Source organism: Rhipicephalus microplus, chromosome 8, assembly GCF_043290135.1.
Source record: "Rhipicephalus microplus isolate Deutch F79 chromosome 8, USDA_Rmic, whole genome shotgun sequence".
NCBI classification, from domain to species: Eukaryota; Metazoa; Arthropoda; class Arachnida; order Ixodida; family Ixodidae; genus Rhipicephalus; species Rhipicephalus microplus.
Window position 1 is genome coordinate 40,964,489 of NC_134707.1, and position 68,584 is coordinate 41,033,072.

Consider the following 68,584-nt stretch of genomic DNA (forward strand, 5'->3'; position numbering starts at 1 on the left):
TGCACTTCAGGATATTCAGGTTGTGACCTTTGCGGTACACAAGCACTGCATATTAGATGCGTGTAGCAATCTTGCACAATGCTCATGGGAGCAAAAAAAAAAAAAAGAGGGCGTCAAGATAATTTGGAGGCCAGCAAGTGCATTCGTCGCTCTCTCGCACGATGCTGTGTTCACAGGTCGGGACAATATCCTTAAGAGGATAATTTTACAATAAACGCACACACTTACGTTTCCACCATCTTTAGTTCAGTGCATATCAGCATGACTGCCATGCAAATGCATAGACAAGAGTTAACATTATTGTTAGAGACCAGATTCATAGTGGCATGATGTCATCGTGCGCAATTGCGCATACAAGTCATTTCAATCTGTGAACACTTTACTTGTGGCGCAAATGATATTGAGCTATGGTTGTTTTTTTTCTGATAGTTTGCTTGTTTTGTGACAGCTATTGCAAGATGCAATATCAATGTCGTTTAAAAAACAATATATTTATGCGTTGCCAACGAGCACTGCCAGAATATACGTGGTACGCTGCTATAAAGTTGGCAAGGTGATACTCCGATAAAAAAAACTATGTAGTGCTGCCTTGCATAATTTGAAGTTTATGAGGCCTACACTGAAACGTATTATGTATAATGCTTGTGTACTGTAACATTGGCATAACATCGAGTGGAAAGGCAGTTAATGTGACGTATTGAGGAGCAACTTTCAGCTCTTTGGGTCAAAACCAAAGCCGTCTGTGTTTTTCTTTTTACTTCCGTGCAGCACTTGCCACATTTGGGATATGCATTTCTAAGCATGGGTTTGTGGTGATAAAGGCATGATTCAGCTATTGGTGGCGAGGGTGTGTTTTCCCTTCCCCAACTTGTCCACAGGAGAGGAGGGGTGTATGTTCCCTTCTCCACAGCAGCATATACCTCCAAAACCATGATTGGCGGCTTCATTTTCTTCCACACATGCAGTTATTTCTGTTAATTAACGAACTTTCAAACTGCTACGGATGTGCGCCTAGTGCGTGTGCCACCGCTAAAGCAGGCAACGGCGGGCAAGGTACATGGCGGTTATTATTGTGGTAAAAACTAAAATTGCTCGCAAAAATTGAGAGTGCAGCTGCTATGGTGGCTAGAATTGGGAGGTGACGCCAGCGCCCGCATATTCGCCGAGCGCGCGCGATCCTCGTTTTCAAGCGCCGCCGCGACGGCCACCACGGCGCTCCTGTCGGCATAGTGATGCAGGCGAAGCGCGCGCTCCGCGCTCTCTCGTCGACTCGCCGCTGGGTTCGCTGGTTCGCCTCTGGAAGCGTGTCTGGGTGTGTGCAGTTTTCCGCGTTGATGTCTCGCTTATGGCAAAATGTATTTAGTTGCTGACATGACAGTGTGAGTGCCGACCTTAGGATGAACTCCAGCACTACGAAAGCGAGGCAACGCCACTGCTTTGCTCCTGGCTGCACGAGCGGCTATGTGTCATCGAGGGAGCAAGGTCAGCGTGCTTCTCTTTTCTCTGTTCCCAAAGACCCTGCCCTCTTCGAAGCCTGGCAACGAGCCGTACCCCGTGCCGACAAGTCGTTGGACGCGAAGTCGGCGCTATGTGAGCTTCATTTCGACGAGCAGTTTATTGAGCGTTTTTACACGCATGTGATAAACGGCGAAACTGTTCAGATTCCCCGAGGGAAACCGGTGCTGAAATCTGACGCGGTGCCAACCATATTCCCAAATGTTCCTGCGTATCTTTCAAAGAAAGTGCCGAAGAAAAGGACGTCAAGAACATCCACTTGCGGCCTACCATCGAAAATTCGGCGTCAGGAACCAAGCACGTCTGCTTGCGAGGAGACAGCTGGCTCGTACAGCACAGAAAGCGACAGTAACCAAATACCTGTTCCGAATGTGCCCGCAATTCCCGACGTCCGCAAGTGTGGTCTTCCCAGCGCTTACTGGGCTCGACATCTAATTGCTGGAGCCGACAACGCCACGGTGTTTGCAGTTTGCGCACTAGATGGTGACAAGTTGACTATTGACAAGTATGTGCTAATGACATCAGATGAAAACAAACTTCAAGCGACAGCTTTTGTGCAAGCCACAAAAATAAAGACCCTTGACATTACCGACATCGAAATGGCAGAAGAGTTGCTTCGCGACGTCGACTCCATGATACCATGCAGAGGGTTTGGTAAAACTGGTGAATTTGGAGTGAATTTAAAGTACAAGGAGAAGACTTTTGATGGCAGAACCTTCAGCCCATCTTGCCGTGGGGTTGCTCCAACGCCAGAAAAAGCCTGCCCACAATGCAAGCACCTCAGAAGACTACTCCTGAATCGTGAGTCCTACAGGCGAAGAAAAGGCAAAAATGTGGCCCAGTCCCAAAAGCTTTCATACAGGCTTAAGCTGCGAACAGCGCAAGCGAAAAGGAGTCGCCTGAGTGTCCTGCAGGCTAAATCACTCATCAAACAAATGAAAGAAAAGAATGCACGGAATGATTCTACAGCATTTGAAGAAGCGGTGAAGGCCCTACCCATTAAGCAGCAGCAACAAGTCAAGGCGTGCTTTGCTGCGGCTAAAAGAAAATCCACGAAAGGGATGAAGTATGAAAGTGAATGGGCTCTAGAGTGCCTTATTATGTCCATGAAAAGCCCACGCCTCTATGAGCATATACGCAAAAACAACATCATGGCGTTGCCTTCTCGAACATCACTACGTCGATATCTCAAGCGTTACAGGAGTGGATTCGGCCTGAGCGAAAAAGTGTTTGCTGCTGTGGCGGAAAAAACAAAATCTATGGACTTGTTCCAGCGCCATGGTGGGCTGTTAATTGATGAGATTAAGCTATCTGAACACTTGAGCTTGGGAACCGATGGCACCATCGAAGGTTTTGTGGACCTTGGGAAGTTCACACCAGAGAGTGAGTGCTCCGTAGCATGTGACCATGGCCTTGTAGTATTGTTCGTGCCTTTTACAGGCACGTGGCACCAGATTATTGGTGTGTTCGCATCACGCAGCAATGTGAAGTCCGAGACGTTAGGCAAAATAATCCTCGAAGCAGTAGTCATGAGCGAAAACGCCGGTCTGCACGTAGACTTTATCACCACTGATGGAGCTGCGTGGAACAGAAGCATGTGGCACTCATTCGGCATACACGGCAGGAAAGAAAACACAGTATGTAGAAGGCAGCACCCTACAGACCCAGAACGTTTTCTGCACTTCATCTCGGACTTCCCACACCTTCTTAAATGTGTGAGGAACACCTTTGTTCGAACGGGCGTGAAACTGCCAGAAGGCCATGCCAGTGTTGACCCTATTGACTGTGCCCGGAAGCTTGATGAACAGCATGACACGACTCTCAAAGCCATGCCTCATATTAGCAAATCGGTTGTGCATCCCAATGGCTTTGAGAAAATGAGGGTAAATTATGCAGTGCGGCTTTACAGTGATGAAGTCCTCAGAGGCCTTTTCTTGTACAATGCAACCATCGAAGAAAAGCATGGGAGCACAGCGGCGACAGTCAGCTTTGTGGAAAGAATGAGAAGGCTCATTGAGGCCATGACTTCAAGGTGCAGTTCAGGTGCACTTAAGCCTGGAGGGATGCACGAGAAGTGCATTCAAAACTTCTTGACTTACCTGGACGATTGGGAAACAGCTGCTGGCTCCGGAGGTTTCCTAAGCCGCAGTACAGCCGAGGGGCTTCGTGTTACCTTATCAAGCACGCTACACCTTCTTCGCTACCTGACGATGAAGTTGAACTTCAGCTATATGATGACATGCCGCTTGAGTCAGGACCCCCTGGAGAGGCTGTTTGGAATCGTCCGACAAATGTCTGGATGCAATGATCATCCGACTGCCTCCCAGTTCCTAATCTCGGTCAACACTTTGAGCTTCCAGAATTTGGCAAAACCACCGAAAGGAAGCAATGTGTCCTCAGGACTGCTGAGAAGTCTGCTGGGAGCTCACAACGGAAAGGACCTCACTCCTCGGAGGAAATTAGACGAGCTTCTTGACGTAGGAAACCTTGCCGAAGCACATGAAGTGCTCAATGAATACGGCCACGGCACCGAGCATGCAGACATGGTAGTGCAAAGCAGCGATGCCCGACTCATATTCTACATGGCTGGATATGTGGCAAGAAAAAGCGTTGCAAGCACCAAATGTGCAGAGTGCAGCCAGCAGCTCCTACAAGGCGAGAACGATCCATCTCCAGCTGCAGCATCCCTCACGGCTGCTGTTGACCGAGGAGGCCTGCTGTACCCATCAGTCAAGCTCAATGAACTCGTGACCACTCTCGAGAACACTTTTACCCACTGCTTCAGTGTTACAGAAGTCAAACCTGACAGCATCATGGACTTGGTTTCCTTCTTGCAGTTAAGAAAGCTTACACTTGTTGGCTGCCCTGACCACAGTATGTCCCTCACAAACAAAATTATCAAGTTTTATGTTCTTACTAGGCTCCACTTTCATGTGAAAGCCCAGAACAGCAAACGAAACGCTAAGCAGGAAAGAATGAAATTGCTGAAGCTTAGACGCGTGCTCTGAGTTTGATATTGTAACTTTAAGCTCTATTGATTTTTTTTGCCGAGTGGAAAGTGATTGTATGCCTCTTATTACTTAGTGCCAAGCGATGCGCTGTCTGTGTGCAATGTTTCAATGTTTTTAACTACTCCCGAGCGTATGTAAATGTGCGTATTTTTTCATTTTATTTTATTTTACCCTGTATTCCATGATGTGCAATAGATCTTCCTAATAATATGATGTGCAATAAATATTTGTTTTATTTTCCTCGCCCAGAACTTTGGTAATATTTTTTTTAAAAAAACGCCGTCGCCTTGCACTCCAAAACACTGCAGGGATATGCGAACGAAAGCTTTAATTTGCGCAGATTCAACGTCACAGAAGTCTTGCAGCGGCAGCCAATTTCTTTTAATGCTTGAAATGGCGTTCTATCAGCCATCGTCACAGTGAGTTATCTGAATCGCCAATTTATCTGAATCATGCTTCAGCAACAGCATCTTTGAAAGGTCCGCGCGCTCAAGGCGCGCGCGCGTAACTAGCATCACCATTCCGCCGACAGCGCCACCGCCGCGCTGCTCGAAACGAAGGAGCGGCTCCGAGCTCCCGTTGGCGTCACCTCCCAATTCTAGCCACCATACAGCTGCCTCGTGCAGCGGAGAGGACGGTTGAATAAACACAGCAGAGTGTGTTGCCGTTTTATTTGACTGCATTCCACATACACTGACGCAGCGCTGAATAATTATGTACAGCCTCGTAATACTTTATTTTATTAGTTGTAACTTTTTGTCGTCTCAACACTCATTTGCTTTGTGGAATTAAAAAAAAAAAAACAGTCACGTCATTGTCGCAGTTCAGTCTTTTTTGCCAGCTTTAGCGAATTCTCTCATTTAAGCAAGCAACGACGGTCGCGTTTGTGAGTCAGTTACAGTCGGTTACAAGCCGGTGCAAGCCAGCCCAGCGTCATAGCAGCGTTTTGCGCGGGAGATGGGCTAACAGAGTGTGAATATTTATAGCGCTTGGTATTGTTGCAGTGTCATTGGAGAAATTCAGGGCATTCATTTATCCAGCCCTTCTTGACACGCCTAAAAGAAGGTGACTGAAGGTCACTACGAAGCCTGTCGAATGACGATTATGACGACCGTTGGAAGAACACGCGACAAACGCGACAATCGCTGTTACGTGCCGGGCTGCAAGAGCGGCTACACGTCGAACAAGGAGCCGCGGTCCCTGTTCCAAGCGCCGACCGAGCCCGAACGGCGCGCAGCCTGGACGCGCAACATCCCGAAAAATACGCGACCCTTCGACAAAGCGTGCGTCGTTTGCGAGCGTCACTTCGACGAGCGCTTCATCGAGCGCTCGTTCAGGACGAAAATCGGAGGCGAAATCGTCGAGATGCCCCGGGAGCGACCACTACTCTCGAAAGACGCCATCCCCACCATATTTCCCGAGGCGCCCAAGTACTACACCAAGAAACTGCCGAAGAAACGAAAGGAGCGAAACCTCTGCGATCAGGTTCTCCCGAAGCCCTCAAAGAGGCAAGAGGACACTAAAACGGAAGACGCGTGTGCTCCAACACCAACAGCGTCATCGGGCGCTCCTAATTGTGGGCCAGATAGCCCGCAGAACGGGTTCGTCGAAACGACCGCCGAAAGGCTTGGATTTTCGAGGCTTCGAATTCCCAAGGGGTGGTCGGAAATGACTCTGGAGGACGTCGAAGGCCTGTGTCTATACGCAAAATGCGAACAGGACGCAGCCGAGCCTTACGCTAGCGTTGTGATGGTCAAGTCGGTCCGAATTCAAGTTCTGCAAGGTATCGAAGACACCGCTGTGGCGGAAGTGCACTTGCGGGGCAAAATCTGGTGCGAACAAGAGTTGAACACGCGCGAACTTGCGGAAGAGTTGATCGACAGCATCGACAAACTTGTCCTGTGTCCTGGCGTGGGTATACAGCCGTTAGCTCGCCCATGCCCGGCGTTCAACGGCAAGTTCTTTTCCAAGGACTGCATCCTCTTCGCGGACATAGAACCGTATAGGCCATGTGCAGGCTGTAGGCACCAAAAGAAACTCATCCGTAACCAAATGTCGTACAAGAGGAGAAGAGCCATGGAGAACGCCATCGTTTGCGCGAGAATGGTACAAAATAATGTCGAGGTCAACATGGCTGACGCACAACGTGAGCCTGTGAACGAAGAAGTAGCTGTGGACTCTGTGGAAGTGTCTAAAGAACCTAGCACAGTAACTGAAGAAGCAAACAAGCTTGGTAGCTGATCCTCGGAACAAAGCTTGTTTAAGATTGTGATAACGCTCTTGTTACTTAACGGAGGGACTTGGTGCGTGAACGTTGCTAGGCGTCCAGTTTGTGAACTTTACACATTGCAAAGGATCACTGGAGGGACTTATCTGCATCGCATATCGTTTCACAGGGTTCATTTAACCACTCCGCATATATACCAATGTGTACACTGGATGTATACAACTTCTTGAATAAAGAAACCTCTACTAACCATCAGCTTGTGAATACTAATATAAATGCACAATTTCACAGCTAAATTGAGTATGTACAAGTCACTTGGAACTAGCGGAATTCGTCAATTCACCTGAAGCTAGCCCTGCCATTGCTTGCCAGCCATTGTAAGCTTCGTAAACGCTGTAAAATTTTAAGGAGATGCTGGCATTTCTAAGCACGCTGGTAAACTTGCATGGTGGTCATTGATTGCATCAGTGCATGCTTTGTAATATGTATGTTAGAATTTCAAAACATACTGTTGTTTAATCGGATTAGCACAGAGCCTTGATCTACCAAATGGCAATACTATTTCAAAGTTCGTCCGTACTTGTGGTCTCTGCATCGGTGGGCAAGAGGTCTCTAGTCCTTCAAGTAACTGTACGGATCATGGACACAATGCATGCAGCAAGTTTCTTGCATGTGCAACAAGAGCGTGAACCTTCAAAATGGTGACCTCAATGCTAGCAATCCTCGTGGATGGCGTCGGAAGCATGACTCCCATACAGTGACTTTTTTCTCTAGGGTGAAATTAAGTGCGACTTCGTTCTTCGCGCCATGTGGACGTACCCTAGGACAAATAACTGTCCAGTTGAACTCCGTATCACTGACCTGCTTTTGCCTGGTACGGGCTTGCCTATAGTTATGAGGCACAGTCATGTCACTAACTCCTGGAAGGGCTACGGCATCAGCTTTTCGATGCCTTGTTTTAGCACTTTGAGGGGATTTGTACATGCTTGTACACACTACTTGTTTTTGCTAGTTGTGTTTACCAGGGAATAAGAACTCTGCATGAATTGAACCTCTGCTTAAAAACAGTGGGCACCTGCCGACTGTACGTGCGACCAAAAGGAGCTGCACACACTTCGTTTGCAAGGTTTACACAAAATAACTAATTTTCACAGTAGTTACGATCTAAAATGCCATCAGAAACATTCATCTTGAATTCAGGTTTCATAAACACTCGCAGAACTCCCTATGGGATGCACGAGCAAACTTAAAAAGACTTGGAGCAGGTGTACGTCTAGCTATTTGCATCACTCGCAGCTACTCGTACAGCAAAGCTAAGCCACATTTGTTTCAAAACATATCTGCATTCTCTCGTCACTGCGTGCATGTTTGATAGAGGTGCTTCGAAACTGAATATCACTTGAGAAAATAACTCATTTTCCACACTTATCATGCAATTTCAGATGTCTCTGTGACATGTGCAACTTTTTGTTCTTGTCTTGAATGTAGCATTGTCTTGTCTTGCAAGTCTTGTTCAAGTTAAATGTGGTCGAGAAAAGCTACCATATTCGAATGAAAACTCTGTATAAATATATACAAACCTTAATATAACAAACTATTACTATTAGTTACAATGAAGCAAATGAACAGTCTTGTCATAGATACAAAATATGAAAATATGGTTATAACAAAAATTTTAGTACAGTAAAAATTCACTAATTCATATTATACAGGACTGGAAAAGATGTACGAACTATTTGGATGCGGAACTATCAAAAGTATCACAGATACAATGGAACAGGTGTCTATTACACCAATGCATCTTCATTTGCTTGATAAATATGTAAATCCACTGCTCAGTTTGCAAAATAGTAGTGTAAAAACCACCAATTTCCATCATTTGGAACTATGCCCCACAATATAACTGCAGTTAGAAAACCACAGGCCTCAAGGCAAATAACCTTTCGTTCGACAAGTAAAAAGTTATGTTTATGCTGAACAGCTATTTTGGCAGATGCTTCCCACGTTCTTTTTTTTATGTATTGTGTACGATTTACCTTATGTGTTGAGTTGCATGTGCATGTTTTATCACCGTTATAATGTGTGTTTGGGATTGCAAAGCATGTTTACTAATATTTATTTTTTATTGTAGTTTACGTTTACTCCACCACTAAGTTGACGACCGCTGAAATTAATATTGTTAGTATTGTTTGTGTTTAATGATGCTCCCACTGCTGCTTGAGCCAGAGTAGGGCCTGCACTATTTATAAATAAAAAAAAAAATCCAACACAATGTCTTGCTAACTAGAGGTAGGACCGCTTATTGAACAGTTGAAATAGCCATTGATTTCCTTTTTCTTGAACAAGCGTGCAATTCAAGTGCCGACCCGTTTCAACGCATTTGCTCAACAATGCTCAACTTGCACGTCCGACTTCATATTAATGAACACATCACCTCTCACTTTCGTCCAGTCAGGTTAACGGTTGATCAAAACTATTGTGCGACAGTCACCTTCACAGGAGTTAAGCTGCCTCGGCAGTAAAGAAGCCATTGCTGGGGGGCACCAAATGCAAGGTTTGCAGGTTCAACAAAGTGTTAAATGTGCTCAAAGCTTCGCGACAACAAAACGCTAAGCAGTAGTTTATCATGTTGACACCTTCATGTCGGACTTCTTGGCATGCACATGAATAACAGGCATCGCACTGTGAGAACTATGTAAAAACGCTCATTTATTCATTCTTTCAGAAAACAACAGTTTCCTTTTTATCTTAGCTCTCCAATCATCTACAATAGCGAAATGAAAACAAGAAAAAAAAAGATGCATCCTTCGACGGAACAGATACAAACTGCTTCGAACACATACATCCAAGTGCTTTTAATCTCACAAATGATCGTTTTATATCTGTCCAATCAAGCACACCAAATGCACAAAAAACCAACCACGCTTCTTCCGAGGATTTGAAACACGCACACATCAGTTCTTTTTTTTTTCTTTCATTTTCTCCATTTAGCTTTTTCTTTTTCGAAACAGGTTCCATCGTCGTTGGAAGGAAAGAAAAAAAAATGGGAAGAAAAAAAATGTGAAGCACGCACACGCTCACACACACTGGCATGTGCAAAAAAATCCGCCCAATGCCGCCTCTCCACACACACATTCACACGGGCGTTCTGTTCTCATCCGCTTCGCATGAAGGGTGACGGACGTGTAAAAAAATGCTCGCTCCGTTGCCTTTGTCCAAGTCCATCTTGTCGAAGCTGCGCCTGCCGAAGAGTCTTCCCCATTGACCGAAGACCTCCCGATCTCTTCGCAACGATGCCGCCTTGCTGTCGATCTTCCAGCGAATGGAAAACTGGGTACCGACGACAAAAGCGAAGCCTTCTCCTTGTCTTGTGAGGTTTCCCCTCGATCTTCGCAGAGTTCTTCCCACCAGAGCAAACACTGAAGTCTTAACTAAACAAAACTGCAGCACAACCATAGGCGTCGCTGTTCGAAACTTTCAAAAACCAAAACGAAAAAATAATAATAATTTCAGACGCAAACTGCAGTGCGCTTGAAGAATGCGAGACAAAGAAAACTTTTCTTTTTACAAATATGCGATCAAAAAGAAAAAATATATATATAAGGATATCAGAGCTGTGTGACTGACTTCAGCTGACTCTAACGACAGAGTTAAACGAAGAGTTGTTCCAAAATAAATAGGTGAAACCTGCACAAACAGAAGACACGGAGAAAACTCAAGAAAACAGAGACACGCGACAAACCTTCTGAAATGCCCGACACGTGGGGAAGGGAAAGGGGATATGCACAAAGCACAGCGAAATAGCTTGGAAATATCTAGCACATTCAAGACGAAAGGAGGGGAAACAATGAAAAAAGACGTCAGCATACAGTAGAACGCTGCCCCACAAGGGCAATATTGTAAAAATGCATGTCAGTACCAACAACGTTTCATAGGTGTCGTTGCTGGTACCCGTAAAAAAAAAAAAGACAGGCAAGAAAGAAGTACCAAGACGCAAACTTCAGACTTGTGTATCACGCCTCGCTTCAACGCCGACAATGCGCTCCTCTTTGTCCTATTCCTCCCAAGCAGACGTGGTGGCACACTTCGTTGGCTTGCGAGGTGCAGTCGATGGTGTCGTTGAAGACGACGAATCCAGGAAGCCTTTGCCGCCGAGACCGTGCAGGCACCAATCACACAAACCACGCACCGCCACCACTCGCACACACACACACACACAGCCATGCGTGGAAGTCGGGCCTCTCCGCCGGACGAATGCGGCGACCGAACAACCGGCAATTAGAAAGAACAGAACTTTAAAAAAGTCAGCAATGTGCATTCGCAGCGTCCACCACAAAGGGGCAATAGACCGCCGTTCCTCCCCCATTCTGTTCCTACGACGACATTCTCTAGATCTGTCCGCTACTACTGTCCCCGAGTCCCGCAGTCGCGACTCTATAAACATTCGCAATGTTCCGGCTGTTCTTTGCATCAAGCTTCTAAAAAAGCTGGGCTCAAAAAAAAAAAAAAAAAAAAAAAGATGCCTCGCACTTGTGTACCGGCAGAACGTACCGAGAGAAGCTAGAGGGTCGTCCCCGTTAAGAGTTCTGTGCGGGCAAGTGCAATCAGCTGCGGCCAGCCCGTGGGTTTACGAAAACAGCAGTGCAACTGCTGGATCAGAGATGTCGGCTTGCTCGCAAGTTCGTGGTGCGTTCTGTCGGCGACACTTTGCAGCAGCGACAACGGTGTGTGGCATATGCACAGCACACAGCAGATCGTACGCCGTGCCTTCGTTTGCCTGTGTGAGTGCCTGCAGAAGTGGTATGATGGGGAGGAAAGACGCATGGTGCCCGACACAGAAAGAGGGGGGGGGGGGGGGGCACGCATAATTTAGGAAGCAAAAAGTGCCTAGTAAAACCATCGATAGTCTCAACGTGAGTACTGCACCAGAAAAGTGCGCGTGCAAAGGGAAGAAAAAGAAGAAAGGTGAAACAATGATGTGCGGCGGGTGCGACGAGCTTTTGTGGCAAAAAAGTAGGAAGACATGGGAGGATGAAGAGGAACAAGGAGTTGCTGTCTCTCCAGAGGACGACGCGTGGGGTAATAAAGAAGAGAGGGCAAGCAGAAACAGGAACTTGTGAGCCGAGGAAAGGACGGTGTGTAGAAGAGGGGGGGAAAGAAGGAAAAAGGCCAAGAGCTCTACATAAATACAGGGGCGGCTCAGTCCTGCATCTCCTCGGGAATCTCGTGTGGGTTGAGGATTCCAGGGACGAGCATGCGGATCTTGCGCTTCTCTTCCTCCGCCTGCCGCAGCGCCGCTTCCCGCTCTTCGAGGAACAGGTCACTGTCGTCCTCGCCGGTGTACTCCTGCGTAAGGCGACGCCGAACGGTTACCCTCTGCTTCCGTTATGACAGCGAGCGCAAGAGCATGCGCACATGGCTAAGTGTAGTGTGCAGACAATGATCTACAATAACACGGGCTTCATGAAGACATAACCCTACTTGTTTGCCAGCTCATAATCGTCATCGCATTTGCCTACCACTGTTTGCAACATGTGTTGTGTGTATCACTTCATCGGTGCTAGGGATATAACAACTGTGACAAATATCTTCAGTGCCATTTTCTTTGTTACCATTTCGTGATCAGACACGCTGACTGACAAGATTTCCTTGTTGCAAAGGAAAACATGCAACACAAAAATTGGCTTTCACTTTCTATAAAAACTTGCCCCTCAACTTCTAAATGCAATTTCTTGTGCTTACGTAGCACAGGTGTTAACCCCAAGTACCCACAAAGCAGCAGAGAAATGACCTAGTGTTCAATTCTCTGCACAGACTCACCCTTATTTGGACGAGGAAGTCCCTCAGGTGTTCCTTGAAAGCCTGAATGTCCTGATTAAGGTTGAAGAAACCCTGAACAGTGATCTTCACTTGTGCGCTGCAGTAAGAAAAAAATAGCATCAAACATCAGCTACAGCCAGGTTTTCTTTCTTTTTGTTCTTTAACATATAAGCCACTTTTCCTGTAACACATGCGAGTATACAAGGATCTGCGTTTATGTTTCTGTTGTAGTGTAGACGCAGTTCACATGTATGTAACAATGCTTAACAACGTGGTAATGGTATTATATCATGAACACATTCCTTTTCACCCTTACTTCACACAAATTCACAGCTTCTTTTCACACATTAGGAGGGACCTCTTATGTAATGTTTGTTTTCTAAATGCGTTCATGTAATTACATACACTCAAACATCATTATAAAGAAGTTACCCCCCATAAAAAAAGAAGTTTGTTATATCTGGAAATTCGTTATAAAGGTATATTTCTAACACTGCATATAGAAAGACTATTTTTCACTTACTTCCTTATAATCGATATTTTGTTAAACTTGGGTTCATTATATCAAGGTTTTAGCATATTTTATTATACACCCCCACTAGGCTATAGCTATGGGTCTAACTTGTGTATTTTTGTGCACTGTACTAAAGAAACGCACTTGTTCAACAGACTGATAATAAAAAGGGCGACTCACTCAGAGAGGTGGCTGAACGCAGTCTTCAACAGGTTTGCCACAAAGTCCTGCACATAGACCACGTTGGTGATGCCGTTGGCTTGCATTGTTGGGTTGAGGGGCACCGTGACCTTGTTCGCCTCCACTATGCTGAACATGTAGGCCAGGATGGATGCCTGCATCGACAGGCCTGCAACAGAGGAAGGGTGAGCATGGCTTCGGCTTGAGAACACGCTAAGAGAAAACAACAACGCCATAAAGCAGTGGCTGAACTGAATTCGTGGCTGCACCGCCAATTTCTTGCAGAGAACTGGTAGATAAACAAGAGAAATCAACTGTCCCACATAGTGTCCTTGTTCGTCTTACTGTCATGATTGCACGGACTTCCACATTTAGTAATAACTGTGCACGACAAAAAACAGGGAGGTCGGTCAGGGGTCCCTTGCAAGACCTTTTGCTCACCGTCAGAGAATTTTGCCTAGTCAAGCAGCACTACAAAATAGCAATTCAAGATGTGCCATCCAGCTGATTCAGGACAGGCGACACTGCCGTAAAACAGCACGTACACAGGGCAAACTGCTGCAATCGATGAAGTATGTTACCAGATGTATCGGTAACGAACCTGATTCAGACAGCCTATTGATTATCAAACAAGGGCAAATGAAACTGAAACTTTGGTGACGGCCTGCCATAGACATATCACCTGCACTTGGAAAAAAGATTTACCCGCTCTAACTAAAACGCTCTCACCGCAGGAGAGTCCCCTGAAAAGCGAACGTACGTACCGGCCGTATGAGATGTGTCCGTGACCACGGAGAAGAGGTGCTGCATGATGTCGGTGTAGTACGTCTGGTAGAAGCTTTGCGACGCCACGTCTTCTTGGCCTATGTTTTGGAGAAGCTGGTACAGTATTTGCAGACCTGCACAAACCGCCAGGCGAACATCAGAATGGACCGAATCCCCACCGCCACCAATAATCAAGGCAACTGGATACTGCAAAACCACTGTTTCAAATGATGCGTGTACTTCCACTGGACTCTGTTCACGTGTCTAGTGTTGCTGATATAGTGCATGGGATAATAAAACGTGATGACCCATTCCCATTAAGCACCTTTACGTTACCCGCGCGCTGTACAAGAGCTGCAGTGAATCACTGTTTTAATTTACCAGTAGCCAGAAATGCCTACGGTCGAAGGCTCATAGAATTTCACGGCGCTCTCATATGGAATGCGATACTGACTGATGTGAAAGAGGCTAGAAATTTTTCATTGGCCATGAAGCATGCACTTCATGCAAACTTTCTAAATAATACGTCTGCATAGTCATTTAGTATTTTTATTATTATTATTATTATTAGTATTAGTATTACTCTAGTGCTATTATTATTCTGTGCTATAAGTAGCTATGTTCTGCGCTATGTTTCTTTATTTATTATTATTTATTTATTTACAGATACTGCAATCACCTTTGGTGATTTTAGCAGGGTGGTACATGAAGTTAGTCATGAACAAATGGCAAGTACAATGTCATATAATATATACAGGTTATACAATGTCTATAGGGCAAATACAAACTTCAACTGGCAATATCATACAATAAAAAATAGAAGACTACAATTATACAAGCATGTACAGTGGTATGTAATACGATTCAACAATTCAACTGGTTAGTGCACTTTCTTTGTATAGTTCAATCATGTTTTTTGCTTTTTTCTGTTTTAAACATTGTATCCAGGTTGATGTCCTTTGTCGCTGTGTAACCGCTTGCGCAAGTATGTAGGTATGTCACACAATTGGTCCCTCTACTAGCCAGTTAGGCTATGGGACCAAACAAGTGTTTGCGAAGTTTTTTGTTACATGGATGTGAAAGTTAAAATAAAAAAAAAAACTCTCAAATGCCTCGCAAATCCGGTGTGTCCAAAACTTGAATCTATGAGACCGAGCAAATTTAAATCTCAGAGATTGAAGTTGGGCCCTCTAATTAGCTTGGCTATTTTCTATTCCCCAATTTGTCAATTTTTAAACCATAAAGGGAGTGGAGATGAAACATTCTGTCATTTTTCCTTAATCACTCACTTCAAGCAACTTGTTCCATCATCAAACGACCAGCCTACAAAAGTAATTGATCACGTTACTCATAGCAGCAAAGAGTAATTTAATTGCTGTAACTATATTGCTGCCAAGCCTGGCACATGCTTACCAACGTCGGCCACATTCCTCATGGTATGCTTGAAAGCCCAGATGATTGAGTCTAAGACGAGTTTGAATTGTGCTGGGGGTATGTTCAGAAGTGCTGAAAGAAACAGAAAGCAAAGTCAGGAAATCGACAAGCCAGCTGAGCAAGGTGAAAGATCCACACAAAACCTCTTTTGGCGACTGTTTAAGTGATGAGAGAAAAGTGTTTTACTCTAGGTTGTGACTTTCCCTGTACAACATTCTTTCCAGCTGGTATTGACGTGGCATTTTTCAATCTTTGCAGCGTGGCCGAAAGGAAGGCGTATCATTTGACTATAAACATGACAGTGGCTTTAAATAGTCAAAAAGTTAAATGTTCCTTATGAATCATGAGTACATGGGGTGCAAGACAATATAACTAATAATTTTTCAGGTTTTTAACGCCTCGAAACTAAGATATGATCATCAGAGGTGTCTTGGTGGAGGGCTCCGGAAATCATGGCCACCAGGGGTTCTCGCACCTATTTCTAAGCACACAGGCCTCAAGCATTTTCCCGTCCTTCGAAATAGCAGTCACCACAGCTGAGATTCGATCCTGCGACCTGGGGATCAGCAGTAGGGCACCGCAGACTTTCGTTGCCACGGGTGTGGTGCAGAACAAGAAGTATATTCACATTTTGCAAGCATATTTGCTTAGCACGGTGACTGAAACACTTCATTCAAAACCTATTGGGTTTGGGTTCGATGACTGATATGTGGGGTTTAACGTCCCAAGACCACCATATGATTAAGAAAGACGTCGTAGTGGAGGGCTCCGGAAATTTCGACCACCTGGGGTTCTTTTACGTGCATTCAAATCTGAGCACTCGGGCCTACAGCATTTCTGCCTCTATCCAAAATGCAGCCGCCGCAGCTGAGATTCGATCCAGCGACCTGCGGGTCAGCAGCCGAGTACCTTAGCCACTAGACCACTGCGGTGGGGCTGGGTTTGGGTTCAAAAGCCATAACAACCAAGAAGACTTATTTTGTTTTGTTCATTTGCTTGATTTATATATAGGGATTCATTTTACGAGACAGAGGGACGACCGAATGGGTGACCAGAAACAATCGTCATCGTGAACACCCTCTATAGCTGCACCTAGCGCATGTGATGCAATAACTTGGCCGGCATGTGCCTTCTTCTTCCAATTCTTCATCTTAAAATTAGTTATAATTAGACTGCTTGCTTTTAGCAACATACACTCAAGGTATCAGGATAGTTATCACTCAAACCTCATTATAACAAAATTGTACCTAACAGGAAATTAAGACGTGTCTGAAAATTCATTATTAAGGTATACAGTAAAAGCTCGTTAATTCAGATTTCAAGGGACCTGAAAAACTGTCCGAATTAACCGAATGTCAAATTAACGAATGAACAGGGAAAACAACATTTGAAATCAAGCTGCAGAAGCATACCTTTACTTGTTGAAGTATTTTACAATTGTCTGCGTTTTCGCACAGATTCCGGCTGACATCACAATTTTTTCTGAACTGTTCCAAGTGGCCAACAGCACGCAAGCTGTCGGGAGTGTTCAGGCAAGCGTCCTCTAATATTAACAGCGCCTCCGAAGCTTCCCGTTAGGTGCGATGAAGTCGCGGCTGTATCTCCTCGCATGATTCTTCGTCGGAACCGTGGTCTTCATGGGCACCTGTGACATCATTAATAATCTCTTGATCGGTCAGGAGACCACTCGTGGCGACACCATGATCAATCGCGATGTAGTCCTGAAAGGTCACATCTGTGGGAAGGACCGCATCGAAAGTTGGGCAGTCATCGTCGGTGGATTCGGCTGACACCTCCTCGATGCCATCGTCAGCTACTGCTGCATGCTCGGGCCTCACAAAACCGCTGTGCCGAAAACAGTTGGCGATGACTTGCGGCGGAGTGTTTTTCCACACGTGGGCGATGATGTGCACTGCGCCGAGTAAGTCCACTTGATACAACTTTCCAGCTTCTGAGCATAGGATCATTCGCTCTAGCAGGTGCTTGCGGTACTTCGACTTCACGGAGTGAATGATACCCTGGTCCATCGGCTGAAGAGCAGACGTAGTGTTGGGCGGCAAAAAAACTACTTTGATGCTCTTCAGTTCGACTGTACAGTTATGGGCACTGCAGTTGTCAACAACCATAGTTATCTTGCGGTCGTTCGACGTGAAGTGTCGGTCCAGCTGCTGCAGCCAGCCGCGAAAAATGTCTGATGTCATCCATGTCTTCCTGTTCGCTGTGTACTCGACAGGAAGGCTTGTGACGTTCTTAAAACAACGTGGCTTAAGCGCTTTCCCGACGACAAGTAGTGGCAAGCGCTCCGTGCCAGTCATATCGGCAGCAAGAAGCACAGTTATCCTTTGCTTGCACTTCTTGCCACCAATGCACGCGTCCCCTTTGAAAGTCACCGTCTTGTCGGGCAGAGCTCTGAAAAACAGAGCAGTTTCATCTGCAATGAACACGTCACGTGGTGCATATGCGGCAATGTGCTCCAGCAGCTTCACATTTCTCCACTCGGTGGTCACGCTTTCGTCAACACTGGCCTTTTCGCCGCACACACTCCTGAAGACAAGTTCGTGTCTCTCTCGAAACCTCGCAAACCACCCTTCTGACGCTTTGAACGATTCAATGTTCATCATTCCAGCGTACTTCTCACCTTGCGCCATGATGAGAGGTCCGCTCAAAGGCAGATGCGCGTTGCGACAGTCAGTAATCCACCGGAGCAAAGCTTCTTCGAGCTGGGGATGAGCTGCGGTGCGCAACCGCTTTCTAGAGGCATGAAACTTCGCACTTTCGAAGGCTTGTCGAATCTGTTGTTCATTTTTCCCGTACGTTCTCAACGTGCTCCGCTTCACGTTGTACTTGGTCATAACCTGCTGTCGCGATTCGCCGTTCTTCAGTGCTTCCAAAATTTCCACTTTATTCGCCAATTTCTTCGCGTCGTAGTTCTGCCGCTTTTTCGGCGTTGCCATCACTGTAGCGCATGATGGTGGTGGCATGCAAATACAGTCACAATGGAAGAAAAAGAAAACTCCGCAAGAAGAGATGGTTCCGACATGACAACACAAGGGAAAATGGCATCGGAGGCGCTGAGTGGAGAAGAAAGAAGACACCGATGTTCGGTGACGCTGCGATCGCCCCCACTAGTTGACGATGATGGCAATGCCACTCAGGTTTCGGTTTCACTCCAGTGGTGCCAGCGCTGCTTTATCACACTTTTGTGTAGCAGCAGCCATCAGCATTTGTCTGAATTAAGCGGTGTGGAGCCGAATTTCGACGAAATAACGAAGGTTTGGTCCCATAGATTAACATGCACTTTGGCCGGGACCAATAAGGCCGTCCGAATTATCCGAATTAATGGGTGTCGAATTAACGAGCTTTTACTGTATTGCTAACACTACGTCTACTGCAAGACTACTTTTCATTTACTTTGTCATAACCAATGTTTCGCTATATCTGGGCTCGTTGCAATAAGGTTCGAGTGCTGTACATTGTGCTGTATCGCCTTGTTTTGGTTTATACTAAGGCATATGGCCCACACATGCATTGGGGTTGACACAATGGATGTGCACTCTAAGTGTTTCTTCAATGCAGGCACCTTCCAAGAAAACAAATAGTGTGCAACACATAAATGGAAGAAAAACAAACAGAGTGTGAGATATAAGACTAATTAGGACATGGCTAATTCAGCTTGTGATATGAATACCAATAATTAGAACCATGTTAATCAAGAACTTGCTAATAACTGAGGTCGGCCGCAAGCTCAAGTGTTAGTCCAGTCTAGGTCACACATCGGAGCGTTCGTGTTAAAAAGCTTGCCGACAGCCGCACATATGCGAAACTTTTTTTCTGTAAAAAACATGCACTTACCAGGGAAGCAGTGAGTAACTACAGCTTGGAGGAGTAGGAAGAAGTTTGTCCTGTGCTCTGGAAATTCTTCAAAATCCTGCAAACAGGCACGGGCATGTCAATCAAGCATTCACACAATGGGCGTCCACATGTTGCTACACAAAATTGGCCCGAACACGAAAAAGTAGTCTTGTACAAGAACTTTATTAATTGAGCCAGTTTGCTGGGCATGTTTACGCCAGGCCCCGAGGACACACAATGAGCGTTCGGGATGTCACAACAGTCAAGCCAATGGAATGGGCATCGAATTGTAGTGGTGTTAAACTGTGAACTTACCTTGTTGATCATACTCAATGTGCACTCGAACACTGCGTCGAAGATCTTTGGAATCTCACATGTGATGAAGCCCTGCAAAAATAACACAAGTTTGAGAACCTTGGTTACAAGTATTGCATTACCTAGTGTATAGCGCTCCCCTGCAAATCAACCCCACAAAATCTTTCAAGAAAAATCCCCATGTTTTAATGTGAGACCACCTTCCTTTCGCTGTGGCAAAGCGGTGCCATGAAGTCACCTTACACACCGAAACCTCTCAAGCTCTGAATTTACAGTATTCTTTGTAACGGTTATATGTGAGAAAATGTGGTGGATAGAAATCACCTTACACACCGAAACCTCTCGAGCTCTGAATTTACAGTATTCTTTGTAACGGTTATATGTGAGAAAATGTGGTGGATAGGCAATGCTAGTTACCTGGTAAATTGGGTCTCAAAAACAAACAACAAGGTGCTCGCTTGCATGCAATTGACTTTGGATTTTGTTCCATGATATAAGCCTCGAATGAAAGAGAATCTATATGGTTACTTAAAACCTTTGATGAAATCAAAATGTGTAACCCTAGTAGTTTGCTTTCCTGATTATTAAGTACAGATGAATTCTACTTTTAACAAACACCTCTACAATGAAAACTTCCCAATTCCTCATCAGCTGTCCATACAAAATGATGCAAAATATGTCGCATCACAACAACAAAATTTTTTGACCCTATATCTGCTTCAACAAAGTTTTCGGGAGTGCTACCTCACAAAAGAAAGGTGCTTGTCTAGGATTAGAACATATCGCTGGGCCTCAAATATGATATCATAAGAGGCAACTTAACTTGTTGGCATAAATCCATAAAAGATTGTACTGTTTTTGTTTTTTTTCGTAACAGGGATACCAGAAATAGAAACACAAGCACTCTGTATTATCACTTTCCTGTAAAAGGTTCGCTATGCACCACAATATTTAAGAAATCCACTGAAGTATCAGAAATCAAACAACTACCACACAGAAGCCGTTGCTCACCTCTAACCGGTGGACGATCATCGACATCGCAGAGAGCACCTCAGGTTCCCGCGCTGCGGGCACCGTGCACCGCTGGTAGTCCAACAGCACTGCATCCAGCAACGGGGGGATGAAGTTCTCGAGCACCATCTTAGGGTCTGTGGTGCGAGACACCCATCCGGCGATGAGCTTCAGGGTCTCCTTCTTGACAGTGCGCATCGATCGGATGAGCGGCTGCTTCGTGACCCCCTCGCCGTTCAGGGCCACTGCCGCGCTGATGTTCTCACTCATCACCTTGTAGACATTCAGCATGTCCAGGTAGATGCGGCCCAGCTGCGTTACATACGGATGGCCCAAGGCCTTGCAGGCCCTCACGTTGGTCTTCAGGATGTTGCCTAGCTGCCGTACGGCGTCGGGGTCCTTCAGAACGTCGACATTCTGCACAGAGGCGAGGCATTGTCACTCAGTGCAGCCTGGCCGGCTACTTCAATGTAACGGGACTTCAAGAGATCATCACGATGACTAGTAATATAATTTGGGCCATTGCCTCGCAATTCCAGAAACTCAGCTGTTCTGTCCTGGGACTACACTGAAACCTTATTATAACAAACCCACATCTGACACGAAAATAACTTCAGTAACATCCAAACACTCACTACCCAATAGACATTCAGTAAACAGAACAAGTGCTTCCAATACGAATGATTCTGTAGCTGAATTCAGCAGTCCTGTCCGTCCATCAGTTGATGCGGCTGCTGTTAAATGACACATATTTTCTGTTCACCATGAGTCTTCTACTTGGGCTTTCATTCATAGCTGCACTTACTTTCACCGAACAATTTATGAGAGGTATTTTTCTAACGTTCAATTCATACTTAAGCAATCTTTTCATTAAAACTAAGAAATGTTTACAAAAATGAAAAAGCTTCTACGTTTCCTTTCAACATTTTTTTTTTCACCTTTTTTTAAAAGCATTTCTATCTCCATGGCATCTGGCAACTTTGATGCAGAGTAATGGGAGCTGCACGCACCTTGCTGGCCTGCTTGATGATATCGTCCCAGACCTGGTTGGGAAGCAGCATGTACCGGTCAACGAGGCGTTCCTGCTGGGCCTGGTCGGCCTGCGCCGAAATCATGTACCCGACGGCCTCACAGAAGGTGTGCACCTGCTGCGGCTGCAGGTCGTAGATGATGGAGCTCATGTTGGCCAGGATCTCCTCGATGAAGGGCACTGCCTCGCCCACCTGCACCTGGACAAAGTGGCGCCGGCACTTCTGCGCTATCTTGATGAATGTGTCGCACGCCATGTCCTGAACGCCCTCATGAGTTTCTGAAAGGGAAACACGGGAGGGGAGATGTCAAACGAGGAAGAAAAGAACGCATGATATTCGAAGCCTACGTCGCCGAGGGCAGTAGCCACCAATCCGATATCTTCTTTCCAGGGGGTGTTCAAAAAGTGATATTCCTAAGCCGAACCGAATACAATTATGGTAGACTCTCGGTAAATGGAGACATCTTAAACGGATTTGTTGCCTAAATAAAACTGCTGCTACTAACATGACTGTACTTGAATTCGGTACCCCTGTTCCTCGTAGTTTATGGCGAATACAACCGATGATAAATAGTACATATTTTCTTGGTCTCTGCAGGTTCCATTATAATAAAATTCTACTCTACAGTAAAAGGCAAAAAAATTAAAAGCCATGCAATACATACTTTTTTCAATTTATAAACGTGCACGATAAATTTAATTGAAATCTGGCCAAAACAAAGTGTTTGTATTTACATTTACATTAGAACATGTGCATGCAAAGCCATTCAAATTGGATATCCTGTTAACTGGGGATTTTCCATACAGCACAAACATCTTTTTCATTTACTTTGGGGCCTATTAAAAAACAATCAGAACAAGACCATGTCTCAGAATGCTTATGAAATACTTGCATCTGCTGGATATGTCAAGCACAATGCTGGAGTGCTGCACATCACTTGAGATAGCTCCCACCAGAGTACTCAAGAATTGAAAGATTTTCTTGAAAAAGCTGGTTTTGTTCACAGAGACGATAAATTCAAGAACTGTCCAAGGGCAAAGGGCTCTCGTTGAATGAATTATTAGAAGTTGACTGCATAGGGCTTAGCTACCCCATTCGTTCAATGACAGGCCTGTGCTTTCCTCTCGGCAGATCATTGAAGCGTTTCCCTGTTTGGCAATCGTTCTTCCCCAAAACCACATTAAGCACTGCTGTAACCTCGCATTTAAACAAAAAATAAGTAGCAAACTCGTGAACAAGTCAAATAACGAGGACATTACAATCAAGGGTTCATATTTGCAAGCGTTCGCTTATCCCAACAGCATCATATGTAGGCAAACACCACAGCAGCCGTGCAAATTTAGAAGCGCCACTTTTGTAAGAACATACAGCTTAAAGTTATAAAAAAACAGAGGTATATAAGAACATGTATAAAATAACAGAAACTACGGACTGGTGCATTCAGGCAAAAGCACGGTTGGAGTGTAAAAATGCAGTGACTGTCTTGCCAAGAAAGGCAGCCGTAGGAAAATAACAGACTGATTTTATCATTAGAAGGATAAAATGAGCAATCAGCTCTAATAATACTAATGACTGAAAAGAAAGCAGGGGGCAGGGATAAAATTTTTAAAAGATTGAAAGTGAAATCATGAAGTGCTAATTGAACCAAGATCTGTAAAAGAATAGAAGAAAGTGAACTTTGCATAATATTATGCAAGTGGTTCCTGCAACACCGTTTTCGAAAAAAATATGCACTTTGAACGTGGTCACTTCGCTGAAGGAACTACCATGCCTGACGAGTAGTTTGACGTGCCCTTTTCTGCAAGCCACACACACACAAAAAAGTATGATTTTTATCCTCTCAAAATGAACGTAGCAAAAGACAAATTCGCACAGTCTTTCTAGCCCGATACTCGATTCTGTTTATGCGAAACGGAGCATGAATGACTTCATGATGAATAGATAATTATAGTTTAATTGGAATTAATTACCATAACCTGCATAAATTAATGCATAGTGATATTACCCTAAGCAAGATGGACTACCGAGTGCCTTCAAATAATACTGTGCTTGTTAGATGAATCTACAGACAGCTCTTCACGGGTAACTTCTAAAAGGGTTCATTTTTACAGCAGGAGATTCAGGCGGCAACAGAGTCCAGCAATGCGGTCTTTAAAAAAAAAAAAAACTTGGAACTGTGTTGCAAGGCCCTTACATGCAATGCCACGTGCACGTCTTACTTGATTTCAGTGGGCAGATAAAATCGCTCACTGTCAGCAGCACTGAAAACACTTCCCCAGGATGTCACCCACTGACACATAATTGAATTGAGCTGTAGAGTCTTGCAGTAAAAGCGAACTATTAAAGACCCATTGATACGAGCTTCTTCATGTGGTTCTTGCAAATGTGTACATAAGCAGAAATTAAAAAAAAGACCTAAGGTATGGGAAAGAAGGCAATATGAAAAAAACGACAGTGATAGAGCATGCATCGCCGAAATTGTTCCGAAAGGAAGAGGAGAACACATCTATGCTCAAAGAGCTATCGCATTATTTTGACACCTTGTTTTACCAGTTTTACATCGTTAATTTTTTTCAGTACAGCTGCACCAAGCTGTTGAAGGAGTTTTTTTATTTGTTGAGACAGTCTTACTGTTGAGGAGACTGCAGCGGAGGCAAACTGTGATGAGGTCTTTGACGTGCTAGCATGGCAAGGCTTCTTAGCGATTTGGCAGCTTTAGATGACTAAGCAAAAGGAATTTAAAAAGTGGCTGTGAAAAGCATGCCTGTTAGGACATGTATCGTATCCACCACTGCTGCACTACGAAGGATGTTATCTCAAGTGTTGCATGCCTGCTGTTGAAAGCATTTTTTGCACATCATCATTGCGGGTGGTATTGCCTAACATTTACAGTGCAACAATTCGTGTTTGAGTATGTGTTATAAGTATACCCTATAAAGTAGACAACGAAACAGTTACCACCACAGCTCATATGGCTAAAACATAGAACATGAACTGCAGAGGTTGTGGGTTTGACTCCCACTAGTGGCAGGTCACTGTTCCTTGCTTTAATTTACCTTAATTCTGTATGTCAAGCCTATATTTATACATTACGCAAACTCTCATAGTATTTCCTTGGTTTCCTGTGGACGTTACATACTAACGGTACATTTTAATTTTGCCGACTCATTCATTGGTGGTCTCGCGATAAAGTAATTACTTGCATGGCGCTTCAAGAACAGCTTTCTCAGTTATGACACCATGACTTGCAAAAAACAAATTGCTGATGTCATGATACAAGGCTCGCCAAAAAAGAAAAGAAGACTGCAAACTAATCCAAATGGCAAGAATTGTTGCAGGATTTTTCCGTATACCAACAAACTGAAAAATATGGTTTTCTGGAGATTAACATTTTACACGTTAGGTGGAGCGATTGTGCACTACGTGTCCTCTACCCCTGTCTCGTCCTCATCTCGTCATCCGTGGTGCAACGAGAAATCGCTAACATTTCATACCGCTTGTGAAACTGACACCATAATGAAACTGACACCATAAGACGCTTTGCACGCATTCTACTCAATTTGTTAGAGTAAATGTGGTAGAGTACAAAGCACCTCTAAGACAAAAGACAAAAACAAAGATGAAGGTATTGTCTCCATTTCTTTTTTATTGCAGTTCATACATTTCAAGTCCTGGCATCCGGAACATTCACACGACACAATCACACATTGCTGACAGATGTCAAAGAGAAACAAAAGTGAAAATTTCAGGGTAGCTCAACGCCCGCTGTTATATTCTTGTTTTTTTTTTCTTTTAGGAGTGACAAAAATTAATTCACATTACTTCCAGGCACTCCTTCACACACGCACACATTCAGAAGGTTCACAATGTCACACAAAAACTCGAATGGAAGACAAAGCACAGTATCAGAATGCAAGAAACGTTGTAGTTAACAAAGCTTAGAAGTGACTGCAGTTGCCAAGGCACAAAGCTTCAAAGCCATAAAAAAGATAACCCCCTAAACAACTTAACATCTCTAGAAAAAAAGGAAATGCTTTCACAGGCAACTGATTGAATGCAATATCCATAGTAATTGCACTGAATTGTAGGCACTTTCATTTTCAGGATGCGACACTGCTTATAAACTGTGCACCTGGCATAATTGCTTCTGCTTATGCACAATTCACAAGCAGCACTGCACAGTTTGGCATTATGAACTTGATTATGACTGTAACGACGCTATAAGAATGCAGGCAACATTCGATGCAGCAATAAAGCTGGCGACCTATTTATAACAGTAGCAGCGACGGGTCAACTTATTTCATGCTAAGTAACATTCTTTATTGCAATGTCACAGTTGGATCTCCTGAGAACATCACCAGCGATCATTCACACTGAGCACACACGCACATTCACCACAGACAGCAAGCTCTGCTTAATGTACAGACACACCAGAACACGGCCATCAAAAAGAACAGTCAATGACCGGTCAAGTTGCATAGGAAGAAAAAAGGAAAGAGCCATATTTACTTCTTGAACTATGCAAAAAAAGAGACGTACACTTAGTATTAGGAAAGCTCAAAGCTCGCCTGTCGCAGGAAGCCTTTTAAAAGGTGTTGCACAGTTAGGAATAGTATGAAATGCACGCAGGTGCAAAGAATGCATACAACATGTGTTAGCCGTTTCTGTACTGCACTCGAACCTTACTATAACAAAGTCACTTCTTGCAAAAAATAAGTTCGTTATACCCAAAAACTTGTTACAAAATTACATTGCTAACACTTTATCTGTTCCAAGACTATTTTTCGTTCTTTTCACTGTCAACAATATTTCATTATACCTCAGTTTGAGAGTAAATGCATAATTTCTTAGCAAGTTCTCACATCTTAATAAGTAGGTCAATGTCACAGAGATGCTCCGTAGTAGAGCTTGGAAATGCTACCAACGCATAGCACAGCATGAAGTTGTCATTTAACACGTGACCCCCAAATATTATAGCAAGCCAGTCAATAAGTACTGTTAAATTGCTACAACAGCACTGTTTAGCATTTGCTCCAATCGCACAACTCAGACACACATTCACACATCCAAACAAGGCCAAAAAGTTATTCACTCTTGTCAACGAAATAAAACGGAAAAGAAAAATATTCCAAGAGTATGGACAAACGCAATGAAATAGTTAGAGAAAGTATCCCACCAAGTATCCCCGTGACGCCTAGTCTTATGTGATACCTATGCAGTGATACCACGGTGATACCTATGCGCTCTGAGAATAAAGGAAGACTCGTGCTGATTTCAGCCTTTAGAAGCAACATAGACAGGTCAGTTGGCTGCGAAAAGCTGCCTGTAATTGCGCTTATACATGCGTCTCAAAGTGAATTCACAACGGCAATGAATGTGTCGTACACTGACATATCAAAGCGAACACGAGTTCTCTGCCTACAAAAAATCCAAGACAGATGTTGTTCCTGAACATCTCATGAGTGTGCATCACACAGGGCACAACAATGACAGGAAAAATGCATTGCATGTGATTATATCGCAAAGGTCCATGCACAAAGGCCAAATTGCAAGGCTACGAGAGTTGACCAGGGCTCGTGGATTCAAAATTTAGGACTAAGCAATGCCCATGCTACCATTATGATTATCGTCAGCTTGCATCGTACCAGCGCAATCTCAATTTGAACACTTACATCGCAGTCAACGTTGCCTTTAGTGGCCAGACTCACAGCAACATGATGTAGCTGTCTCGAGCAACTGCTTAATTAAACCAGTCATCATGGTAAAGGTTCTAATCGTTTTTCTTTTTCCATTAGACAGACCCAAGGCACTCGCTTTTCTACTATTAGACAGATCCAATGAAATACAAAGACAATTCGTCTTTTTAATTTTCTTATACTGCCTTTTCTCTGGCAATTTAGGAGGATTTCGGTAGGGGCGGATACAACTAGAATCGCCGCAATGAAAGCCTCAAAGATTCGAGGTGTTTTACCACTTCACTGCTAAGGTAAGGTTGCATGTACAGTGGCAATGTGAAAAAGGCAGATTAAGCGAAGGAAAACATAGGAAACATTAGTTGCTTATTACTGTACAGTAGTTATTCCAACATAAAATGAAATTAATTGAAAGTAAATGAAAATTAACAACTCTACTGCAGTTTTTAAGTTGCACTTGAATCCACAAGCTTGTATTATATCGAACTTTCACAATGTATGCATGTTCTAGTCCAAGAAAGGCACAGTCCGAAAGCTGAGTGGCAATCTCTTTTAAAAAACAATGAAGTTGTTTTTGCAAATGGTCGCACGAAACCCTGCAATCTTTTGTACTGCAAGCCCCAGAATTAGTGGCACGCAAATATGGCAAAAGGCGTTGGCAAAGTATTCACTCCTAAAGACTTACCTTGAAATCTAGCTAACCATGAATACCACGCTATTAGCACAGCCCAATGCTCCCTTGTGATGCCATCATCTTTTGCTGTCCCCCCCACCTTTCCTTAGATATCCTCAAATCACAACAAATGCAGTGACCTGTGCGACACGCGTAAAATTCACCAGAGTTGAAAACATTTGTCGTTTAAAGTATTGTCTCAGGTACAGTGCATGTGGTATGATGCGACACATTGAAAAGGTTATTAGAACAATAAACTTTATCTTTCTCATGCGCATTTCCAGTGAAAACCCGCAATTGTGATTTAGTAAGAATAGTGGTAAAAGTTGGTTGGTTACCAAAGTAAAGGCAGGCAAGCTGTGTTGATATACGTAACATTAACCGGAGGTGCTCAGACGACCTGGCGATCATGTCAGACCGAACAGGTCGCATGCACTGTGCAATCCTGTGCCACGTCAGCAACGTAACAGAAACAAAGCAAAGCTTGTTGGCAAGTCATGCAGTATGTGCAGTGACAAAGAGAGTGCGTAAACGAAGGCACAGACAATGTGCCGACACTTGCTCTTGCACCTCTCTATATGGCTATGGAGTTTTCTGGTGACTATGCTTTCCTTCAAGATACAGTGTGTCTAATGTGCACCTACATGCAAACCTCAATATAACAAACACGGATATAACAAAATATTGGTTGTAATAAAGTAAACGAAAAATAGTCTTGCAATAGATATAGTGTTTAAAGTAACCTTTACAACGAACTTTCATATGTAACTAGCTTATTTTATTATTAGATGAAGTCTGTTATAATGACGTTTGAGTGTACATAATGAATAGTGACGACCTGGAAAATACTCTCTCAACACCTACACAGACAGCCATATATTAAAAAAAAAAAACAGTGCCAGAAAACCTACACGAACAACTGCATGTTATTCGGCGACCAACAGGACTAGTAGGAGTCGCGTTGTTCTCACTACAACGCCAGTTCCCTGAAACTGAAACTCGCAAAGCCCAAGCCATCAAATTACCACCAGTCACGGAATACTTAAAAAAACAAACTAGCTGATCCCTTCAATTCTTTATGCTTAACATACTTGACACAGTAGACAGGTGCTACACTTGTACGCATCTTTATCAGTAAACCAAACTCCTTCACGAAATTTTAACTTTCCTGGGTTTGTGAAAGTTCCAAGATTGTACTCCATATCAAACTACATTTAGCATAAAAGCCTCTACGCTATACCACATTTCCTCACATATAACTCAAGCAAGAAACACAGAAAAGTTTCAACTAAATTTATGCACCGTAATTACATGCAAAATTTTGTTAGCAAGATGGCTTCAAAATGGTAACGCTAGTAAGACAGCACAGACGGCAATGACTGAAAATTACAGTGTATGTGGGGTAGCAGGCTGAAAGAGAGTGAAAAGGAAGCTTTTGCAATATTCGAAAATATCTAGTGGTGTTGTTTAAACCAAGGCGCAAAGTTAATTTGAACCACTGAAATGTTCAGGTAATACAAGGAACTGTTTCTTAAGTTTTTTTTTTTTTTTCCCTATTAGAGTGGGGGCAAAGGGGTAGTTATATGCGAGAAAACACAGTGACCAGGCTCAAACTCTCTGTTGTGGCCAAACTAAGCAAGGGACGAAGTCCCGCAGCAGCAAGAGCGGGAGGAGGAAAAGTTGCGTCGACTTACCATGCATGAACTCGAAGAGCTTGTTGACGACAGTCTTGAGGAACTTCCAGTGGGCGCGAAGGAAGCGCGGGTACTGCCCCACTACGTACATGATGTTCGAAGCGATGATGGCCTTGTTGTCCTTGCCGCGCTTCTGCTCGCACAGCCCGAGCAGGTCCTTGATGACCGTCACCAGGAACCGCTTCTCGTCCTCCTCATGCATCGCACCACTGATGGAGCCAATGGCCCAGCACAGCTGCACGCGCAAAGTTCAGAGGTCACCATCACGTTCGGGACGCAAGCAGCAACTTGCAACAGACTGAGGCTTAACAAGGCATCCAGCTTGGCTGGCACAGCCAAGGTACAGGTACCCAGCATTTCCACCAGTAATGTCGCGGGCAATGCAAGACTGACAGCCAAAAGTTGGTGTCTGCCCCAAATCAGAGAAAAAAAAAATCTGTTCTTTTTCACACCCAAAACGTGTATGAGCCACAATAGATCGATCGTTCAACAATGGTGGAATGCTTCAATATTGCACACGTTCTGCTATAGAATCTTCTACCGAAGGGGTCTAGAACTGAAGTCTGCACGTTCGAGCAAAATGTAACCTAACAATGCCATTTCAACAAACACCTTTACCATACCTCATACATATATGAATCATTTCTGAAGGAGATTTCACGTCAAGTTTTGAGAAACATATCGACAGTGGCCTCTGTACTGACTAAAGTATGACACGTGCATGATGCAATTCATGTACATGTGATGGATTTCAGTGATCATCTAGTTTGCCCACCTGATTTTTTTTGTTCGACGGGTTGTTAAGGGGGGACGCGGCTTTGGGATCGCGAAAAATGGCAAAAAAATCGATTTTTTGAAACTCAAGTTTTCAGTTTCTGGAACCCTTTTTCTATCTGGTTCCAAAATATCTACACTGAAAACCGCGCAGAAGTGCTTCGGAAAATTCGTTTCACCCACCTAGGTAGCAAAAATATTTCTGGAAATGGCGAGAAAACGGCGATTTTCAAAAAATAATAGCTTCGCTATGCTTGGGCCGGGAGCCGGCTTCTTGGGCTCATCGGAAAGAGAATTTTTCCGTGTTTAACTTTCCCGCCTCAGCTGGCTCCTCCCTTTAACAACAAGCGAGCAAAAAGCAAATGTTTGAAGGTCGTTTTGAGGCCCTTGATTGGCCGTGGCCGCCATGTTGCCTCAGCTCGCCTCGCCATTGGCCCGATGCTCGCTCCGGGAGATCGTCGTCTGCTGCTTGTGCGTCGCGAGGACATGGCTCTCGAAAATCGCCACTTCGTGACGTGTTCACGGCTTGATAATCACTTAAGATATAACTACGCTTTAGTTACGAGCAGTAAGCGGATGCGCGATCAGGTTACTACGAGCGTCAGCGCGGTCTACGAGCGCCGCGCGTCATTGAAGTCGTCTTTAGCCCTAACTCCGCCGACTGCGGGCAGGAACGACCTGCTAGCGCATTCGTGGCGACGTGTTTCTTCGCAAGCAACGAAGCTGTAAGCGGCGACACGATCTGATTACTACGAGTGGCCGCACCGGATGCACGATCAGATTACTACGAGCGGGCGCGCGGCGGTCAACGAGTGCGGCGCGTCATCGGAGTCGGCTTTAGGCCTAACTCCGCTGACAGCGAGACTGCGGGCAGGAACGACGCGCAAGCGCACTCTTGGTGACGTGCTTCTTCGCAAGGAATGTACCACATCACTCGCTAGCTCCTCCGAATATTGTACGGGCATTTTACGCATCGGCAGCGGACAACACAGTCAAGCTCGTCACCCCCCCCCCCCCCCCTTCAAGGATCGCTCGGAACAGCGGCTAGCAGTTTCGCGCGTCGTCATTCGAAAATGCGATGCCAAGTGCAGTGCGTGCCGATTTTTTGTCTTCGTAGTTACTCATTTCGCGGCCGGCAAGTGCATTACGCGCCGGCTGCACTGTCCTCCACGTGGCCACGCACCCCACGGTCATATGGAGTGCCGTCAGTAAGCTTTTGTGATGCGATTCAGACGTGCTTGGAGCCGTGCTTGATATCTCCACGAACGTCTATGAATGTTCCGAGGTTAATGAATTGCTGTAGATTAGAATTTCCGCGACCGGCTGTATGATGATGCGTTTCACGGCTAGAGCGGCGAAAGAGCATGTGTGAATCAGGGGCACGAATTTTTATATGCCCGTTTCGTGTCATTAATTATACTGCTAGAAATTCCCGTGCCACCAGTCTTCTGCCCATAACTTTGTTATTTGGAAAGAAGGCATAGGCCGTCATGGTGTGATCCATTTTTCTGATGCAATAAACCTCTCTCCAAATAAAAAAAAGTTCAGTGAATATTTGTAATCAAGTACTTAATTACGCTAATTACAACTTCAGCACAAAAAAGTATGTTTAATAATTTCAGTATATGGTTTTATTCAATCACAATCTTTTCTGTCATACTTATCACACCACTCCTTCATACAAAGAACTTGGTTTGAAATTCATACTTGTTCTTTGTAACTCATGAAAAGGAGTCAAATATCACAAGACAAACCTGAGATCACAATTTTTAGGTGTCTTAGAGACATACAGAAAAGTTGAAACTTTAAACGCAGCTTTCTCAATACTGTTTTTTTTTTTTTTTTGACATTATGCTCAGCCCCTCCACATGGTTCAGTGAAGAAATAATTTGTTTCTCGTAAAGTATTTGTGGTATCGCTTCAAAATTTTTATGAAAGCACTGTGAGGTTATTCTTAGTGTCTGTGCCAATTTTCATCAATATCCAACGAGAAACAAAAAAGTTCATTGAAAAAAAGCCTGTCGAAAACTTCGACAGGCTTTTTCTCACAAGTGTATTTTGGACATTGTGCATTGCTCGTGGAAAGAGTAGCACGAGAATGACTGGACCGATTTTGATTCTGTTTTTTTTCCCTGAATCTCTGAACACTGCTTGTGGGTACAGCAATCTTCAATTTCTGTTTTGTGGCCATGTTATTTTTCTAGACGATGATTTGTCCGTGCCATTGTTTCTGACAATGTGGGTTGGCAGCCATGATGATCTCTAAAAAAAAAACGAGAACTTATTAAAAAATTCCGAGAGTGTCATACCCTGTAGCTTTATTTTGAGTAAAGATCAACATCATTCGCAGCTTCCTGGCACGTTTTGTTGCAGCGCTAGGCTTTCCACGAGCAGACCATGTAATTGGATTGTGTAGCATTATGTAACTTGAGAACTACTGAAGCTATCATGATGAAACTGCATATTTCCCTATTCTAGACACTTATGAGTATGCATGCCAAATTTCATTGCTGTAGGTCGACAAATAAAACAGTTTTTTTTCAAAGCCACCTCCCCCCTTAAGAATGGTGTGCAGAGTATGGTGTGATGTAAATTGTGCGGTTGATGTAATAAAGATTGCAGTTGTTGCGAGTTCAGCACTTCTATGTGTAATGTGTTTCTCTGTCCGTATCTTTTTTGCACTGTCTTTCCCGACTAAATTTGTTGCCAGCAGTGCTTGTCCTGTGCAGGTATGATCCTTCCTTGTCTTGTTCAAACTTGCCCTATCCAGTGTTCAAAGTTATGAGCCAACAGCCCAGCAACCAATTTTGTTACGGTTTGCAAAGAGCCATTTTTCTATCATAAACAAATGCAAAAATGCAAGAATAAACATTCCCACAAAAGCATTTGAGGCCACAGGCACTAAGACTAGGCAAATCCATAGAGTACCCATCATCCCCATAATGGCTGTATGACCACACAGTTCCCCCAAATAATAATACATATAAGGACCGAAACTTCGTGCAGTTACTATAGCTTTCACCTTCGCAACACATAGCCCAATCAGAGAAGAAACGAGTTTCTAACACGCCTCAGCGCGCCTTATGTCCCTGTAAAAGTCTCAGAGCTACGTACAGTGTTGAGGTTCTTCCAAGACCACTCCGTGCCATTGACCTGAAAGTGCAGCTTCTCTGTCATGATCCGCTCGGTGTCGAGGTAGTCCAAATGAGTCAGATATACTAGAAAAAAAAAAAAAAAAACATGTCAGCAAGACAAACGTAGCTAAAGTAAAGAAAAATAATGCATACAGCCTATGTATATAACCTGCACCCGCACTTTTAAGAATATATTCTTTGATACAGGTTATATGCAAGAAAAGACGGTAAGCGTTCAACGCGAGAAAGGTGAAAGCAGTGCTCACCAAGTGTTTCCCGCATGTTTTTGTACAGCTGAATGGCGTCAGTGTCCTTCATGAATTCCCGCACCACCTCACCCTGCTCGTTCTCGACGACAATCACCTCTTCAGGCTTCGCCATACGGCCAATCATGATGTACCGCAACTGAAGAAGGAGGAGGGAGGGAGAGAGAAAGAACAGCCTCATCATGAGCTTCAGGGCAAAACTCCCCAGCTCGAACTGCGTCAAAAGCAGCTTTTGCTGGGAAAAACAAATTGAAGAACAAGTACAAAGAATCTTCTAAGGATTAGGGAACCACAAAGTCTAACAACTTGAAAACAATGCCAGGCTTATCAAACATTGTATTCTCGATCGCACAAGGAACAAGCAATAAACCGCCACAAGTTGGCAAAGACAAGATGGCTGCTTAGCACAAGAAAGCTGTGTGGACTGGGCTGTCTCGTCTCTTGGCATGCACAAATCTCATGGTAAGATGTGCAACTCTAATCTGCTAACGGTAAATGAAAACAAAATTGATGAACTTAAACGCAACCTACGATAATTAAAGGCTTCAAAAAACTTGAATGTGGAAGTTTTACAATTAAGGATTTTAAATAACTCGGCCACTAACACTACAGAAAACAAAAGAAAAAAAAAGGAAGAGAGCGCACTTTTCAGGTTCAGAGTACTTGAAATGGATGGTGCAGGAACAAACGAGTGTATCTTTTTCAAGCGAGAGGATTTATGTTTTATATAACTTGCAAGAATGAGCCTGAATTCCCAAACAAAAGACTCGACTTGACATGTGGAATTTAACGTCCCAAAAACACCATATGATAATGAGAGACGCCGTAGTGGAGGGCTCCGGAAATTTCGACCACCTGCGGTTCTTTAACCTGCTCCCAAATCTGAGCACACGGGCCTACAACATTTCCGCCTCCATCGGATTGCAGCCGCCGCAGCCGGGATTTGAACCCGCAACCTTCGGGTTAGCAGCCTTAGCCACTAGACCACCGCGGCGGGGCCAAACAAAAGACTCAGACGAACCGCCGGATACATACCTTGGTGAGGACGGGTCCGTACAAAAGGCGCCTCGCAGACTGCGGAGAGCCGGGACTCCTCCGTGCAGGCTCTCCGCCCACGTACAGCGGAGCACCTGTCCCGAGGCCATAAGGGATCTCTCGGTACAGATCAGAGGCCAACGCGTTCCAGTACTCCAGGCAAATCTTGAAGATTTCCACTTCCTCCACTTCAGAGATGAGCAGCAGGTAATGCAATGCCTGCAGTGCATGCAACATGCAGAATAAATTACAGAGGCACATCTAGCTGCTGCCATGGATAAGTCACAGACAACAATGATGCATTGGCAGCAGTTTCACAGTTAACCTTTTATTTAATTACTACGCAGGGTCAGTGTGTCTGATGGACACAAAACAAGACCCATTTGGCACCTACATTCTGACCCTCAATATAACTGTCACGCCTGACACGAGGATAGCTTCATTATATCCAAAAGCCTGTATATACTAAAAAATTTACTGTCTCTGTTTGTTGCATGCAAGTTTGAGTGTTATAAATTTTAACCAGGACACCAAGTAAAAAATATATATACAAAATCAGTTATTAGATAAGAATTAGCACATGACAATTGATTAAGAATGCATATATTTATTCGAAAACAAGTCAGTAAGTTGATGATAATATGTGGGGTTTAACGTCCCGAAACCACCATATGATTATGAGAGACGCCGTAGTGGAGGGCTCCGGAAATTTCGACCACCTGGGGTTCTTCAACATGCGCCCAAATAAGTCAGTAAGTGCATCATTATCAATACAATGCCTGAATAGTTCTACATATAGGCAAAACAACAGCCCCAATGAACGTGGTTGTTGTGTTTGAGACTTCTTTCTGACAAATCTGACTTTCTGACTGGTGCAACACCAACTTAGTTTAAAGTGCAGTCCAGGGCATGACAATCTTGCTTTTTCAGTATGGCTTTTTGATGATTAGCTATTTGACATATTGTACATAGCATCAGCGCCTGTTACACAGTAACCTCATGAGAAATGAGAAGGTGAAAAAATTGCGTTGCAAACATTACGTTTTTTAAGCGAGTCAAACTCAGAACAAGACCAAAAGGAGAAAGATATTGTACATAAAAAGGTTGTGAAGATATGTTCATGAAATTTCAAGAGTAGCACTAAAAAACATTTCCCACAAGTGTGCCAATTTTCATCAAAATCCATAAAAAATAAAAAGTTGCTATCAAAAGCCGCATCCTCCCTTAACTTGCCCTAATTTCGCTGTTTGTAAAGGGTAAAATGCACACGTACAGCGTGCAGAACTTCAAGAAGGTCGGCCCGCTTCTCGATGAGCGCACCATGCTCCTTAAGATAGGTGCACAGGAACAAGCTCAGGTTCTGGATAAACTTCTGCTCGTCATCCTGGCCATTGGAGTAGGCCTCCTTGATCACCGTCGTCGGGGGCAACATCTGCGTGGGACAAGTTCAGAACGCTGCACTCACGACTGCCACGCAGTGCAAGACACCTACGCACACTTGCCAATGTGTAGACATTAAAATCAGAAACTCCACAGGGAATGTGCATGCAGGCCTAGTGGGAAATGGACAGCACTTTTTTTGTAAAAGCTTCCCCTGAACACATGGTTGGCAAGTCTACGCTTTGAAGTCTCAGACTGATCGAGACTTGATCTTCCCCGTGCCTAAAGCTACATTCACACAATGCAAGAAATTGTGATCCAAGCCTGTGAATTGCGAATCACGTGACCACATCTACTAGTTCTCACAGCGCTACTTCAGGTCCCCGTAAAAGGATTCACAGAACAACGGAGGTCTAAACCTCGTGTGGGATCTTGGGGAAGAGATAAATAAAATAATTGCTGGGGTTTAACGTCCCGAAACCACAATATGATTATGAGAGATTCCGTATTAGAGAGAAGACACCAGAAGTTTCGACCACCAGGGGTTCTTTAATGTGCACCTAAATCTAGGTACACGGGCCTCAAGAATTTTCACCTTCATCGAAGCAAAAATGCTTTAACAATATACATTCCTGTAGTGTGAATGCTAGCTGCAGAGCAAGCAAAATCACCATGCGACTGTGACGTCACGCGACATGTCACGTCCGTTGGGTGAATATAGCTCAATAGGTGAACATCACTATCAGTTGCCCATTTATTTTCGTACTTCAAGCTCGAAAAAAATCGGACTTACGTGAGAATCATGTCAATGCAGTAACGATTCCGAGAACTACCACTCACCGCGACCGAGGTGTGGAACACCGAGAGCGCAGAACTCACCTGTTCCAACTGCGCCATGGTCTGAGTGAAGAGCAGGACAAACATTTCATCATAGTGCGACGCGTTAACACCACTGATCTCCGTCAAGCACTTCAACGTCACGTTGCGGAACAGAGGAACATTCAGGAACTGCAAGGAAGGCAGAGAAAGGCGAGACGAGGTTCAAGAAATTCATCATCTGTTGAGGACGACTGACCACAGTGTCGAAACGGTGCCCGCTCAGACTCACCTTGTAGATGAGTGTGCTGATGAGCTTCGTCTCAAAGATGTAACCCAACGGAATCCAGTTGAGAAACCGAAGAAGAGTTTCAAGCGTGGCGTGGACGAGAAGAGCATTTTGAGAGTTCTCCTAAAAAAAAAAAAAAAGGGGGCTTTAAAAAAAGAGTTTACGTTATGAAACCTTGCATGATAAACGAACGACATAATTGGATGGCATGCTGCAATGAATGGCTATATATTACTATATTATATCTGTGTTATTGTTTTTGTCACATTTAACCTGCATAAAAATGTGACAGTTGGGTGCCAAAAAATAAGCCTGCACCATCCCTAGTGAGACACAAAAACTATTTTGAGAATGAAGCACTAAGGAAACGTTTCGCATATTTCTAGTGACACATTCTCTGATGACCAACTCTGTTTCCTACTCATACGACCATTTGTTGAAGATGTGGCTTGCAAACCATTGCATCGCAATCCTTACACAGGCTGTGTTTGGTGCAACACATACCGTAATTACTTGAATCTAACGCGCACCTTTTTTCCGGTTAAGCGAGTTCATAAATCGCATGCACGTTAAAATCGAGTGCGAAAAAAAAAAATGAATACGGTCATTCTATTGCCATCGGCATTTCTAAAATGACCGCCCCCTACGTGCTTCGGCATGGCGCGTCGGCCATTTGTGCCTATGTGTTTCTTATGTACGGCATTTCGTACGTGTGCTGAGGAGTTCGTCATCTTGTAGTTTATTAGCATCGACGGCATGGAAGGGCAGACGCCAGAAACTCGTTGAGTGCACCACGATGCCGCTTTTAAAAGAAAAGTCATCACATGCGCCGAAACAGATGGAAATCGGGCCGCATTGCGGTCGTTCGGAGTTCCAGAAACGTGTGTGTGGGACTGGCGGGAACAAAAGCAGAAGATTGTCAAAGATTCATGCAAAGGCTTCCGTGGACCAAAGCAGGGTCGGTTTCCGCAAATTGAAAAGCTGCTCGCCGAGTATATGCTTGAGCAGCGAGCGGCACAGTGGCCCGTGACGACATAACTGCTCTAAGTGCGGGCTATGCAGTTAGCTTTAGAAAAAGGGCTAACGGGGAGCCAGTTCAAAGCGAGCAGGTGCTGGCTAACTAAATTTATGAAGAGGAAAGGCTTTTCCCTCAGAAGGGGAACGGGCATATGCGAAAAGTTTTGCGGAGGAATACGATGAAAAGCTTCACAGTTTTCAGAGGTTCGTCCTAAACTTGCGGCACAACAACGGCTACCTGCTTGGGCAAATCGGGAACGCCGATCAGACTCCTTTTTACTTCGACATGCCTGGCACCACAACAGAAGAAGGGGACGAAGCAAGTTCGCACGCTGACATCGGGCCACGGTAAAACAAGAGTGATGGCAATGCTTTGTTGCACATCAGATAGGCACAAGCTTCCCCCATACCTCATATTTAAATGGAAGACGCTCCCGAAAAGAATCGTTTTCCCGAGTAGTGTGATCGTGCGGGCCAACGAGAAAACTGGGTGCGCATTGCAATCGATGTCTTACTTTTTTTTTTTTTCGTCGTGGAAACCGAGTGCGCGTTACAATCGAGGACGCGGTAGAATCGAGTAAATACGGTAGTAAAAATGAAACAGGATGTTACAAAATACAGGCCCTACTAGCATCAAGCGTATCGCATTTGCTCACGTATAGCTCACACACACAATATTTTAAATTTTGGGCTCGGGTGAAAACATGAAACACAAATTACGGTGAACAAGGGCGGCTTCCCGGCAATATGTGGGGACCATTTTTCAGAAAATTTTGCTTGAATCGCAGTTCGGGTTGCGAACTGTACGCGAGAAAATACAATACTTAAAAATGTGACAGCCAACATATCAGCTTTAGGTCAAGCAAGGCTTGCAAAGATGTGCGCTGGTTGGTTTTGCACAGTGAGTACTGACAAAATATTAACAAGGCACACTATGCGCGAACTAGGAAGTTCACTCAACTGACCATGACAAACTGGCAGAGCTGGAATATGTGGGAAAACTCGTTGCACATGGTGTCCTTGAGATGCTTTGCCTTGGCCTGCGTCATCTGGCCGCTCGAGAAGTCAAAGACCTCCTCACTGAAAGAGAGAGAAAAAAAGACATGAAAAAAAAAAGCGCAAACAAGCCAGCAGCCCCAATGTCCCACTTCCGAACCCCAATGTCCCACTTCCGAAACGCTCAGCATAGCTTTCTTGGTACAATTCCTGCATTTGCTGCAGTGAACAATGTTTCGCTAAAAATAAAGATGCGGCGACTGACCTGAGGAGCTTGAGGATGATCATGTTGTTCTGACAGAGGCTCTCGTTTGTCTTGCTGGCCCCCACGATGTCGCTGATGAACGAGGGCCAGTTCTTGGGCCACTCACGCTTGAGAATCTGCAGCAGGCAAACGCGAAATCACTTTTCTCGTTAAGATTCCTACAGCCCAGGCTCTCAAAAACACTCCCATTCAAACCTTATTATAGTGAAATTGCATCCGACACCTTCTTATAGTATTCTTGTTATATCCAAAAATTCATTATAAACGTATATTTTCAACACTATATGATAAGACTACTTTTCATTTGCTTTCTTATAACCAAAATTTCACAATATCCATATTTGTTATATCCAGCTTTGAGGGTAGTAGCAATAATACCACAGCAATGACACACACATGTACATAGACATGTGCGTAGACGAAAGATGAAGGAGCCAGTAAAATATGTTACGTTTACTAACAGATGAACAGGGGTGCAGAGTTTACGTACAAACACCAATCATATCTGAGGTGGTTGCTACATTTAAACAGCAGCCCTGTCTAACAAATTTCATTTACCAAGAGTCTGCTGTATACCAAAACTAACTACTTCTGCACTGAACATCAACACTTTGTGCTACTACACTTTGCCTGACTGTAAGAGAGGATGGCATTGACCTGCAAAAGGCACAAACCTGAACAAGAATCATGTTGAGCTTGTTGAGGTAGACGCGCTCGCGGTCAATGCTCTCGGGGTCCGACGACGTCTTGATAATAAGCCCCACGATGTACTTCTTGATGCCCTCGCACTGGTTGCGTGGAAGCACCCGCCACCGCGTCTTGATCACGTTCTCGAGGATCTGCAGTGCATAGTACTTGGTCTGCTGGTTCTTGGAGAACTCCAGGATGGTGTCCACCCGCGTCCACGCCTCCGGGTGCTCTTTCAGCGTCGTCAGCACTTCCTGGGCCAACCGTTGCTGCGTAGAGAAACAAAAAAAAAAAAGAAAAAACGCTCAGAAAACGTTTGAGCTTTACGTTCAAGAGCAGAATGCAATAACATAACCAAGTCCCGCTCGCGTCGCTTTGGACCATGCTGCAAGAAAAGAAATTAATGTCTGCGCACGCAACACTGGCTTTTTCAAAGTATCCTATTGAAACTATCCATCCTAGACTGCCTAGTTCAACTGCAGTTGCAAAGTGCCCACTATGCCATAGTTTTTCCTTTGTGATTCAGCGAAGAACTTACTACGGGCCTGTTTCGCGCCACATGCACCTGCATACTTTTATTAACTACCGTATTTACTCGCATAATGATCGCACCCCTAAATTTTGTCGTCTAAATTCGACTCTCCCCCCCCCCCCCCCCGCGTAATGATCACACCCTGAACTTGCCGCATCGACACATCATGTGCCAAGTCTAGCTGAACGCACGTATCATTGTTTCTGTGATCTGAAAGCGGACATCACTATGCTAATGCCGTAAATTTCCCAATTTAAATTAAAGCATTCCTTATTTAGATGGAAGAAACTGTTTTGACGCACGTGATGTACTGACAACCTCCATAACTGATGCAAAGAAGAAAAAAAATGCGGTGGCTTTGCTCCAAGGAGTGCTTCGCTCCGTCAGCCGCCATGTTTGTTTTGAGATCCCGCACTGTTACAGCGGCGGCCGCCTGTTGGTCGACCTGTGTTCAATCCGCAGCAATGTTGTTGTTTTTTCCCTGAGACCACGTTTTTTTTTGTGTGTGTGTGTGCTTTGTGATTGTGTGTTGAAGCGCCGTTTAATCATGGGGCGGTATGCGAGCTTTACTGCCGCATTCAAGCTGAAGGCGCTTGACTACGTATAGACCACGGCAACCGCGCTGCCGGCAGACACTTCAGCGTCGACAAAATCCGGATCCGATAATGGAAAAAAAACAGCGCGACATGCTCATGGCTACTAACAGCACGCAATGGGCTTTCCGCAGACCCAAGTCTGGCAAGTTCCCCGACATTGAAAAGGCAGTCCTCGTATACGTGAAGGACACACGCAAGAACGGTTATGCAGTGTCATTAGACATGATGCGGACTCAGGCATGCACAGTCTCCCAGAGGCTGGGAGTAGCCACAAAGGACTTCAGCGCCAGTTCCAGCTGGACGACACGCTTCATGCGGCAGGATGGACTGTCGCTGGCATTTTCAACGCCCTCGACAGAACGGAAGATGACCCTCTGTGGGACAATGAAGACACTGCCGGTTTTGACAGGGAATCGTGCGGCGACGACACTGATGCCAGTGATGCTTCGGAGTCTGAATGAATGTTAGGGGGTCAGAGAGGTAAAAAATAAACGGGCAGTGTGCCATGCATGTAGCTCCTGCATAATACGTGCATTTTATTACAAAGGTAAGCCTTAATTTACTTTTAGTTTTGGTTATGTTCATGACAGCTACTGTAGGAATTCTGATTAGCGACTTTTTTGCGTTTTCAGTGCTCGGAATATTTTTTCACGAAAAATTTACCCCGCGTAATGATCGCATACCAAAGTTGGAGTCAATTTTTTTGAAAAAAAACAGTGCGATCATTATGCGAGTATATACAGCGAGCACCGCCCCGCCCGCCACCCAAAGAAAATCTAAAGAAAAATCCGACAAGAATTGGGGGAGGGGGCTTGCGAATAAAAAATTAGTGTTGGCAGAGGAAAAGCCGCTAGAAGTAAAGAATGCACACATACTCCTAATTAAATGCATCATTGAGTAAGCATCTATTCACTGTTTTCAATTGTCCTCATTAGGTGAATGAAAAAATCAACAAAACAGTAAGAACAACAGGAAGGGGAAGAGAAGGCATACTTCAAGTCTCGCAAAAAGTGGAACAGAGCGCTTGCTCGAGATTTTGCCGCACCCTTAATCCTTGAACCTTGTGCGATAGTACTTGAAAATTATGTACGTATCCAGCTACTATTATTTACTTGTGAAAGCGTATATTATAAAATGCCATTTCTGGGCACTTTTTTTTTACTCTTGCCAATAATGTGCCTTTTCTGTATAATCTTCATAATTACTTCTTTTGACATAGCCTCTGCCCCTTGTAACTCATTTTTCCACATGAGGGCACTTTCAATACTTCAACATTTCCATATGCTCATTCACATTTATTCAGTGCACCAACAAGTTGCAATCGATTTCATTTATATGGTTATCTAGTGATGCATACGCCCCAATGCAATTTTCCGTCAGACATAACTTACAAGCCAACGATTCCAGAACAAACGGCACAATAGCAGTAAAACATGTACCCCAAAACCAAACAATGAGTTCACATCACGGCTGACTAATGCATTATATACGTTAAGGCGCATCTTTTGAACACTGTCCAAGCTTGACACTGGATTCATGCAGCATCAGGTGGAAGTATGTGCACAAAAAAATTGCTTTCATGTGCAGTACTTATAGACTGAAATATCATTTTTTCTTTGTCAGTATTAAAGACTGCTATGAGTAATTGCTATTGATAAATTCGTTATGTCACTCCAAGTCTGGCTGCTAAAGGTAACGTCAGCTGTGATGTTATTGTCAGAATCAAAATTAAGCGAAAAGTAAGAGCTTTACACAGCCTTAGACCTTTGCGTATCAAGTACTGTACACGTCCTTGCCTATAAGAATGCTTTGCCTGTGCAAACAGACTAAAATGAACAGAGGCAAGATGTGCGCCTGACATGCACTTATCAATTAAAGGTCTTATTGTCCAGTTGTTGTTCAGGAGTTTACGTGGAAACAGTTCGACAAGAAAGTTCAATTCCTGCGTATCTAGCGTACGGGTAAGGGGGGGGGGGGGGGGATTCAAGTAGGAACTAAAACGGGATGTTTGTAATAAATCAGCGCAATAAAAACTTGAGGTTGAAAGCCAACTCTAGCAATTTTTTGCCCATTTTAGGGTAATGATGCTTCTATATTCCTACGACACTCTTTTCACTTGCCTAATAGCTGAAATGCTCAACAAATTTGAAAATAATTTTTAAGTGGCAAAAGAGCCGCAATACCCAGACTGAAACTCAACAGAGTGCACTTCTACGTATGAAGTAATACTTTACCAGGACTTGCTTGGTTGCAGCTAACGCCGCAACATGGCACTACTTGCCAGGTTGTCCAAGTGTGTGCCCACGGTGATCAACTAAAACGCTTAGGGTGTTATGGTGAATATATGGTGAATCGTGTGCGACCCATAACACAACACCGCTTGCCACCCATCGCACGCCCACCAACACGAAAAAGGAAATCGCACGTTAAACCAAGGAAGCACCGGCCAAACTTGCACATTCCATAGCAGACAAGCAGATGCTGCAGTGGCACATCAGTTGCGTCACTTCTGCTTTTATAAAAATCAACGTCACGCGCACAATGTTGCCATTAATTTTCGCAAGCGAGGTGATGCACTTGGAGGCAACTTATAATATTGATTTGAAAAGTATCTGCGAAACTCACAAGCCTCCAATTTGGCATGAATGCTTAAAATGTGCATATGAACGTACCCATTGAATTTCAATGAGATTCACTGACCTCAAAAAATTGCCCGAGTTGGCCTTTAAAGCTATAGAAATAAAAACACCAAAATTCCAGGTCGTGCATTTCAGCCATAAACAAAACTCAGTTTGTTTCTTTTGCTGTCAAATCTCTGTGCATGCTTGAAACACATTGCCTCCTTCACTAAAAGTGAAGAAACAGCGCATCACATATGCCCCTCACTGCTTACCGGCGAATTTCAGCAGATACCCTCACTGGGCAATTGTCAGACAAAACGTAAGCATCTTTTGCAATTACTCTGAGACTCATACTTTGCTCCTTGAAACTGGCTACTAACTGATGTAATTTTTTTTATTCCTTGGTTAAAGGGTAAAACCATATTTTGCTACCCTCTATCAGTGCCAGCTTTACATTACAGTCAGCTGCTGTGGCAAAACAGTACTGGCCCACTCTTTTCACGCTACAAACATACGATACACATACTGGATGTGGTAAGTACACTGTCCTGAAAGGCAGTACCCAGTTGCCCTCGCCAGCACGTTGTTAATTTACTGTGCAATCTTGTGGGTCATCATCATTAGCATGTTTTATGCCAACCCCAGTATGACAGACGAAGGCCTCCTGCTATGATCTTCAATTTACCTTGCCTTAAGCGAGCAGATTCCATTTCACCACACTGTTGTCCTGATCGGCATTTTGCATCCCTTCGTATTCATTTCCCTTCTCCACCTTACTACCAGTTCCGATTGTCTAGATAAGCCCACTTGTTTTTGTTTTGTCATTTTCTTTCAAAGAATGCGTAGGCACTGAAAAAAAGCAACATTGGCTCACCTGTGGTCCTTCGCCTGTGTACATGCAGCAGACAACGCTGTCCAGCAGATTGATGTCGAGCTTCTGGGAGAAGTCGAGCAGACGTGCCGCCTGCTCCGACAGCGCGTTCATGCTGCCGTTGACTGCACAGATATCCACAACAACCATAGGACCCATGGTCAGGACACAAGCCTCGCAAACCGCGCACCAACATTACTAAAAAAGTTCACAAAGCAACAGAAAAAAGAATTCTGGAGCATTACACACCAACAGCATGATATAAAAAAGATCACAAAGCAACAGAAAAAAGAATTCTGGAGCATTACGCACCAACAGCATGATATCATTATAAGGCACAATACTGGGGCTCCTTAACATCTGTGAACCACGTAGGTCGAGCGACCATCAACGACTGGCAACCGAAACGCGACTAGAGCTGACTGATGTTTACGCCTGTGATTGTGACCTACACCCCTAACTGCAGAGGATTTGCTTATGCTCGACTGCTTGCAATGCCACAGTCTGGTAAGCTGACATACTACTTCTGAGCATCCAGTTGTTTGATGTGGTTTGCGACAGCAGTCAAGAGACAAAACAAAAATTGTGCAGAGAACAATTGATCTAAAACGGTCAATTTTCGACCGAAGGGGAGATTTGTGACCAGTCACTTGACTACTGTTAGTCTGAAGTGTCAATGAGCCTTTAGGAGGCATTCTGAATTATTTTGATTACCCTGGGTCCTTTGACATGCACAGAGTCTAAAACATGCAAGCCCCACCCATTTTCACCACACATATAAATACAGCATCTATCGCAGGGAATTGAACCCACATCCTTGAGTTTGACAGTGCATCATGCAAGCATATCTGCTTGTCTGATAAAACCGTTGATTCGATCCTAACCTTCACAAGGTTTTATCCTGCTTGTCTCACAGCGATTAGAAGGAACAAAAAAAAAAAGCACAACCAAACCTGCACTTTGAGTAGTCATGAATTAATGCAATATGAGCACTATATCAAGAGCACCAAAAGCATGGAAAACAATTTTTGTAATAATTTTTTTACCCGTAAGCTATGTTTTTATATATTCACCTGGCATTTTTTTGGCAATATTAAGTTTAATCCCCTGTGTTGACAGCATAATCGCCCATGAGCTCAATTATCTCCAGCAAAGGATGTTATTTGCACAAGAAATTCAAATGAATATTCAGCTAATTAACAAACATTAGTGACATTTTGTTTACTTGAGCAAATATATTATAATTAACATATTGTAGTCTGCGATTTCAGGCGGGGAATGTGCTTTTAAAGAATTTTCAGGGGGACACATTCATTCCCAAACTGTGCGACAAAATATGAGTAATTTCAGTTTAGTAAAAAAATGAACAGAAGAAATTTTTGTTTGAATATGTAGCTAGAACAACAACACTTTTTAACAAGATTTGATTACGCATATCTCAATAGTATTCAAGCTACCCTCAGATTTGAAGCAACGAAAAAAAAAAAACCAGCCTGTGGACACGTACACAAGAAGACAAGACGACCACTGTTCTCTTCTTATGCATGTGTCCATGAGCTGTTTTTTTATTTCATTTCTTTTTTTTTTTTTTTCAATTTAACACCAACAGGCTCGTCAAGGGATTCAGCCTAACATATCGGCCCTGACGGGGATGCAGAGAAAATGAAAAGTTACAGCCGCCACAGTCGCGTTATTTAAAAAAAAAAAAAACCTGAACACCTGCAGACCGACTGCAATGTCACGCCCACACGACAACAGCAGTCATCAATCTTGTGCATCCTTTCATTTTACTAAACCTGCCCATCCAACCCTTTCCGGCTTTCAAAAACATGTGTGCGTTTTAGCATCCTTTTGAAAGCATGCCAAATGCTAAAAAAGAACACACACAGATAGTACACGCCATCGCTGTAAGATTTAAAAAAAAAAAGAAAAAGCTACACCTTAAACAATGTACTATAGTACTGACACAAAAGTTTTTTTTTTTTCCCTATACATTACGTAGCCGATAATATTCTTCATAACGGATGAAAACACTTGCTCAAACGTGAAATGGTTAGTTATATAAAACCATTATTGTAGTGGCCAGTCCCAGTTTCGGTTATATAAAGAAGCAGTAGTGAAAATTTTTGTTGAAAAAAAGCGGACCAGGTGGGCACTCAAAACAGTGACGCATTCGTTGTACGGCATTGCATGCACATGAGTACCGCGTTGACAACTGACGCAAAGGGAATACGGAAGGAGCGCGGCAGCACACACAAACCCGTAACTTAAACGGTTCTTGGTTGTTCACATATTATGAGTTCATGTCAATGTCTTGAGGTTCTCGGTTTTGTGCTCAGTTGCACAACATACACTATGAAATTCATTTTAGGTTTCCTAGGATATATTAGCTATTGGCACTTGAAGGATGATGTGTGTGTATCCACATACACCTATTTCAAGCTACCTCACTTTCAAAATGTAATGTTAGTACTCTTATGAATGAGAATTTTGGCATTTTTATTTTTTTTATGCGCAATGACTTTAATCACAGTTTTCAAAATGTGCTCGATTCAATAATAAGATGATATGTGCCAGAAGATACGACTTCAAATAATTTGATTTTTCTAAAAACGAATTTTAGAGATTGGTATCCAATTCTGAGATGATGCCCTTCAACTGAACTCCGGTCAATTCAACTTCTTCACACATTCTACGACTTTTGGAAATTCATTAAATTCTTCCACAAGAATCAATCCTGTGTCACTGATTTCTTCAAGCACAGTGGCCCGACCCTTCAGCACTGAACCACGAGTGCCCCCGTGATGAAATCGATTCTCAACAGCAGCCACTAACGCAATCTCTGAACCCTCATGAAAGGAGGAAAGCTTTGTAGGCGCACCACTAGATGGCACAGCATGATAACACAGAAAAGCCTAGCTACGGCATGCAGCTTGTACGCGAGATGATTTCGGTGGCGTCAGCGTTGTGCATTGACAATCGCTTGAACAATCGCACTAACCCTTTAGGTCACTTTGTACACATTTGGGTAGACAGCTTGCAAGTTGTGCTCACTAGTGGCTAAACAAAGAGCGAAATACATCAAGCTTTGGATGAATATAACCTCCTGCATAGCAAATGCATTTTCACTTCATTATGCAGCGCATAGCTGAATATGATCAATTTGGTGAAGGGGAGTACCATATTTGAAGGGACGATCGACGTGGCACTTTTGGCGGGCCACATCAAAAGTAGAATTTTTGTTAGCTCGAAACTAGTATAACCAAAAACAAAACTTCACTATGCTGTTTGCAGGGGTATCACTCTGTTTTTGCAGAACCAGTACATGAATGATTTTATGATAAATATGATACTTATATTTATGACTTAATTAAGCTTAATTACTGAAAAAACACAAAACATTTTGTCATAATTTTTGGTAGTGAACACCGAGCGCCTTTGAATAGTCCACAGATGTGATGCATTTACAGACAGTTGTCCATAAGTCGCACATATACAGTTGTCTATATATCACATGTAAAATTGTTAATGCCAATAATTAACAACAAAAGAAAATGTGACCGACCAGCATGTTTTTTTTTTGTTTTTTTTTTTTTCAAACACTAGCCCAGCACACTGCACTTAAGAAAGGCAAGATCGTTGAGAGCTGCGCACCTGGCGTCCCAAACGGTGTGAGCGGCTGCTTCATCCCATCAACTTGCACCGACATCAAAGAGGATCACAGGCTACTTCCCTCCTGAGAAACAAAATACGAAAGGAGTTACGCGCTGCATGCATCCACACACACACACAGTCAAAAATTTCGATTACCTTAAAAACTAATAATAATGACGCAGCTACACGTGGTGCACAGCACTATTAAAGTAAGCTTGTGAAGGGTGTCGAAGAAAAATGACTTTCTCAAGAAAGATTTATTATTCCATAAAAGTTAAACATTCCTGTCTCCACCTCCTCTCTTTTAAAGTGGTCATGTGTACTAGTTATATGATTAAGAAAGCCTCCCACATTTTTCTTCATACATGTTGCGGTTTATTTGAGATTTTCCAAGAGTTAATGCCAGAAAATGTTAAGAGGACCCTCGAACTTCTAGCTAATTTCCGACTTTTGCTTGAAGTGCTAGCAAAAGTAGATTTAATTTTTTCACAGGAGACGAGATCAACCAGAAGCTTTCCATGTGTGCCAAGTAACTCCTGTAACATGGCTCATCACGATAAAGCTGAAATCACTTGTGCGAAAAAGGGACCCATGCGGTTTCACTACAGAAGTTGATTCTTTTTTTCAATAAATCTCCACCGACTTTATCCCTTGCTTCGTGCTACAAGCAAGCATATAATATTTTCCTTCCTTTGCGAGTCCCGCAGACTTCCAGAAAAGTTATTAGCTATTGTAACTTGGTAGATACTAGCACCGGTCAAAACCCTCGACTTCGCACTAGATGCCATAAACTGCAAGAAGTGACAGCAGGCCTGCAATTTAGCAGGTTTTTTTTTTTTTTTTTTCCTGACCCTCCCAAATCTCGACCACATGAGCGCCTTTCCTATCCAGGGAAGCAAAGTGCAACCATATGCTATGAAGCTGGCTGAGATAATCGCATAATTCCAGTTAATATGAGCTAATTCATGTCCACAAACTGGATGAAGAGCGTAGTTCGTGCCAGTGCATTGGTTAAGCAATACCATTGAGGCAAACGAGCTAGATTGGCAACTTCATTTCTGTTTTCAATAGCTGGTGCAGTTCACTTTCCATTCACGGTAGTTTTCATTCCATTTGCCGCACCTTAAAAGGCCCAGGGAATCTTATTACATGAGCCAACAGAAAGAACCTCTATGAGAATGCTATATAGCCATCTTTCATGACATATAAATCGTTACTGTAGGCCTGGCTGTCGGAATAACGATTAGCTGTCACATTTACACAGTTTATAGTGTTTACTAATTGAAACGAGACATCACCTTCGGTATAAATAGTGGTATGTGCAATTTTTCGACATAACCCCATCATGTAGCTACAAATTTGGTTACTAAAGGTAATGTTGGCTCTTGCGTAGGCATTTGCATCTACATTTTGCCGATATGACTAACTGAAATAGGTGAGAACAGAAGTATGGTCATTAATTAGACCTAAGATAATGCATTTCAATCAGCCAGTACTGTGAATGCTTGACTGTGACAAGGTACACGCAAGGGAAATCACAGTCTCGTCTCAATACCACTTTCATCTCAACACCAAGCAGGTCTTTGTACATAGCTCCTCACAATTATTAAAAACATATTGAAGAGGTGGCAACAACTCTTACAGGCCAAGCTATATGACACTAAAGCTTTTGAGCACAGTGACTCGGGAAAATCGTACATCCAGATTGGATTGATATATAGATCTTTCTTTTTACAGTCCCACGGCTCCTCTGTGCTTAGTAAAGGCAGACCTAAATTATGCTCAGCCCTCATTAATGTGACCTGCCACAGAACACCATTTGTGTTTGCCTCCTTTCATTTTGATTCACTGTCACTGGTGTAGTTTTGAACATTGTGTAGTGGCTTTGGACGGCAACACAAACTGAAGAGGGCATGTCCAAAGTGACGTTGCTACATGTCGGATCATGTTTCATTAGTTGCCATGTTACCTCACAACATCAGTAGTACATGGCAAATAAAACGGTACCTCATTAGCATGTCACACTAGTCCAGTTTGTGACAAGTTGTAACCACAATTTGGTGTAGACAACAGATGAATGAATTACGTACTCACAATGTCGCATCGGCTCATATTATCAATACAGTGAAAGAAAACAAACACAAAAAAGAAACCGTGTCAAGCTTGGAGCTACATCCCTCACATTTGGATGCGTGTTAATAAAAAAAAAAAACTGGCCGGCGCGAATGGTTGCAATGGGCTGAAACAGCTGCAGGCCATCCCGGGGAAAAAAAATACAGGATGTTCACGAACTGCGCTATTCAATGTCCCACCGCGCATACTTCGACGCGTTCTCTTGTGATGCCGAAAAACACAAACAGGGTCGCTACGTGCAGGCCTTGGTTGGGTGCATCCAAATATAGAATAACGAATCGTTCAGCTAAATAGATCAAGGCTAGGCCAATCAGACTGGTCATCGTCACGTCACCCGTGTTTCTATTAAACGACAGAAGCCTATCAAACCAGCCAAGAAAGAGAAAACTACGCTGTAGCGCAAAAAGCACTCAACAACGAAAAAACGTGGCACCTGTCCACACAAAGACAAGGTCTAGTTCGGTGCAGCAGCGTTTTGGAGAAGCCTGGGAAGCCTACGACGCGAGTTCAAGACGCTCGGTCAGAGCCTCAACTGCGCGATGAACAAGAAACGACGCAGTTCGAACGACGATTGTAAAACCGTTTTTCCAGTGCACGCCGCTTTGTTTACAACGACCCCGTCACACCTGCACGTTTTTGCACACCGCAATCCGCTCCAATACTTTACTTTGTACCGAACTAAAAAGGGAAACATGCTTACGACTGCGCTTTTTATCGTCATGTTCACATCGGACGCAATGCGGAGATGCACCCAAACTCTATTGTTCCCGTCGCGAGAAATGAATGGGAAAAAGTGCGGTCGCGTCGGATTAGCTGGCTGTGTGGCTATCACGATCGGGAGAAAACTAACGACTCGCCGGACGCTGTCGGTTTGGCTCCACGTTGAGTTCTTAGCGTAGCGCACGCTAGTTCCGCCAGCATTACGTAACGGTAAGCGCGATCACCGTTCGGGCATTGTGTAAGCACAGGTCGGGGAAATGCACGCTCGCTAGTTACAGCAGCCAGTCGAAAATAAGCATGCCCCTTGCTAGATGCCGAACGTTACAAAAGAAAAAGAAAGAACACTCGCGCGCGTTGTTTTGAGGCCGTACACACTGCGACATCGTCTTCTCGAGACGACCTTATTAAAACCATTGCCAGCACTGACGCTGGCTCAGGGTTCGGCGAGGACAAAGCATCACTGAGCACACGCCGGTGTTTGCAGAAATCTCATCTCGTTCCGCAACATACGCGCAGGTTTTGGCCCTACCAACGGTGCCCACGCAAATTGAGCAGCACGGTCAACGACACCGTTGGATATCCCAGCTACGAAAAAAAACAAAACGCTCCCGCGACTCCTCTAGAAACGATGGGTCACATCACTGCAGAGAGCGTCGTGCTGCGAAATTGGGTCCAAGGCACCGCCGAATGCTCACTATCGCAGATGAGAGCGCATCACCTACGATATCTATTTCATACCGATGCAATCTCGCCGCATAAACACGCGTCCCAATCGCCGTCCCTTCAACCGTCGGTTTCAAAAAAGCGCGAATCCGCTCAAGCACTCCACGTTCTCTGAGCGCCGGGCACCAGATTTTACAGCCGGCGCTATAGCGTGATAGTCCCGCTGGCGTGCAATTCAAAATCGAACACCAGTGTGCCACACTGGAAAACTTACACAAGCTTTAAGGGCCGTTTTGTGGCTGTACATGCCACGCTTAGGTGGCAAGTCAGCGCGGTCCGCACACAATACACCACGACCGACTTACGTTTTATCCAGCGCCGCGGTTGAAGCCCCCCGGGTACAAAAAATTTTTTTTCACGCACTCGACGATCGGGCAGGGGGTTCCCGACACACAAGAAGGGAACAACACACACCACAGTATATATTTTAACTCTCCAAGAAGCGATGTTGCTCCCGTACGCAGGCACACACCACTATTCCCGCACCGTAGAGGACCAACCACGCACAATTATTGTACCTCCCCTAACCGGTTGGAACTGGTTCCACGTTCGCCGCGCTCGGCACTCTTCGGCTCCGAACCGATGTACACAAAGCGTTTTTTGTGGCCGCGTCGCTTCCGATGTATGGAAAAAATAATCAAGGCAATAAGTTATGAATTATAAAACTTAAATTGGCGCCAGATTCTGGCCGAAAACCGTTTTCGCCCGGAATTGGCACCATAGGAAAATTCCGTCGTCCGCTGCGCTGCTAGGACTTGGGGTGAAGCTGCCATGCCTCGCACGCGTCGAGACGTGGTTATGCCTCGATTCATTCAATTTTCGCGAGTTTGCGCCATTCGGGCATTTTATGATGCGCGAATAGACATATCGACGCTTTCTGCGAGGTTGTCCGATCGGGCGCGCGTGCATGCGGTCCTGCGCAACTGGATTTGGCGAGTTTGTTATCGTGGCACGAGAACCCGAGACTTATTTTCGCCGTGGAAAAATTTCCATTATCGGTCGGCACATTGCAGTTTCTTGACAGCGCCGAGGTTTGTTCCGGCTTCGCCCGTACCGTCCCCTAAAAGCCAGTTACTCAAGCGACCGCGGTACAATTTCGCAAACAAGTTCGTAAGCAGCCGCAATGAACGAGCGCTTCTACATCCCCCGATTTCCACGTGCCACTGAGAGGCAGTACATCGTCTCACCTGCCGTGGGAGTTCGCGGCAGCAATTTTAATACGTTCAACGTTCAAATAATGCCGCGACAAAGTGACGTGAAACAACTAGCAACAAGAAAATGTCACGATACAAAAAAAAAAAAAAATGAGGCATCACAGCCATATAAGGTAACGCGCGCAGCGCTGTTCAGCTCAGTCGCGCACCATATATTTGATGCGAGCACTTCCTAACACCTCAGCACCAGAAGACGTGTTTTTTTTTTTGTTTTTTTTTACGAATATGTTACGCGGAACAACTTTCCTTTATTTCACAATGCAGCTCGTCGCCGCAACGTAAACCTCGGAAACGACAAAAAAAAAAAAAAAGAAAGCAGCAAAATCAACGCGCCACCGATGCGTCATGCGCCTCGAAGCGCATGGAAACAAAACCAAGCGCGACACGTGCTACGTATACGGCGTACCGCGTTGCGCATGAGAGCTTTTCGCTCTCGCCACCGACAAAACCATTCGCCAACAAGAGCCATAACTTGAAGTAACTCACAGCTTGTCGCGTCATCTTGTAAAATTAGGCACACTACGTTTTACAACTGCTGCTACTATTATAACAAAAAATGGTTTTTTTAATATAAAACAGAGGGCGCAACAACTGGTAAAAACTTTCATTTTAGTAGTCAAAAAAATTTTTGTTTGGGTGAGGAAATTTAGCACTAATGCACAAAACAAAACCACGATTGCGGTCGCAGCGTAGCCAGACGCTATCCGCCACTTCTCGCTAAAACCGATTCGAAACTAGCAGCGTTTGAAGCTCAGTCAAGCAACGCTCACCGGCAGCTGTCGGAGCTTGTTTACATACGCTCTTGGGTGAATCCAGGGCCGAAACTAACGGTGCTGAGCCAGTCATGGGGATCTGCGAGAGCTGCTTCAAAGGTTCCGGCGCCGACATAGCTGAATCCCAAGGGCTTGACGCGGTACGAGAATTCGTCCCATCTTTAACGCGCTTTCGCTGATCTCGTCAGCGTTCGGGGTGGGCGCGTATAAGCTCATTTAGTTGCCGGATGTTTCGCTGTGGTCCCCCGATAATGCGTAGATCTTTGACGCTGGCGCAGACCGCGAAGCGGCAACAGATGGCCGAGGCTGCCGAACGAAGACTGAAGGAGCAGGAACACCGGGGAATCAAGGATCCTGAGAAATTCAGGCGGCAGCAACAAAAGCGAGACGAGCTCGAACAAATTGCGGCCACAGCTCCGGGCGAAGCGAATTTGCGGGTAAATACGTTTCGAGACGGCTCTGGTGCTTAGCTGCAACTTATACCGCTGCTTTGTCTTCATGACGAGTGATTTTGCTACCCATCGTATTCTTTAACACAGGGATGAATTGCATGTTTTCATTGCACGGAACTATACCATTTTATTGAATCGACTGCCTACCATGATGCATTACCTTTTGTCGAGCCGTGAATGCATACCGTATTCTATTCCATGGGAGCCCTCCGATATGTGCAATCTTTAAACAGACACCCTAAATGTGCACGGCAAACGTACAACAGACGTGCGTGCACAATACTAATCGATGCAAGTGAATTAATTGACACCAGTTTCAAATACTGACCAGACATATTTTATTTGTTTTGCTTTTCTTCTTTTTTTGCAGTGGCAAGTTCGATGAGAACTCGGCACACAACTTAATTACCACATGTAAAAAAAGAAAAAGAAGAATCGTGTTAACCGGAGAAACTATGTTTTGAGTGTTGTGCTAATGTGCGTGAATATTCCTGTATAACTTTCAAATCGGAATAAATGTTGCTGTACAGAGAAAAAAAATAACAACAAAGGCTATTGCATATTATCGGTGTCCTGTTACAAAGAAAAGAACAGGGGTGCTGCTCTGGACACTCAAGTACCGCCATGTCTAATCCTTTGGCATATAAAACCAATCAGAGATTGTAGAAGGCCTCTCAGCCAATCACAGCCGACAAGATGGACTCTGACTACACGGCGGAATTCGGTAGTCCGCAGAATAGCAACCCTGGTCAATGTTGATAATCTACCAAATTCTGCCAGTAAGGGAAAAACACACGCGAAAGTGGAGCCAAAACATGACTTGGATTTTTTTTTTTCCACTCAGTACATGCATGCATACACGATTAATGACAGCTGTAAATTGTGAACCAAAGATGTACACTGACTACCCACATAGTTTTATGTACAAAATAAGTGATATTTCAGGTGCACATGCATTGAAAGGATACACTAAGTGCATCAATGAAGAAAGTAAAGAACACACACACAGACTTTGACAACATTGGTCTCTTTTCCATTTGGAAAATAAAAAGAAAACTGGACGACTCACAGAGTCGTTCGTAATATCCTTCCAATGTCAATTGATTTGACTTCATCCACAAACGTTCAACACAGAGCACAAACAGTAACGACTTTGTCAAGTCAAAAACCTGGTTTGCAGCGACACAACGCTGAAATGCTTGAGAAACCGGCACTTTTAACTACATCGTAAAATGCAAAATGACAATCGCAAATCAAATTGCGAGGAGGATCTATCTATAATTACTCGAGGCATGCAAACAACCTGTTGACAACACGCATCTCATGCAGTGCCAATACAATACCAATATTGAGGTGATTAAAAAGTAAGCTAGGAATATTCCAAACAGTTGTTTTTTTTTTCTTTTTCAAGAACCGATAGTTTAGCAGTACATATACTGTGATGATGCATTCTCATGCGGATTATTTTTTTCATAGAAAAATCAAAAAACAGTACAACATATTTTCTAGAGCGGTAAGATCTGTGCCAGTTTTACAAATGTTTTTACAAAAGGTGTTTGCATAAAAAAAAAGAAGCTGCATTAAATGCAGATATGGTGATTGCGAAGTTGACCCGAGCCTCAAAGAATGAGACATAGTGTAAACTGTGCTTATGCAAAATCAAACGTTGGGCTGACACTTTGGTTGTTCGAGATAACAGCAGGTGCACAGACAGTAGTATGCTAACGAAGTATGAAATAACGTGGACATAAAAAAAAGTAGATCTGAAATTCTTATCGCCAATGTTAGCCTGCAACAAATATATTATAATTACTGCCTCGTTGCAAAATCACATCCGACACAGAAATACCTTTGTCATACCAGATTTTCAGTATAAGCATGTATTCATCACATACTGGCATCAGGCAGAAACATCTCTTGTATTTTTCGTTATATTCGGAAATTTCGAAACCACGAAACCGGATATAACTAAATATACAAGAGACACAAGCTCCTCATATAACATATAGTGTTTCCTTGTATATTACATTATATCCGGAAGTTTGGAAGCCAAAAACTTCCAGATATAACGAAATATACATACAAGAGATACAAGCTCCTCATATAACATATAAGAGTTCAGAGGGCATAACAAAGGTATTCTCGTGTGGGATACAACTTTGTTGTGATGAGGTCAAACTATTTACAAACATGCTTTCATTATGAAACAAATGGAGAATTGTTTCCTATACATCAATAACTGTTGACAAGCAAAAAAAAAAAAAAACATCACAGTTTCTCTTTCTATTAGGGAGGGGAGAATTGACCTTGCAAGGTAAATATGGTTGGGGGGGGAGGCAATAGACCAAAGCGTTTTTGGCATTCCCAGGAAAATGTGTGTGTGTGCAGTTTGTGGACTTGCATAGCTCCGACATGTGAGTTAGACACACACCAAACTGGCGATATGCACAAGCCGACAACCGCTACGACCTACACGTACATCTTTGCTCGAAAGCAGAACGACAAACAGAGATGAAGTCGCCTGAAAAACTTGCAGCAAAAGCGGGCCACGTCATCGAATCTCGGATCACGTAGCGCGATGAAGAACATCAACGCCCCGTGTTTCACTGCCACAATTTTCTCTTTTGGCCATACGAAACTAAGCTCTGGAAAAACTCCTCTGCGCCCTCCCTAAGCAGAAACCTTTGCCTGAACCAGAGCTTCGACAGAGAAAAAAAAACTATAACCGTCCTTTGAGCAAACCTCGAAAGGTTCACTGTTCCATTCTCGAAACGAGAGGGAGAACAGATTCGTCAGTGAAAGCGGAGTTCTTTTGCGCTGGCCCGGCAAGCTCGAAGCCAAGAGACGTTGGTAGGCACGGGATGTAACGGCAACTAGATTCAGAAAAGCTCCCCGATTCAATCCATGCGCTGGTCCCTGTCGTTCATATCTTGTGGTAATTTTCGGCCCGAGCTCATGTTTCCAAGAGGATGCCAGCGTAATATACAATTTGCCCCGAAACCAATCCCTGATCGATTAGCGTGGTGGTATAGCGGTTACGGAGCTCGGCTGCTGACCTGAAGGCGGTCTCATTTCGATGGGGGTGAAATGCCTAGAGGCCTGTCATGTACGGTGCACTGTCAGTGAACGTTAAAGGACACCAGGTGGCGATAATTTCATGACTCGTAATCATTCTGTGATTTTGTGACGTGAAACCCCAGTCATTATTAATCCCTGATCAGAACCGCTGTTCAGCCCCCATCACCTCTGCATCTTCCATAATGTCGTTTTGTTTGCTAGCAGCCTGTAATATGTAAGGTCTGGTGTTCTACCTAATGTGCTTTTTGTAAGCCCCCTTTTCTGTAAAACTTCAACCCTGAGGGTAAGTAAATGAAGTTTCTGTGATACAAAGAGTCCGTTCAGATTTCCACCAAGCACACCACGGCATTCTTTCTGTATCAGAAGTCTGGTTTGTGCGTGCTTCCCACCTCATTAGATTAATTATGAGCATCTTATGCAGCCAAAGATGAAACCGCTGAAATGGTACCAAAGGCAATTCACAGCAGTACCAGTGACAGAACGATTGCATTAATTTGTTTTAATGAGTGGCAATGTAGACATGTTTCTAGAGATCCTCAGCCCTGCCTTGCAAACAATCGAAACTTGTAGAAAATCATAAAATAGTAAATTGGCTTGGCTTTTTCCAAGACTAACCAGTCATACTTTGGCAAGGTCACAGAAAATCCAACTCCCCAATGCCCTGAGGATGAGATACAAATGGAGTTTTTTGTTTTTGTTTTTTTTTCTCCTGTGAAGCAGGGTTCAGGCTTAGACAACACAAAACACTCCGAATGCTCTACATAAATGCTCGCAACCATAAAATGCAACCAGAAATACAGTCGCCTCACACACGCTGGTCTGACTGCAACATGACCACGATAGATGTATTGTACAGCTCACAAGAACCGACACTTTCTTGTGGAGAACGCACAGCTTGGAGCTGGGCCTTCCTTGCAAGAAACAAGTAACAAGCGAAAAATATACAAGCCGCTATACATTCAACAGATAGGCTACTCTCTAGCATGCTATGTACAGTGGTACTTTGGTGGCACACTCTACTGGTCGAGCCATCTTCTCAAGAAGTCGAGATCTTTTCAAATACACCCAGTTTCGTTCGAAATGCCCGCCACCGTTGCCTTCACTCGAACGGAACTCCCAGAGTCAAGCTACAAGTCTGCTCTCGCTGAAAGCATGTTCCTTCATTTGGAATGAGGGTTGCCGTAACAAGCGCAGAGGATCATTAAATCACCCCCCAAGTAAGTATTCTCATCCACCTCATCCAACATTATTCAGTTCTATTCCTAGGGTAACATGTTTGCTTGTTCACATTCACAAGCGCGACTACTTCCACAAGTAGTCGTGCTTGTGAAACTGGTGGGACGCATATAATACTGGAGATGTTTGATTTGTATTCTGTCAAATCCCAGCTGTTGTGAAAAAACACGATGGATAGCGTCAAATCACGGTCTACCATAGTATATCGTGCCGCCAGGGTTGCTGAGAGCAACAGCTAATGTAATTAGCGTGTCATTCACGCTGCCATTTCGTGGCAGACACCAGGGTTCTGACCGAGCACATTTCTGGAGAGGTGAATCGGGCCCAGTACCTATGGGCTGGCATTTAGTGGGCAATAGCATTCTTAGCATTGTGCCAGAAATGTCACAATGTGTAGATGCTGCCATGTAACATGAAACCTCGTACATGCGAACACAAAACTACGCAAAAGTGAATTCATTCTCGAAAGCAAAAAGATGAATAGGCGAGCAAGACCTATCTCGTTTCAACATTCAATGTTTTAACTTCAAGCAAACTATGCCAACGAATTCCTGCCACCTGTTTCGGTTCATACAATGTTTTTACAATTGAGGCTCATCTCTTTTAACCACCAGGTAACGTAAGAGATGGGATGAAGCAAGCAGCCACATCCACTGCAAAGACGAACCTGAAAGGAACTCCGTTCAAGCCAGGACACCGACAAACATGGAACAGGCAGATTCAAATAACGAAAGCGGCCACGAATGCCCGTTTTGTGACAAAAATATGGGCGCATGTCGTCGCAATTTTGTACAGCAAACTGTGCATCACTTCTTGCATCAATCTGGAGGATAAACTGGGAAACTCGTGAATCACAGCGGCGGCGAAAACGCGGCCTCAACAACGACAGCAATCCTTCCTCTCTTGCACAGAATAGACTTTTTACTGCACGCAACAAATACCCTTCCCTTCAACAGTAGCGCACACGCTCAACAGCCAGAACTTGCAATCACCACCGACAAATCGGCACAACGGTTGATTTCCTGGCGATTCAAAAGCCGAAACACTGTCCAACGTCTGCAAAAGCAGTGCCTCTCAACAAGCGCCGCGATTCTTTCCAGGAACTTGTTTTATGTACTGTGGTTGCCACAAAAGCCAAACAGGCCAAATACCATAGTCTACATAGACACTAACGTTACGCAGTCGGGGAACATTTTTCCATATGTTCCATGCGGAAATTTAGGCTCCCTTTTGCAAGTCCAGCATACCCGTTTAACAAGACTGCACATAATTTGCTACAGTTCTTACAAACAGTTTATATCATGCACAATTGTGCGTCGATGAGAACAACCTCTGCACTGACAAGTCAACAAGTCTCAAACCAGTTTGAATCCTGCATGAACTCTAGAAGTGCACACTTCTGGACATTTACAACAGACGTGACCGTGAAAACTGTGGCAAGCCCAAAAAAACTGTGCATGCTTGTATTGCGTAACAAATACAAGCTCTTGCATAATGTTGCCAGCCACACATTCACACAGTTGCAAAACCTAAAAGACAATCAAATAAAACAATCATTGCCACCACTTGACATAAACAGTTGATCTTACGACAAAGCGCCTGCAACAATGAATTAAGTCTTCCAGAACAATTGGCGCATCTGTGTTCCACGAGGAGCACTAACTAGAGATATCTAGCTCCCAAAACGGTTGCGACCCTGTCCATTCGTGGGTACTTGTTTGAAAGGCCCTAAATGCATTTACATCAAACGCAGCAGACAAGTCGGGGACAAAAATTCCTCGCACGTCCTCGCGTAAGCAAAAACGAAAAGTGCATGTTACCATAAGCTAATTGTCCGGCCTGCGGAACAACAAAATCACTAACAATTAACTGAAATTATGTTCTCATCATTAATTAGATAGCTCTTTATCAAGTAATCTAAATTGTTGTCATATGCTTGGTCCAGTGCATAGCAGAATATAGAAGAAAGAATCTTGCAGTATCATGAACTTATGCGACCATCCACTGCCACGTTTTTATTATTGCAAGCATCTTGTAGCATTTCACTGAACTCTTGCATCTAGTGCTCGTTCCTAATTTGAAGCTAGTGCTGTCGAAATGCACTATCCATAGATCTTGTAAACAGAGTGCTATTATACATATGCAACACATACAGATAAATTCGAGGTTTAATCATAATATAATCAAATGACATTTTCCCCTTGCTCTTATCATTCATTCGTCATCAGTTCATTCACCTAGAATTAAACATTTGATTAATGTTTGGGAGGCAGGCACCATTTAACTAAAATCTTATCAATACTCCAAATTAAACAATAATACTATGACCTCACAAAATCCTTTCAGATCAGAGTCACTGCCACATTAATTGCATGTCTCATCATGAGCTCCCCATATACAATAGTCATGGAAAAAGTTTTTCTTTATACAGGAGCAACGCTACCTACTCACGTCACAGCGAAAAAAACTGTGGCCTACCAAAGTGTGCCTTGAATTCTGCACGAGGCAACTGTAAACGGTACAAAATGCTCCCACCCCCCTTTTTTTTTTCTATGCACACTAATTGCTAAACACTAGTGTCGAGCCTACGAGCGATAACGAACTGACACGTTTGGAAAAAACTAAACGACATGCTCGAGATGGCCGGCACAGTTTACCGGCAGTTCGCATCCCGCATCGCTTGCCTACGAAAAGAGCATTTACAGGAATGGGGAAGCATGCTATCGTAGTTGTAGGTGCCTTACTGGGGGTTTCTTGCACATACAAATGACTGACTCAAAAAATTAGGAGCTTGGAAAGCGAGAGCTATCTTAAAAGTGACATTCAATTTGCTGTCGTGCACCCGAAATTACCGCGACCTGAAGCTGTGCAACAAAACCTCATTGCGCAGAGTCAGGTGCAACAACTTTTGACGATCGAAATATTACAAGAACAGCTGCGCAATTTTTTTTAACACTACACAAGCTCAGCACATGCGCTAATTGACAAAAACTGAGCAGATCAATATGTCGCGATTTATGCACCCAGTGCGGATCTGGTGTGCATAAGCAAGGGCTAAGCAGAGTAGTACAGGACACTTCTACACTAACCAGAGTTTTTCATGGTGCTCAAGGAGATGTACTACTTTCATTAAATGAAAAATTTCAAGTGACACTAAAGGCAAACACCTATGTCAGGCTATACTGCTCTTGTACTGTCCTTTTACTGCCCGCTGTGTATTTTTTCGCGCTGTTAAACCTTAAGTATACTGCTCCACAAAACTGCCTCAGGAGACATAGTTAAAGAAGCTATGCAGTAACACTAAGGTCGCACAGGAAAACCTTGCAGCTATTTTTAGACTATTTCAATCGTACTAGCAAAGAAATGCATGCAGTGGCTTCCAAGTTGAATGCTGTCTTGTTATAGACTGTACACAAGAACTGCAATATCATAAGATATCAACTGAGCCCCTTCATACATAAAGCTATCCAATGCAATAAGAGGTGAGCAATACCTTTGAGTGAAAGTAGCAGGACATCTTTTTTTTTTATGTGCTGTGAAAGAGACAGTTTTGCACGATGAAATTCAGCCCCTACTAGTTAAGCTCTTTATTGTAGCACTTGGTTAGCGTGCTTGGCCCCGAATAATGTGAAGTCGGCCAGCAGGTCAAGCACTTTCAGTACTTCGACATGTTGGCTGATGTTTCAGTACTTCAACAATTGGTAGCACTACCAACTATCACGCCTTGCAAGCAACAGAGATGGTTCGCTGCAGACATTGACAGCCAGCAGCTCCAAAGTTCTCAGTGGCATCCACTAAATGCCACGCTTAGCACATTGTTAAACCGCATCGACAGCCTTGTTTTCAATGTGGAAGTCTACAAACGGGCGGTCGTCTATTTTCCCTTTTTATACCCCTACGCCAACCTGCGAGTTTCAGCGTAACTCATTTGCATTACTTGTGCGCATGTGCTTCAAGTTGCCCATGAATTCACCTTCGCTCTGCTAACTGCTAGCTTCCTGATTGGCTCAATTGGTAGAGCAACGGTCCCGGATAGACATTGGTCTCGCATATGAACCCCGAACCAGACCGAGCTTTTCAGCAACTGAGAAGCTTTTCTTTCTGAGAAATCCGTACGGATTCCCTTGTGGGTTCGTGCCACAAAAAGGTGGTTGTCTATTTTCCCTTTCTTAGAGTAGAAGTCTGTGTGTAATGCTCTACATTAGATGCCTTAGAGGACCACAAAAATTGTCATTCAAGATACCTGAACTGAATTAAATGCAACAAAAATAGAAAAGGTAATTACCACTGCAGGAAATAACACACCAAGTGCGTGACCTGAGAAGAGCGGCTCATTCGTATCACCTCAGAGGCAATACGACTTGAAGCCGAACCATCTTGGAGGTGGCATGCCCACCAACTAAAACATTCCAGATGCATTCCAGTTCTGTACATTGTTCGTAAAACTGGTGTGATGATATAATAGAACTCGGATCCCCCATATACACCGTAAGGCTTATGGAAATCGTGCGGACTCACTGGAACGTCAAAACAAACATTCCAATAGGGCAGTTCTACCGATGTCAAATGAACTGCACCCATGTGCTGCAACAAGGTGCTGTTTGAAGGCAGCTAGCATTATTTCACCATAACTACCCATAACCTACACTTGACTGTTAGCCTTATACCGTACTAATAATACCTGCCTCATTGCCCTGCCAAGATTGCTCAGTGGCTTCAACCATGACACATTTAGCAAAACTGTATTTGCGTCGCAGATGAAATTTAACAGCATTGCCATGTTCTGAGGTTAACCAATAGAAACATTGCATTGATAGAAACCAGACAGGGAGGCAGTGTGAATCACAAGTCAAAGTAACCTGAGAGATCAAAGTTTCAAATTTCTAGGCCAACACATCAGTAAAAGTGCAACTAAGAATGTTTAAAACCATATATGGTGTCTTGAAGAGGTACTAATTCGGGTGAGTAGCAATCAGCAAGGCGAAAACCCAATATGTGATTTAGTAAACAATAGCATACTGTGAGCAAGTGTGTCAGTTTACTCAGATACCTCACATTTGATGTTCAGCACACAGAGTGTTCAGAAACAATAGTTCGCCATCTAACGAATGCAAGATGGAAAGACTCGCACAGACTCATGATTACTCTAGCAATTTTATGTAATTACTAACTTTACCCAACACTTCCATATACGAACTATCCATCACTCTTGGCGATTGTCTTTCACAGTCGTGCTGCAAACAGCGATTTTGTCATAGTCTCCAATCGCTCAAACAAAGTGATCTACGTTGTTACTGAACTCGAACGGCGTGTATGTTTGACACATCATTATAGTCTCATATGTAGATATGCTGGTTTTGTCTACTGTTAAATAGATTGGTTATAACTATATTAGTGCATTTTCTTTTACTACAGTTAAGTTTTCACAAGTTCAATGCTTTATCCAAAGGCATTTTTTTATGTCAAGGTGACTACCACATGTCTCATTTTTGCAGCGTTGTTTCTGCAGCAACAAAAAGTGGCAACTCTAGACAATTCTTAGGAAATCGAAGTTTCATTAGTGATAGTAAGCAAATGATTTAAAAGAGCACTAAAGAGAAACAGGAACTTTATCTTTGCTGCATATCCTATTAAAGATTATCCTATTAAAGTCATAGTCCTGCCATTCTGCAAACTGAGCTTTAATAAGCGAGGAAACGCCCAAAAACAGCTGAGAGGTAGGTGCCCCTTTAAATATCTCGCACTAGGCGTCAGCAGTGTTGCAAATAGCAAACGCAGCGGAATTGTGATCAGTTGAGAGCTGTTAATAAAAGATAAAAAAAAACACCAGGTCTGTGCGGAAGGTGCAGCACAGTCACAGCAAAAGCTAGAAGAGCGGCCTTTCAGAGCCTTTTTTAAACACTCACTGGGTAACTGCTGCAAGCACACTTGCTGGGCACCCACTACGACATTAATAATCATAATTTCTGGGTAGTCGGCCGGCATTCGCTATGCTATCCTTCGTCATTCTCCTGAGTAGCGTGGTATCTGCTGAACCTTTGCAAGGAATGTTGTGCCAATTTTTGATGCAGTGGCTGACGACGATGAGGAATAATGGCTGAAGTGGGTATGCGCCACAGTTAATAGTAGAACAAAAATAAGCTTTTGTAATGGGTTCAAGCATTAGATGACCCACTCAATATGCTAATCACCATGTGCGACGACTGGTAGTTGTTTCGCTGTTTTAAAACGCTTTATAAGTCGTATTAACGCGATTCCTTGCCGACATCAAGACTGCCTAAGGGAAGTTTGCGAACAAGTCTGAAGCACGGTGTGGCTCAGTAGTAGAATACTGAAGCTGGCAAGCAGCAAACCTGGGTTTAAGCCCCACTGTGTCCTGGGTACACAACGTTTTTTTTTTCTCATTTCTGCGATAGTGGTTATGAACACCAGCGGTGGCGGCAGCGAACAACTACAGCGTCGCGTGTAAACCGAGTTTTGATCTCATAACAGCTTTCACTGTAAAAATGTAAAATTAGACACTGCATGGTGAAATTGGGGGACCCTTAAGCTTTGCCTTTAAGAGTTGAAAGCTATAGTCACATCCAGATTCTAGTACATACTTCAACCACTTAACACATCCTTCTTATTGTATGATGTTACGTACAAGAAAAATCTAAATTATCGATCCCAACAATGTGATCCAAAAAGTTGAAATGGCTTGCCACAGCGAAGAGTTCGCATATGGCTGCATTCTGTGCAAAGGGTAGCACGCTTTCAACCACGAGCAATTACGAACCTGAAATGTTTTTAAACTTGCTACGCCTGCACTACGTGGCCTTAAGGGAATACGCACAGTCACATGTGTACGAATTGTAACGGTTGGCCGGCTTTAAACCCCAAAGCGGTTATTATAACCACATGTTCTTGCGCTCGATGACAATGTACGCTTATACCATGCAGTATTACTGCGATATTACATGTCGTATTTTGAAGCCTGCCTACAGGACGCATGCGTTTTCAAAACATGAATGTTATTTTAACTGTGTTTCCAAGCAGAGAAAGTAATTTTCACTGTATTTCCAAGCAGACGCCTGGCTGTCCAATAGAATATGCGACTTTATGTAACTTTGTTCGCACATACTAAACAAGCGTCTCATACGTGCGATTCACTATTTAAGCACCAAATTGTTGGTTACCACCATAACAGCACTATCAATAAGTTAGAAATGATGGGCAACATGGCATGCAAGCTTCCCGCAGATAAGAGCTTTCGGTTCAATTCCTTTGGGAGCCTTCCCATATCACAGGGTGAGGAAAACGTGCTCAGGGGACTCATAAAAATCGAGTTGAGGATAGGCGTCCATTTTATGGTATTCTTAATTTTCTAGGCTGAATAACGTTGAACCGCGTGTCCCTATTGCTGCTGGTCTTGCTGCACTGATCTCTTAAGCCTCCAGTCTATAAAACGCGCTAATAAAACATGTAAAACAATTGAGGTTTTGAAAAATGTTGGAGGACCCCTTTAAGGCTATCATTCTGGCTAAACTTCCTGTTTCTCTTTCCTGCCTAAGCTTTAAGTCTTGACTAAACGAGGTGAGCTTTCGGGCGCTCCATTAACGTGCACTTACATGCTATATTCCACACATTTAAAAAGATTTTTTTCGCAACCTTACACAGCCGTCCCGAATTTATCAAACATATAGTGAATCCTCGCTGAAGAATATTAAAACAGAAATAAGCCTGACAGAAGAGTGTGTTTGCTTCTTCAACCCCCCATGTATAACAGACATTGCGAAGCAGTGTGAATCTTTATATTATTGTGAATTCCCTGAAAGAAAAGTGATCTGGTTGGTGTGCTATGCCTTTCTTATCACAAGCACCAACCGTAGCCTGACCAAACGTAAGAGTGAAATGCAAGCACTACGTGCACAATGCAAGCCAGAGGCCAACATGAGAGGTAGCGATAAAAGTTAAATCTCTGTGGTATAAGGTCAGAAAAGGAAAGAATCAACGCTCCTACAATACACCGCACCACGCAAACATGTCTTGGGATGCGACTCTTTTTGTAAATTGCAATACAATTACATTGCATCAAGGAAACAGCTTGTGAGTGCTCCCGTCACCAAATTGACCGCACGTGCTGCATAACAATGAAAAATTTTTCATGCAAACCGACACAAAATTTTACTAGAGGAGTCTAATGCTACCAAGCTTGTACAAAGCTATAGCTGCTCTATAGGAAAAATAGAACAAAGATGGCTTTATATACCACCAATTATGAGGTGCACAAATCATTCAGTTTGCTGCAGAGAAAGAAAAAGAAAAAAGTTGAGACAAAGTTACATTACTCATGCACAAAAACGTGCAAAATGATCATGCTCGACTAGACGTCAACCGAAGATACGACCATAAATTATATACATATGTACACACAAATAAACGTCACAAGTATACCGAGACTTCTGACTTGTCACTGCGCGTGTTGCCAGAAAGCTAAGCTCCAAGAGGTTGACAAGGAATGAAGCTGCAAACAGTTGCACACAAACGGCGTAACTTCGTTATCTCTTTTTTTTAATATCAAGCCTGCTGCGCCAAGCGCGCGTTTATTGCAAAGGCGATTCTTGTACAGTCACCCGTGTTTCTGTCAAAAAGATTCCCTCAGTTTTCGCTCATCTTTCGTAACAAACGCTGCACCTCTTTCCTCCGCATTGTTGTTTATCACCTTTGCCTACTGGCAAAGGTGATAAGCAACAAGGTGATATGCCTACAGCATCAACGAAAGACCACCACTGTACGTGAGCTTTGTACGAAATGCAAACGCTGTAGGTGGATGTAACAAAATGTTGACGTACAACATTGATTAACAATGTTAACCAACAACGTTGGCATACAATGTTGATGTACAATGTTGACGTACAAGGTTCACGAACGCAGAACGTTTTATGAAATGCATCTGACTGCTGCAGGTTTCACAAACAATGCAGGTTGTTTCAACGACTGATGCGCGAAATACAAACGTCACAAGATCTGGGTGACACCAGAAAAAGTCGCAAGCCCAAACTCTCCTTCTACTAAGTCTCGAGAATAAAAACACGCATCCCTATACAATCATCGGGCTTGCCATTCAGCTTCACATAGGTAATACAGTTTCTATAAATGCAAGCCACGTGGCATAGACAAAGAGCAATGAATGCTTGATAAGCACTCGATGCTGTTGATAACAAGGGTGAGGGTCTTGCATTACACTGCAGAGTGACAAGTGCCGCTGAATTCTGTAAAGTACGGTATGCAGTGCCCATCCCCAGTCTTGTGCGTCCCACATTGAAAACAACACTAGGAGAAGCCCGCCTAAGTAACGCTCGAACAATAAATGCCGCGGACGCAGAATCAGCTACTGCGGTGCTCTCTAAATCCATTGTATTGTAACTATATAATATGTGAAATGCAAACGGAATGAAAGTAGAAAAAAAATTGAAAAATAGCTTAAAGCTTCGTATCGGGCACTCACGTTTGACAAAAGAACACTTAAATAACATCCACGTCTCGGTTTAACAAAAAACTTGTGTATACTAGAGCAGTGCATGGATTTGGGGCCCATTTCAATT

At 43.8% G+C, this 68,584-nt stretch overlaps 2 protein-coding genes across 2 annotated transcripts; one reads left to right on the forward strand and one right to left on the reverse strand.

Annotated features, from left to right (window-relative positions):
* Nucleotides 1-11,637: 11,637 nt before the first annotated feature.
* emb (exportin-1 emb) lies at nt 11,638-52,750 on the reverse strand. The gene is made up of 22 exons (XM_037416594.2): nt 52,550-52,750; nt 48,669-48,750; nt 45,018-45,139; nt 40,382-40,663; nt 39,708-39,823; nt 39,412-39,526; nt 37,433-37,552; nt 37,204-37,332; nt 36,218-36,376; nt 34,945-35,163; nt 33,910-34,048; nt 33,624-33,727; nt 29,736-29,970; nt 21,655-21,953; nt 20,645-21,061; nt 19,634-19,705; nt 19,319-19,394; nt 15,446-15,538; nt 14,032-14,166; nt 13,268-13,436; nt 12,574-12,670; nt 11,638-12,099 (listed from the first exon to the last, which is right to left on the reverse strand). Exons 2-22 carry the CDS (start codon nt 48,721-48,723, stop codon nt 11,953-11,955), a joined length of 3,300 nt encoding a protein of 1,099 aa, XP_037272491.2. The 5' UTR covers nt 48,724-48,750; nt 52,550-52,750; the 3' UTR covers nt 11,638-11,952.
* Nucleotides 52,751-54,198: 1,448 nt separating this feature from the next.
* On the forward strand, nt 54,199-55,233 carry Svip (small VCP interacting protein). Its single transcript, XM_037416595.2, has 3 exons — nt 54,199-54,371; nt 54,510-54,668; nt 55,054-55,233. Exons 1-3 carry the CDS (start codon nt 54,303-54,305, stop codon nt 55,066-55,068), a joined length of 243 nt encoding a protein of 80 aa, XP_037272492.2. The 5' UTR covers nt 54,199-54,302; the 3' UTR covers nt 55,069-55,233.
* The last annotated feature ends 13,351 nt before the right edge of the window (nt 55,234-68,584 follow it).

What these genes read in the sequence shown, in the direction of transcription:
- Svip (XM_037416595.2), top strand. Translation starts at nt 54,303, where the DNA reads ATGGGGATCTGCGAGAGCTGCTTCAAAGGTTCCGGCGCCGACATAGCT. An exon ending in AATCCCAAGGGCTTGACGCG is followed by an intron (nt 54,372 to 54,509) that starts GTACGAGAATTC and finishes ACGCTGGCGCAG; the next exon opens with ACCGCGAAGCGGCAACAGAT.
- emb (XM_037416594.2), bottom strand. Translation starts at nt 48,723, where the DNA reads ATGTCGGTGCAAGTTGATGGGATGAAGCAGCCGCTCACACCGTTTGGG. An exon ending in CACACCGTTTGGGACGCCAG is followed by an intron (nt 45,140 to 48,668) that starts GTGCGCAGCTCT and finishes ATATCTGTGCAG; the next exon opens with TCAACGGCAGCATGAACGCG. An exon ending in CATTGAGTATGATCAACAAG is followed by an intron (nt 19,395 to 19,633) that starts GTAAGTTCACAG and finishes GCCTGTTTGCAG; the next exon opens with GATTTTGAAGAATTTCCAGA.